The sequence below is a fragment of the Dipodomys merriami genome, unplaced genomic scaffold, assembly GCF_024711535.1.
Source record: "Dipodomys merriami isolate MVZ:Mamm:240054 unplaced genomic scaffold, mDipMer1.0.p SCAF_1115, whole genome shotgun sequence".
NCBI classification, from domain to species: domain Eukaryota; kingdom Metazoa; phylum Chordata; class Mammalia; order Rodentia; family Heteromyidae; genus Dipodomys; species Dipodomys merriami.
Genome location: NW_027202400.1, coordinates 1 through 72,089, shown reverse-complemented (window position 1 = coordinate 72,089; position 72,089 = coordinate 1). Strand labels below are relative to the sequence as shown.

The window sequence follows — 72,089 nt, the reverse complement described above, 5'->3', positions numbered from 1 at the left end:
TTGAGAGAACTCATCTTGAGCAACCTCATTTCAACCAATAAAAATCTGAACGTGTGATTATATAGTTGTAGTTCCAGATATTTGGGAAGTACAAATAGGAAATTTGCCATCCAAGCTGGCCCAGACATAAATGTAATACCCTATTACTCTATTTGGAAAATAAGTAAAAAGGGGGGTGTGGCTGATTCAGGAGTTCTGGATTGTAATGATTTTTCTGTCACTAGAGGGCAGTGTTGAGTTTCCTAATGCAGGAATTACCAGGGCAAAATTGTGAGATCCTATAGAGAGCTCATCAGAACTAGATCCTAATTTTGCCTCCACTAATTGCTCATTGCTGCTTTGCATCATTTTGAACTAAGTCTTTCTATGTAAAATGTGGTTCATATTTATACATAGTTACAGGCAACAACAACAACAAAAGACCTATGAAAGTCTCTTCAAATGGGAACCTAGATGGCCTTATTGAGTAGGGGATAATAAAGCAAGGTTTTGTTATTATCTAGGGAAATAGAGGGCAAGCATGGTTAACATTGAGATTGTGTAATATGAATTCGGCTTCCATCAATGTCTAAGTTTGATCTTTCATGATAAAGGCTGGCTTATGTTCCTCTTCCATATTACATGTTCCATGGTCATCATTCTCTCATCCTGACTGCTCAGGGATGTTTTCTTTGTTCCAAACCACATGAGAGTCAGTTCATTAACATGAACTCCTTACAATGACACAGATCTTGAATTTTTCTACCTTTCTATCATCAATATCTAATTCTAAAATAGAATGAGTATGTGGTGTTTTGCTTGTTTTTGTTATTTAGTTTAGGCTGGACACCAGTGGCTCACACCTGTAATCCTAGCTACTCAGGAGGCTGAGATCTGAGAATCATAATTCAAAGCCAGCCAGGGCAGGAAAGTCCATGAGACTCTTATCTCCAATTAGCCATCAGAAAAGCCAGAAATGACTTTGCTTTTGCTGTGGTTCAAGTGGTGGATCATTAACTTTGAGTAAGAAAGCTTAAGGACAGAACCCAGGCCCTGAGTTCTAGCCATAGGATTGGCACACACACAAAACAGTGTTCAATGTTTTCAGAAGTGGTGAGGTGTGACTCAAAGTAGTAGAAAGCTAGCTAGTAGAAGCTCAGGGATAGCACCCAGTTCAACAACAAATATCACACATATACATTGAAGCCAGCTCAAGATTTTTGTCTTTAGCTTTATTAGTATATAACTGTCTCTTCTAGTGCATAGACAGTAAGATCTCTGCTTAGTGTCTTCAGCTTCACAGATGTTTTAGTCTGTGAACCCTGGGGCTTCCCACTGTGTGACATTCACATGCAGAGGGAAGGCCTCCCTTTCCTGCAGCTTCCTGTATGTTATGTTCCAGCAGCTTCTGTCACCTTCTTGCAGCTCAGGCAGGCTCTTCCCCCAACCCCCCCAACCCCTTGGACTCCACCCCCCTACTCCAGCCTTATCCTCTCAGGTCTCCTGCCTGGGACTGCCTGAATTATGTACAGTCAGAGTCCTGCAGATTAAGTGATGCCTTGGGTAGGATTATATCCAGAAAAGTTCCTTCTCCCATAGTCCAACTAATTCTCTCTTAAAAAATCATTTTGGCCATTTCTAAGGTCTTCATAAGTCCTTTATGGCTGAATGCTGATGGCTCACACCTATAATCCTAGCTACTCAGAAGGCTGAGGTCTAAGGATCTTGATTCAAAGCCAAATCAGGCAGGAAAGTCTATGAGACTTTTCTCTCCAGTTAACCACCAAAAAGCTGGAAATAGAGCTCTGTGAGAGAACCAACTTTGATTGAAGAAAGTGAAAAAGTTAAGAGACAATGCCCAGGTTCAAGTCCAGGTATGGGAACAAAAATTAAAATCTTTTATCCTCTATTTGGCTCAGTGTTTAAATACTGTCTGTGGGAAGGGTAAATTTGTTAGAATCTTTATTATAAAGATTAGAACATCACTCAGTTGGTATTCCTAGGTTGTAAAATGAGCTGAACTAAACAGAAATAGTGGCTTAAAGATACCATGCCTCTTTAGATTTTATCTAAACCTTCTAGCAACTTTTTGTAAATTTGAAAAGATACGTAGAAAAATAATGTCAGTAGTCTATTTTCTTCAACTCAACTGATTGCAAGTGTTACTATTTCTACAAATTACCAGTACAACATTAAGATGCTTTTCATTATTTTTACATTAAACCTGCAGTACGGATAATGGATTTTCAGCAGCCTAATTTAGGTGCTAAATCTTCAACAGTTTAAAAGAAATAATGTACTATCAAAACCATAGTTAAGTTCAATAAAAATCTTTAGAATGGTTCTATTTTAGTTGGGCTTCAACACATGGCCTAGGTATTGTCCCTTAGCTCTTTCACTCAAGGCTAATGTTCTACCACTTTGGACACACAGCTCTACTTCTGGTTTTCTGGTTAATTGGGGATAAGAGTTGTATGGACTTTCCTGTTCGGACTGGTTGTGAACCACAATCCTCAGATATAATCCTCCTGGGTAGCTAGGACTACTAATAGGCATGAGAAACTAGCTCCTGGCATGTTTAAAACTTTTAAGGTAAATCAACAGAAAATAAAATAAAATTCAGTCACATGTTAAATGTCCCCAGGTGCTTGTGACTATTGGCTACCGTATTGGACAAACTAGGCTTGGATGACAAGAAAGGATTTTTTTTTATTTTTATTTTTGCTAAGCAAAGGAGCTTTTCTAGAAGATTTGACGTATAATGTTACAGAAATTAAATCTAATATGCCTGTAATCACTTTTAGGAAATGCAAGAAATAAATTATGTCTTTAAATATTTTAATATCTATGGGGCAAAAAAAGTTCCCTATGTAGGAGGCTGAGTATGGGAGGATTGTGATTTGAGGACAACTTGGGCAGAAGCTGGATGTGGTGGCACACAGCTGATGATAGCTAAAAGTAGGCATATCTGTCTATGGATCATGCCAAGGTGGAAAGTGAGACCCAAGGCTTCACTGCAACCAGTCAGAAATCTGGGCAGGCAGGTTGGGTAGTATCATGCCAGTCTAGGAAATACAAAGCCCTGAGTTCAAACTCTATTATGGAAAAAACAAATATTCCCCCATTTTACAAAAATCTTTTGCTAACAGCAAAGCCAAATTAGTTTGCATAATGTACATCATTTGTGTGCAGAATATGTCAACAAATTACTGTTGTTTTAATAAAACACATGTTCCTCCTTCTATGAATTTGCCTTTTTGGGATTCACATTTAATAATATCCTGGCTATAAAAGCCCACTGTAAAAGTGTTCCTTTTGTAATTGTTGACTGAATAATTAGAATGATGATGTTGACTGTTTAAAAAATGAACTTTTGGTATTGTGGTTATAATTGCCTTCACTCCTGAGACAGAAGAGTGCTTGAATTGACTGAGGTGAAATTCCAGCTTGGTGAAATAACTCTCATAAATGGTGTTTGACTGTGGGAACTAACATGTAGTTACAATTCAAATTTAAATAGATAAAATGTTTTCTTTTTCCAATTTGAAAAAGGACCATAGGGGTACTATCTGTTCCTGAATCAAAATAGGAAACCCAAGGAGGACTTTCTGCTTTCTACCACTCAGGATGTGTGGGAGGAATTCTTAGTAACTATAGCAGAGGAGGGGATCATGACTGGGAAGATTTTTTTTAAGAGGGGAATCTGTGCATGTGTAAGATTGGCATCCCATAATGTAAGTATGAATGAGATGCGACCTGTGTGCATGAGGCCCTAGTAGGACTTTATTGCCCAAAGGTCAAGCTAAAGGCACAAGAGGTTCCACTACACACATACCTCAATTTCCATTAGAACTGGCCTAGAATTGTAACCACTCCCTGACCACAAAGGAAGTGGCATGGGAGGTACTGGGAAAGAGGAAGAGCTCAAGGTGTTTAGGCAGCCATGACTAGGAGAGGGGTGTTGACCTGTGCATTCTTTCTCCTCCTCGTCCTCGTCCTTGTCCTCGTCCTCGTCCTCGTCCTCGTCCTCGTCCTCGTCCTCGTCCTCGTCCTCGTCCTCGTCCTCCTCCTCCTCCTCCTCCTCCTCCTCCTCCTCCTCCTCCTCCTCCTCCTCCTCCTCCTCTTCTTCTTCTTCTTCTTTCTTCTTCTTCTTCTTCTTCTTCTTCTTCTTCTTCTTCTTCTTCTTCTTCTTCTTCTTCTTCTTCTTCTTCTTCTTCTTCTTCTTTTTCTTCTTCTTCTTCTTCTTTCTTTTTCTTCTTCTTCTTCTCTCCTTTCCCCCTTCCCTTCCCTGAAAGTATTCCAGCCACCCCATATTTGGGAAGTAAGTCTAAATTTATTGATAATGCTAAGTTTTGTGTCTGTATATGCTTTGTAAAATAAAACAAAAAAAGTCTTATGCATTGCTTGTCAAAAGATGTGTTTTTTCTCTTTGAAAGACTTAACTCTGAGCTGTCTCAGGACAGCACAATTTCAGACGTCTACACTCCTGTGCATCTGTTGGTCTGCAGAGGTGACAATAAAGACTCCTATAATTTGGCTTATTAATTGTGGCATCTTTTGTTTTGTTACTGATTGGGTTACAACACTCAGAGCTCAGCCTCCTAAGTAGCTATGATTACAGGTGGGAGCTACTGCCTTTCTGTTCACATGAAATAAGCATGCAACTGTTTCAAGTCAAGTACACTGATGGGAGAGATTGGGAGAAAAAATCTGGGGTTTACAGGGTGGCTATCAGATGAATGATTCTAAATCACAGAGTGGAGACTGATTTATATGTAATCAATTTGGATTTGCTTCCCCATCTTTAAGTGTAAGAACCAGCCAGACAGTTCATGTCTCTACAACTATCTGAATTCAGTTCTGAGTCTCAATTTTTTAGTTGCCAAGTGTTGGGGTCTCCCTCTCCTTGTCTCAAGAGGTAACACTGATCAAAACATATTGTATTCACTTATTAAATGGAAGCTCCTATGTATAACTACCTAAAGATAATTCTTTAAAAAGAAAATTTTTTAAAAGAGGAAAAAACTTTAGCAATGTGACTTAAGTAGTTAAAAAGGAAAATTTAAAAGGCCATACAAGGTGGCCAAAGCAGGAACTTGTAACAGGATGTAACTAATATAACGAGATAGGACTTAATTAAAATAGCTTTTTATTTCAAAGGTTATACAAAGTTGTATGAGAGAAAGAAACCAAATTTTGACCAAAGATTGTAACTCGTTTTTTGTCCTAGGACTTGAACTCAGGGCCTGGGAATTGTCCCTTCCTCAAGACTAGCATTCTAGTACTTTGAACCACAAGTCAACTCCTGGTTTGGGGGTGGGTAATTGTACATAAAAGTCTCACAGACTTTCCTGCCAGGGCTGGTCTCAACCTATGATCAGATCTCAGCCTCCCGAATAGCCAGGATTACAGATGTGAAGTACCAGCACATAGCTTGAAGACTGTACTTCTTATACCCCTTTCCCCAGTTATGTATTCAAAGCTACTGATCCTGTCTATATCTCTGAAGAAGGGCTGAAGTGCTGTCTTCCCCCTTGTCTACAAGATAATAAATTTCCTTTCTCTCACCTTCACTGTGTGTCTTTATTTGTTTTATAAGGACAAGAGGCTGGAGCTGGTGTGTGGAATAGCTGGAAATTGGACCTAGGGTCTCCTATGCAGTAGCACACCAGCAATTCCTTCTACCATCAAGCTGTAACTTGAATGATATACCTGAGGGACAACCACATATGTCAAATGTCAGGTTTCTGAATGGAAGATTGTTTTGAATTTTCTTTTGCAGGTTTTGTTTGTGGAGATGGCTGTAGTGGCATGCATGACCAGTTAAATTTCCAAGAGGACAAATGGGTAAGAGTGAATGGGGGAGGGGGGACAAGGAAGAGATGTAGGTGCTGCACAATTGCGCCTGCAAAGCTCTGCCATGGTTGCAAACATTCAGGCTTGGCAGCCAGATAGGCTTGTACCCGTAGCTGACTGGGTATATCTGCTTCCCGTTCTTCTCACCTGAGTGCTACTGATTCCAGCTTTGACAGCTACACTCTACTCAACCTGAGGAGTAAGATGAATCTCTACTTATGGCACTCTGTGAAAGTTTGGAGAACCAGACCTCAGTTGTTTGGCACGGGACCACTGTCCATCCAGGCCTATGGATGGCACTGGCTATATCAGGCTCTAATTAGTCCACAGTTGTGTTCAGCCGAATGACCTCTGCCGGGAACACTCAGAATGCGGTTCTGAGTTATTGCAACATAGGAACATTTCACTGCTTTCCAGGCTTCTTAGGAAGAATTCCAGAAACTTGCAGCCGGCAGGCCTCTGGGTGTCTTGGGTGAACATCTCCTTGTAATTCCTCCATGGTTTCTTCTACCCCCGTGAAGTTTGGCAAGGGTACGTAGTTTGCATTGCTGCACAATTGCGCCTGCAGAGCTCTGCCATGGTTGCAAACATTCAGGCTTGGCAGCCAGATAGGCTTGTCCCTGTAAGACACTGCCAGCGGACTGGGTATATCTGCTTCCCATTCTTCTCACCTGAGTGCTACTTATTCCAGCTTTGACGGCTACACTCTACTCAACCTGAGGAGTAAGGTGAACCTCTACTTTCACTCTGTGAAAGTTTGGAGAACCAGACCTCAGTTGTTTGGCACGCGTCCACTGTCCATCCAGGCTTATGGACGGCACTGGCTATATCAGGCTCTAATTAGTCCACGGTTGTGTTCAGCCGAATGACCTCTGCCGGAAACACTCAGAATGAGGTTCTGAGTTATTGCAACAGAGGAGCGTTTCACTGCTTTCCAGGCTTTTCAGGAAGAATTGCAGAATCTTGCTGCCAGCAGGCCTCCGGATGTCCCGGGTGAACATCTCCTTGTAAATCCTCCGTGGCTTCTTCTCACTGGATTCTATTTTATGGGAATAGTTTGCAAGATACATAGAAGCCACATCTTGAGAGGTCAAATTGGGAATCTTTTTTTTTTCTTTTGGTCAGGTGTGGGGCTTGAACTCTGGACCTGACCACTGTCCCTCAGCACTTCAGCTTAAGATGAGTGCTCTACCACTTGAGCCACAGTGACAGTGTCATGGAATTTCCTGCCTGGGCTAGCTTTGAACTGTGATCCTCAGATCTCTATCTCCTTAGTAGCTAGGATTATAGGTGTGAGCCACCAGCGATTGGCTGGGAGTTTTAGTAAAATGTCGGTGACTACAGGTAGACTCCTGTCCCAAAGACCTGCAGCCCAGAACAGAGCTTGCACAAAGCTTTTAAAGGCAAAAACCATGTTGTGGGTGGGGACAAAGCTCACCACAAGCTAACCATATAGGATAACAATCAGGGGTGAGCATTCTCTACAGCAAAACTTTCCTGGGACTAAACAGGATGACATGTATGAAATCCAAAAAATGTCCTGTCTCACCTCTAGGCTTTTCAAGAAGGTTCCCGTAACAAGTTCTCTTTTGGTTGTTGTTGTTGTCAGTCATGGGTGCTGTCCCTTGAGCTTTTTTGCTCAAGGGTAGCACTCGACCTCTTTTGTTTTTTTTTGGTCGGGTCATGTGGCCTGAACTCTGGGCCTGGGCGCTGTCCCTCAGCTCTTCAGCTCAAGGCTAGTGCTCTACCACTTGAGCCACAGCGCCACTTCTGGCTTTTTTCTTTTTGCTTATGTGGTGCTGAGGAATCGAATCCAGGGCCTCATGCATGCAAGGCAAGTGCTCTACCACTGAGCCACCTTCCCTGTCCCCACTCTACCTCTTTGATTCAGTTTTTCTGATTGTTAATTCGAGGTTATAAATCTCACAGACTTGGGGGCTGGGAAAGTGGCTCAGTGGTAGAGCGCTTGCCTTGCATGCATGAAGCCCTGGGTTTGATTCCTCAGCACCACATAAGCAAAAAGAAAAAAGCCTGAAGTGTCGCTGTGGCTCAAGTGGTAGAGCATTAGCCTTGAGCTGAAGAGCTGAGGGACAGCGCCCAGGCCCAGAGTTCAGGCCCCACAACCGGACCCCCCAAAAAAAAAGTCTCACAGACTTTCCTGTCCAGTCTGGCTTTGAACCACAGTCCCCAGATCTCAGCCTCTTGAGTAGCTCCATGTACAGGTGTGAGTCACCAGTGCCCAGCTTGTATATAACTCTTGAGTGTGTTTTGTCATCTGCTTGTCACTGTATGCTCAGATAAGCCATCAAAATTGAGAACAATAGCATTAGGTGTGCTCAGAAAAAGAGCCTGTTCTCCTGTGAGTGATTTCATGACTTTCCCCAGGGGTGGCCAGACCTGTACTCAGTCCACAGAGACACCATGGCCTTCTTCTGATGGACTCTAAAGCATGAAGGGGGAGCCCCATCACCAGCTGCACTTTGTGGACATTATTACCCATGTGTCCAGAGTCACATAGGATACCCTGCTCCATGGGAAAGAAAGGGAGGGAAACTCCAACACTTGGCAACTAGAAAATTGAGACTCAGAACTGCATTTCGTTGGATATAGAGCAATGAACTGCTTGGCTATTTCTTACACTTAGAGATGGGAACAAAATCCATATTGATTACACTCAAACTAGTTTCTACTCTGTAGTTCAGAATCATTCATCTGATAGCCACACTGCAAGCCCCCAGATTTCTTCTCCCAATTCTCCCTTCAGAGGCCTTGATTGGAAACAGTTCCGTGCATATTTGATGTGAACAGAAAGGCAGTGGCTCCCACCTGTAATCCTAGCTACTCAGTAGGCTGAGGTCTAAGTATACTGGTTTGAAGCCAGCCCAGATAGAAAAGTCTATGGGATTCTTATCTCCAACTTATGAGCAAAAAGCTAAAAATAGAGTTTACTCAAGTGGTAAAATGCTAGCCTTGGGGCAAAAATCTAAGGGACAGCCAGCCCTTGGAGTTTAGTCCCTGTACTAGAATAAAAAGAAAAGGAAGGAAGGACAGGGAGGAAGGAAGGAAGTAAAGAAGAGGGAGGAAGAAGGAAAAAGAAAAAGGGAGGGAGAAAAGAAGAGGGGGTTAGAGGGAGAGAAGGAGGGAAGGAAACCTAGTCTCATATGTATCACTATGGTTCTATCTCTAGCCAAGTAATTGCTTCGTTCAGAGACCTGGAGGAAGTTAATACTCTTTAAAGGTCCTGGGAATGTAAACTCTTTCACCTTTACAAATGCATTTCCATTCTGCTGAAGAGAAAGGGTCTGTGCAGGAGCTCTGGGGTAGATGGAATGGATGCAGTCCTTCTCTGCAAACATCATTTCTACTTTGAGGTTCACTGGAGACCTCAGTAATTACAGCCATTTAAAGTGAGTTGGCAAAGAGGGAAATCCAATAACACAACTGCCATGAGAAATTAATCTACATGTTAATACTTTCACATCCCAGACTCCTCTGGGCCCAGGGTTTGAAAGAACTGTAGCCGACTGCAATGTTAGCAGAGGGAATTGCTAGTCAAGGGCACCCTGAGAAGAGATGAAGATCTTGTTCCTGATAGGATGGAATTCAATTAGAAACTGGTCACACCCCACCCAAGTTTTTCAAAGCAAACCACTCTATGGCCTTTCCCTGATGCCTATGCCCAACGTCCAACAGAGACAGACATGTGGCATTTTCTGTTTCTTTTTGGAGTCCAAGGTTGGGAAAAGCATGTACTCAGATAGGACAATGGGAGAACTGAGCGTCCACATCAGGATACCCATATATATATATATACCAAAAACTAATGGACAACAAATCAAAAGAGCTGCTTTTGCTAGTACTCTGCTGCTGCTTCTGTTCTGTTCTGTTCTGTTGCTCTAGCTACTGAGCCAGTATGGTGGAGTGGGGATTTTGCTGATTGACTGTCTCCCTTTTCATGGACCCTGTTGATTGGTTGTCTCTCCTACAGACCATGGTTGGAAACTTCCATGCATGGGGAATATCTTGGGAGCATCTTCCACTTAGTCCATTTCTTGCTCTTGGTGCACCTGGTCATTTTCTCCTGGCTATTGTGATTTCTCTGTCCACCATGTTTCCTTAAATGGGGTCTCCACACTGACTTCCATCTGACAGCTATAGAAACACATGTTCCTCAATTGGGAATGTCTTCCTAAGTCTACCTGTCCATCAGTGGGAACCAGTGAACTGGTTAGCTCTGTGAGTGAGTCGAAGGCATCTGTACTCAAATACTCATGGCAATGAGAGGAGTTGTTACCATTTGGGAGTGAATTTCATACATGCAATTGCAAAACCCTGTATTCCCTAACTTCAAGAAACATGTTTAAGCATGATTGCAAATGAGAAACAGTTGTAATGAAAATCAAATTCAAGAACATATGTTGCTTTTTTACTTAAATGTTATTTTATTTAAAGATAAAAGTGAAGCAGGTGTTAGTACAATGTCAAGGACACTGAAGACACAGTTCTTCAAAAAATAGCCATCTCATTCCTGTCATCCTAGCTAAACAAGAGGCTGAGATCTAAGGATCATGGTTCAAAACCAGCTACAGCAGGGAAATCTATAATGTTCCTATCTCCAATCAACCAGGAAAGAGCTGGAAGTGATTCAAGTGACAGAGTACTAGCCTTGAATAAAAAATGCTAAGAGATAGCACCCGGCCCTGAGTTCAAATCTTAGTACCAGCAAAAAAGAAAAGAATAGAAATGGAGAGAGGGATTGGAGAAAGGAGAAGGAGAGTGGGGAAGGAGGAAGGGAGAAAAAAAAAGAGAGGAGCTTTGTTGTGTTTGAGTGATATGTACCTAAAATGACACATGATAGGAAAGTAGCCCTGAGAAAGGAAGGGAAGGAAAGGGGAGGGGTGTAATAAAGAGTTTTGTGGGACTGGGAAAGTGACTCAGTGTAAGAGTTCTTGCCTTGCATGCATGAAAACCTGAGTTCTATTCCCCAGCACCACTTAAGCAAAAAGAAAAAGCCGGAAGTGGCACTGTGGCTGAAGTGTTAGAGTGCTAGCCTTGGGCTGAAGAGCTGAGGGACAGCACCCAGGCACAGAGTTCAGGCCCCACGACCAGACCAAAAAAAAAAAAAGAGTTTTGCTGTATTTGAGCCATGTAAATGACCTAATAATGACCTGGTCAAGGGCCCTTGAAATGGGACAGGAAAAGCAAATGCTTTGTTCTCTGCAGTAGTTTCAGAGCTGATAAGCAGCTAGCTGGACCCATAGCTATTCTATGAGGTCATAAAAGGACTATAGGCCAGGTGTTTGGTGGCTCATGCCTGTAATCCTACCTACTCTGAAGGCTGAGATCTAAGGATCAAAGCCAGCTTGCACAGGAAAGTCCTTAAGACTCTTATCTCCAATAAACTGCTCAGAAAAATCCAGGAGTTGTGCTGTGGCTCAAGTGGCAGAGCACTAGCCTTGAGCATAAAGAAGCTTAGGGACAGGCCCCAGGTCCTGAGTTTAAGCCCCGGGACTGGAAAAAATAAGACCATACACAGTGGCAACTTTTCTCAAAGGGGGGCAATAACATCCTAAACAACCTTGCCTGGGAACAGGGGATAGAATTGGGTGGGCCCAATTGTATGTTTCTAGAAAATTCTGACACATGATAAACTCAAAGTAAGAGCAATTGCTATTTCAAGAGGTAAATATGCAAGGTATCATAAACATCAAGAAATTCTCATAGAAGTTTTTTAACCTTAGACTTAAAGCTACAAGGCCAGTTCTAGCCACGTGAATATTGACAGCCTAGAACACTGACTTTTCTTACCTGCTGTTTCCTTCATAGCCAGAGAGGGCCAATTATGTCACCACCTTCAGCCCAGCAACAAACAATACCTGCTAGTGCTTTCACCCCACCAGTGGCCACCACTAGAGCTGCAGCAGATCCTTATCTTGCTGTGTTATTGCCTGGAGAACTCAAGGAATAAAATCCACAGACAGCAAGGAGTAAGTGTTAAAAGTATTCAATTTATGCATGTGAGAAGAGGAGAGAGAAAATGTTCTTGCTGGGTGAGAGGGGTCATGATAGGGGTTTGCCAACTAACTGGTTTAATCTATGGTGGGTTCTTTTCTTTTAATCTATATAGGTGTCATTTAACTTTTATGCTAATGAGATGCTTGGAAGGTGACTTGCTCATTGGTCACAACCCGTGATATTTTTAATTTGTCATTCCCTTTTAGCTATTAGGGCATGGAATTACCTAAAGACATTTAAGTCTATCCTAACTTCATTTTATCCAACCTATCTGGGTCAAAGGGAAGCTAGAATGCTTGGGAAGTTTTCTCAAATCATCCACTATCTCTCTGTCTCTGTCTCTGTCTCTCTCTCTCTCTGTACCTCTCTCTCTGTCTCCCTCCCTCTCTCTCTCTCTCTCTCTCTCTCTCTCTCTCTCTCTCTCTCTCTCTCTCTCTCTCTCTCTCTCTCTCTCTCTCTCTCTCTCCTTTATATTTATTTATTATTTTGTTGGTTGTGGGGCCTAACTCTGGGCCTGGGTGCTATCTCTCAGCTCTACAGCTCAAGAGTAGCACCCTACCACTTGAGCCACAGCACCACTTCTGGCCTTTTCTGCTTATGGGTGTTGAGGAATCAAACCCAGGGTCTCATTCATGCAAGGCAAGCACTCTACCACTAAGCCACCTTCCCAGCCCTATTTTTCTATGTTTTAAGAGAAATCTTGCAGGCTTATTCCTGATTTCTTCTGCCTGACTAATCTACCTATTCCAAGATATCTCTTTCTTTCTTTCTTTTTCTTTTTCTTTTTTGTCAGTCCTGGGGCTTGAACTCAGGGCCTCAGGGTTGTCCTTGAGCTCTTTTGTTCAATATGAGTGCTCTACCACTTAGAGCGACAGTGCCACTTCCAGTTTTCTGGTGGTTAAATGGACATAAGTGTCTCACAGAACTGAGCTGGCTTGGAGCATTGATCCTTAGATCTCAATTTCCTGAGTAGCTATGATTACAGGTGTACCAGCTCCCAATACTACAGTTCTTTACATCCACAGCACTTGTGTGAATGTAACATACTACATACAGTATAGTCTATGTGCTTTCTATTCCTGGGCGTAAGGCCTGCTAATGGATTCACTACCTGTGGAAATGACCTACGGTAGACTTTTTTGATTGAATGTTAGGCCCATTTCTCACAAATCCATTTTCTTCCCTTCTTTTTTCAAATATGTAAGCAGCACCAAGTTTTTATTTTCTCACATGTTGCTCATCCAGTACGGGCCTTGTAGTTGCCTCCTCTAGTCACCTTCTCCTTTCCCCAGTACATCTGAACATCACCCCTGAAAGCTATAAGGGCTGGAAGGAGCAGCTGGCTCCTCCTTTATATTTGAGCTTAAGTGAATAAGAATGATCCCATCTCTGATCAGTCAATTCCAGGCGAGGCCTAATGTGGAAGAAAGAGCCTTCCTCCTGGATTTATTTATTTATCTATCTTTAAGAGGTTTCAATTCAACACATCAGTTTAGAAGCGCAGGGCATCTTTTTTTAAAAAAAATGGTTTTTGGGTTTGAACTCAGAGCCTAGTTGCTGTCCCTGAGCTTCTTTACTCAAGGCTAGCCCTCTGCCACTTTGAGCTACAGCTCCTCTGCTGGTTTTCTTGTAGTTATTTGGAGATAAACTCATGGAATTTCCTGCTCAGGTCAGTTTGGAACCTTTATTCTCAAATCTCAGCCTCCTGAGTAGCTAGGATTATGGGCAAAAGTCACCAGCTATCAGCTGTACATTGCAGCTTGATCCACGCCATTCCTTCCATCATTCTTCCCATCTCTCCCAACCCCACCCAAGTTACCTACTTCCATTTTTACATATGTACATTGAATATGATGATTGCATTCTCCCACCCTTCCTCTCTCCATCCGTCCACATCATACCACCTCATCCACCTACCCCCCACCTCAATTTCTAGCTTCCTGTTATCCATTTTGTTAGACTATTAGTTTTTCAAAGAATTCTCTCCTGCATATACCACGTTATTTCCGTTAATGATATACCATATAATTTAGTTAATACATTTGTAGTATGTATCTATGTATGTGTGTGTGTGCGTGTGTGTATATATGCACATGACCCACTGTGTGCTTATATATATTTATAAATGAGGTCTCTCTTCCATCTATGAGAAACAACATGTGAGCTTTTGTCTTTCTGGACCTGAGTTACTACCTTTAACATAATTTTTTAGCCTGACACCGCTGGCTTACACCTGTAATCCTAGCTACTTAGGAGGCTGAGAGCTGAGGATCATGGCCCAAAGCCAGCATAGGCAGGAGGGTCCATGAGACTCTTATCCCCAATAAACGACCAGAAAACTGGAAGTGTCACTATGGCACAAAGGCTAGCCTTGAGCAGAAAAAGCTCAGGGTCAGCATTCAGACCCCAAGTTCAAGCCCCCCATCCAACAGAAACAAAACCAACTATAATTTTCCCCAGGCCCATTCATTTCTAGGCAGCTTCCTTTTCTCCCTGTATAGGCATTTGCAATTGCTGGCTACAGAAAAAGCTATTTTAACTCAAAAAAAGTCTGGTACCTCACAGGGCTAAGGGGAGTGGTGAAATGATATAGACAGATCCTTGATGATATTATTAAAATGCAGAATCCTGCTAGCCTTGAAATTCATTTAAATGCTATACTTACCAGTTCTATGATCCTATAAATCCCCTTTATTGTTTAAATCAATTTGAACTGTACTTTTTTCTTATTTCTAGCTCTAATGCACCCCAAATGCTATTGACCATTCCATTAAGGATAGCAATTTGACATGTTCAAAAGTCTTAAAAGTGTGTATTACCCTCCAAGCCAGTACTTCCTCGTCTCAGAATTTATCCTAGGTAAACAGTTGAGTGGCTATGAAGATATTTACATACTTAAGCCCATACATAATGTTTCTCAGAACAGCTAAATACTGAAAGTGATTTAAATGTAAATATAAAGACACTGCCAAACACTGTCCAGCTCATGGATTATGATAAACGAAATAATTAAACATAGTTGACAGTGAAAGCTAGACCTCACGAATTAACTGGTTTTGATAATCTACTCTTATTTAATCTACTCTTATTTAAAAGCCATAAAAGAAATGCAAATCAAAACAACATTGAGATATCACCTCACCCCCATTAGAACGGCAAAAATCAAGAACTCTAACAACAACAGATGCTGGAGGGGATGTGGACAGAAAGGAACCTTACTTCATTGTTGGTGGGAATGTAAACTTGTTCAACCACTTTGGAAAGCAGTATGGAGGTTCCTCAAAAGACTTCACATAGATCTCCCCTATGATCCAGCAATCCCACTTTTGGGCATTTACCCAAATGTTTACAAACAAGACCACACTAAAGCTACCAGCACAACTATGTTTATTGCAGCATTATTTACCATAGCTAAGATATGGAACCAACCCAGATGCCCCTCAGTAGATGAATGGATCAAGAAAATGTGGTATATATACACAATGGAATTCTATGCCTCCATCAGAAAGAATGACATTTCCCCATTTGTTAGGAATTGGAAAGGCTTGGAAAAAATTATATTAAGTGAAGTAAGCCAGGCCCAAAGAAACATAGGTCCCATGGTTTCCCTTATTTGCAATATCTAGTATAGGTATGAGTCAAGCGGAAAAGGTCAGATAATGTGATGTTAGGAAAACGAACCTTTAAATGTGTATTTTAATGTTTTCGTTTCTTTCATGCATGTGTTTCTAACGCATTTATAAGATTATTTCTTTGTTGCTTTGTATGTCCCTCCCCCACAGTGTAACCCCCGCTTTCACTATATTTGATGTCAGTATAACATGTGGAGGAGATGGGGACAAACAAGTCGTTTAAGGATTCAGGTGGACCTGTTGCAACAATGAGAAGTACAAAATGTCATGTCAAAACCAGCTTTACAATGTCGGTGTGTGTGGGGGAGGGGGGTATGATTGGGTGGGGGGGAGGGGGGAGGCTGGGAAGGGAGGTGAAGGGTAAACAAAGGAGGAGTCTGCAATGCTTGGTAAGAAATATATGCATTATCCTGCCCATGTAATTGTAACCCCTCTGTACAGTATGTTCTCAAATAAAATAAAATAAAATAAAATAAAATAAAAATATAGAACAACAATGATGTATTAAAAATAACTTTTAAGTATCAAAGTCATTACTTCAGAGCTTCTCATCCCTGTCTATATATTAATTATCTAGGAAAACCATTTAAAATTGGGCTGTCTGGTGATATGCATTTGAGTGGTTCAAGTGTACAGTGAAACGTAAAAATTATTATTTTTTTAACCAGTAACTGGGCTTGAATTTGCTGCTTATGGCTAGGTGCACTACTGTATGAACCATTTCTCCAGCCTTGCTTTTTGTTGGTTATTTTGGTGATGGGTTTTTGCAGACATTTTTGCCCAGTCAGGCCTCAAACTACAATCCTCTAAGTCTTAGTCTCTTGAATAGCTAGGATTTCAGACACAAGCCATTAGTGCCCACCTTACTACTTCTTTAATCCTCAGTTTTGCAGATTGACAATTCTTCTAAATATTACTAGTGTCACCTGCCTTGTGTTGATGATCAGATCTCAGATAACTTGTTAGTGGCTTGTGATACAGAAGGGTCTAGACTGTATGCAGAGAAATTTGATTTTAAAAGCCATCATGTTGACAGTAACATTGAATTGTCTTTTAGTGCATGAGGATCAACATGAGAGGAATTCTGGAGCAAAGAAAAAAGACTGAAGCCAGGTACCAGTGGTTCATGCCTGTAATCTTAGCTACTCAGGAGGCTGAGATTTGAAGATTGCAGTTCAAAACAGAAAAGTCAGAAAAGTTCAGAGCAGAAAAGTCCATGAGACTCTGATTTCCAATAAACTACTCAGAAATTGCCAGAAATGGTTCTGTAGCTCAAGAGGTAGAGCACTACCTTTCATCAGAAATGGCTTTATTTATTCAAGGATGTGGGCTGAATGTTGAGCTAGCCAGCAAGAATTAGATTGGCTCCAGAAGGAAAGTAAGGTAGTTCAGAACCATGAAAGGTAGGAGGATCAACTAGCTTTTAGGTACAGCTACATTTAGAACTCATGTTTCTTACTGGTCATCATATGGAAAATTCTAGAAAGTGTCAGACAGAAGATGGTGTTCTGTCTTTGTGTAAAACCCTGAAGAGCCTCAGAAGGAGATGGAATACTATAGTGTGTGTGTATGTGCGCGCGCGCGTGCACGCATGTGCACACGTGCGCATATATGAACAGACCTAGGGTTTGAACTCTGGGTGTGGATGCAGCGTCTGAGCTTTTTTTTCTTTTCTTTTCTTTTTATTTATTTATTTTTTTGCTCAAGACTAGCACTCTACCACTTGAGCCACAGCTCCATTTCTGCCTTTTTTTCTTGGTAGTTATTTGGAGATGAGAATCTCAGAGGCTTTCCTGCTTGGGCTGACTTTGAACCACAATCCTACCACTACTCAGCCTCCTGAGTAGCTTGGGTGACAGTTGTGAGCCGCTGGCAGCTGGCAAAGGATTGTTTTGAATAGTCTAGAACTTTGGTTGGGAGAGGGGAAATGGTGGTAATTATTGGCTGCAAATACTTGGAGAACTAAGATATGAAAATAGAATAGATACTTTTATGTGCAGCAGAGAAGATAAAACCAGAACCAGTGCAAAACTGGGAACTGGTGACTCACACCTATAATCCCAGCTACTCAGTAGGCTGATATCTGAAGAGAGTGGTTTGTAGACAGCCCAGGTAGGAAAGTCTGTGAGACTCATCTCCAATTAACCAACAAAAAGCTAGAAGTAGTGCTGTGGCTCAAGTGGTTGAGCACCAACATTGAGAAAAAAATTTAAAAAATCAAAAGCTAGGGGACAGTGTCCAGGCCCTGAGTTCTAGCATAATTCCAGTATGCATGTGCATGTGCTGTGTGTGTGTGTGTGTGTGTGTGGTGTGCTGTGCGCGTGCGTGCACACACACATGCATATAGACACAATTTTTTAAAAAAGATCAATGCACAATTAAAGAAAAAAAGATCAAGAAACAGCTTTTAGCTTAATTTAGGTTGGTCCCAAATAGAATGCATACACTTGTATAGAAGGAGGTTGTCCAGTCCTGGGAATGTTCATGTTATTCTGTTTCATAGGCTAGAATGCTTTCTAAATGGATTATCTAATTTGATCTCCCTAGGGGGGAAAATACATTTAGTCCCATTTCGTGGATGAGTGTCCAGACCTCAGGAATCCTACCTTCTCTGCCCAAAACAAAACAGTGGTGTGTGGGTCACAGTCACACACACACTCCTTTTCCAGGTTTTTATTCATCTTGTTGCTACAGAGATGGGGGATAGGTAGATTCCAGTTTCTTTCTGAGTTTTCTCTTTTCTGAGAGTCCAGGGTATAGCATCTCTGCTTTTCACTTCCAGCGTCTACACATGTAGTGCAGTGACTGACCGCCTGCTTCCTGCTGAGTCTTAGGTGGCTAATCTAAGTTTTTGAAAGGCCAATTATACAGTGTGTATACCTGGAAAATTTCAACTTTGTATTTCCTTCCAGTCTACTAGAATCTTCTCTTTCTCCTCCTCCTCCTCTTCCTCCTTTTGTACCAATCCTGGGGCTTAAACTTAGGGCCATGGTGCTGTTCTCGAGCTTTCTGGGGCAAGGCAAGTCCTCTAAAACTTGAGCTGCACTTCTGACTTTTTTATTTAGTCGTTTATTGGAGATAAGAGTCTCATAGGCTTTCCTGTTCAGGCTGGTTTTGAACCTTGATCCTTAGATCTTAGCTCCTAAGTAGGTAGGATTATAAGAGTGAGCCACTGGTGCCTGGTTTTATTATTCTCTTTATACACAGTTGTAGTCTGTCTCTCAAGGTGCAGCTCAAATCTCATCACCCCCTAGAGCCTTCTTAGGGAATGAAATTTGGGACTTCTTTGAGCACCTGTAGTATGTATCCTGTGTCCTGTTTGTCTCAAGTCATGGAAATTCTGCTCTCCATGCTTCACATATGCCAGCCATAGCTTCTTGCTTGTGCTGTGGAATCCTCTATGGTGTATTTTCTTCTCCTTTTCTGGGGAACTGCACACCACCCACGGCAAAGCTGGAGTTGACCCAAAAATGATAAGCATCTACTTGATGATTTTTTGTTTATCTCCATGGGGTTTTGATCTTCTTATTAATAACATCTTACAATATGCCCCAAAACATTATAGAATTTCAACTCCAGCACTCAACCATCTAGTGTTTGACTTGTGGCTCTGCTACTTTCTACAAATGTAATCTTTATTTTTTGTCAGTCATGGGGTTTTAACTCAGGCTCTGGGTCATGTCCCTGAGCTTTTTTGCTCAAGGGTAGCACTCTACCACATTGAGTCACAGTTCCACTTCCTGTTTTCTTGGGGTATTCTCATGGGAGGTTGGCATAAGACAAAGAAGTGTACACTCTGGCTAGTTTCTTAGGACTGGGTCACCAGGACATTTCATTTTCCTTAAAAGATACTGGAGCCTCAGCAGTTTGCTTACTGAGAGGCTAGGATTACAGGCATGAGCCAGTGGCACCTAACAAGGACCCTCACCTAAGTGAGGCCCTATGAAATTAATAAATAAGGGTTCAGTAGCCATCTTGCAGGCCTGTGAAGTAATGTAGGTAGAGGAAAGGCTGCAACTTGAACTTGAATTCAAGGCCTTAGTGCTGTCCTTTTGATGCTCAGTGCTAGCACTCTACCCTTTGAGCCACAGGTCCAATTCTGTCCTTTTGCTGATTAATTGAAGATGAGTGGCTTTAGAGTTTACTGACTAGACTGGCTTCCAACTGTGATCCTCAGATCTCAGCCTCCTGATTAGCTAGGATTACAGGCATTTACTTTGGACAGACGCATACAAGCCTCTTCACAGAATTTTCACAGAATTGTAGAGACATACCTCATCTGTTTCTCTGTCACTTTTATACTACCATGTAGGACTTAGCCAGTCCCATAGTGTCCTCTTAGTTCAGAAAAGGAGAACCATAGAGTTGACTTCCTTCTCTCTTCCTATTGGTACAGATCCCTTCACCATAACTGGGAGGAAGATGAACAAGTAAACCAGTAAGTGGATGTTGGTACAAAAAGAAGTTCTGTTCCTGAAAACTGGGTATCTTTGAGGCTTCTGAACCAAAGTGCAAGTTTGTTTGCCTACCACTTATGAGGGTTGATGCTTGGCACTTCAGTGAATGCCAAATAACACAGTTGTGAATGTGGTTGCAATTGTGGATTCTCGTGGATGACAGGGAAAGCAGTGTGCAGAAAATCAGATCCTGTGGGGAAACAACATTCTCACTGGCTATCACAGGGTGAGTTTTGGAGAATTGTCTTTCAGAAGCTCCTGGAAGTATGTTGTGATGATCATTCTGCTCCCAGGAGTCTCCTCCCTTTCTCAACATGCAAGTCTGCATATATGATGGACAGCCACAGCATGAGTCCTGGCAGAAAGGGGCTGTGGTAGAAGGCTCAGGATTGGGAGGTCAGGCTCTAACTTTCCTTGTCACCAAACTGCCCACAGCATCATTTGTTTCATCTTCACTCTGTGGATGGACTTGTACAATGATGACTTTTATGAGCGTAAGGACCATGACACCCTGAAAGAACTTACACAGTATGTCAAATTCAACTTGCTGTCTTCGGACTGGTCTTCCCCTTACATATTCACTTGACAAGCTGGAGGAGTGTGTGACCAGTGAGTCCAAGAAAAAGAGGAAGAAGTCCTTGTTTAGATGCCTCATAGCCTATGAATAGGGTTGGAGCCTGGGTGTCTAGGGATAGGCCTGAATGGCCAAGAGCCCCTAGTACTACCCGGCTTGGCAAAATGTTCTTTTATGGATATTCTCTGCCAGGTAATTTTTCTTTTTGAAAATACATGAACATAGCCACTCATCAGTGTTCAGTCCAAGTTCAAACTATAGAGATCCCCCATTAGATCCTCATGGAAGTTTAGTTGCACCTTACCTTCTAGATTCCACTCTAAAATCCTGTGCCTATTTCCATTCTCAGGTTAGCATTACTGTACAGCAGCTTCTCCTGAACTCCAGATAAGGAATCTATTAGTGATGTTGGTGTTGGTAACCAATGGAGATCAGGAGCCATCCCTGCACTCCAGAAAGCATGTGAACATAGAGGGGTTTATTCCATTGGTAGCAAAGCCCAAACAGGTTTTGAGTCCTGTGCATATTCCAGTGGTTCTGAACCCCACATGTGATGCAGGTGTACCTGCATGAACCAGCAAGGAAGAACATGATCCAGAATGACTTCCATTGACGTTTAGAATCCACCTAGATCTGCTCTAAACTAGTCAAATCAGCACTTGTTTTGTTGTGCAGGATAAAGTATTACCCATGGGGCTAATGGAAAATGCCCCCAGTCTATGTTCAGGAGAATCAATAAGTTCCCAGCCAGTGATATCTGGAAAAATCTGAGTTTCTACAAAATCATATAATGAGGTCCTAGAAAAGCTTTGAAGCCTGACTTAAATGTGACAAGCAAAGAAATTGGCCAGTTTGAGGCAATTTAATATCCTGGGTGGTATTTATTGTCATTTTGGGAGTAGAAATCAGACATTTATGGCCTACTAAAGTACTGTTCAATTGTGCTATAGGCTCTGAGTCCAGAGATTCAAATTTCTTTTTTTTAATTTATTGTGAAAATACTGTACAGAGGGGTTACAATTACATGGGCAAGATTTCTATAACCTATTAGCTCTCCATCATCTATACCTCCATTTCCAAGGAACACAAAGTTTTACAGGACTTCTACATTTCTTCTTCTGTTTCCACAACTGTTCCATTTATATAATTGTTGGTTTGTAAATCTGGTAGTAGAGCTGCATACTTATAATCAATCACAGCTTTTGGAAAGGCAAATCTGAATGCCATCCCAGGGCAAAAACTGAACACCTCATCTGAAAATAAACAAAACCAACTGCCTAGGGCAGGGGTCAAGTAATAGAATACCTCCCTAGTCAACTTAAACTTCTGAGCTCTATGCCAGGACAGCTTATTATTTTTTTCTCTCTCTCAGTGATTCCCAAATTGAGAACACAAAATTCCTTACATCATTGCATTTTTTTCCACAGTGTTTTTGTCCAGGATCAAAACTGTCTGAAGATAATTTCTCCTACATCAGAACAAATAATAAAAGTATTACACACCTCTAGCCTCTAGCTTCTTGGCTTCAGCATACCTGCTCACTCGGCTTAGTCTTCCAACTCTTCTAAAACTGCATCTTTCAAACTATTATTCCAGCCAGGTGCTTGTGGTTCACACCTGCAGTCGTAGATACCAGGATGAGATCTGAAGATTACAATTGAAAGCCAGCCTGGGCAGAAATAATCTGCTCTAACCATCCAAAAAAAAAAGCTGGAAGTGGAGCTGTGGTTTAAGCACTAGAGTGCTTGTCTTGAGCAAAAAAGCTAATGGACGGCACACAGGCATTGAGTACAAGTCCTTGGCCAGAAGAAAACACAAAACCCCATTATTCATAAAAATATCCTTTTCTTGTTCAAACTGCTATAATTTTGTTTAAATTTTAATTTCAGGTTTTAGTCTTTTATTTTTGTATTATTTCCTTAGCTCCAGTTCTGTCTCAATTTTCCTAATTCAGTCTGTTTACCCTTGAGTCTGGATACGCATCGTCTGGACTAAATACACATTACCAACTTAGGTTATTAATTGTCAGGACTAGTTTAGTAATAGAAAATGGTTTTTGTTGCTGTTGTTGCTATGGTACTGGGATTAGAACTCAAGTCTTGGATGCTCACAAAATGCTCCCAACTCCATAATTGCAGAGGTCAGCATATATTGCTTTTCTTATAAAATTCTTCTTAGGTTTACAGTATTTTTTTTTACAATTTGGCTATGGCTCCATTTCCTGTTTTTTTAACTAATTAAGTGAATATGATGGAGTTATACAGGCTTTCCTGCCCTGGGTGACTGAATCCTAGCATCCTCAGAACTTAGATTACAGGTGAGTCTCCAGCATACATGAAATTGATTTTTTTTTTTAAATTGTATTTTATTTTATTTGAGAACATACTGTACAGAGGGGCTACAATTACATGGGCAGGATAATGCATACATTTCTTACCAAGCATTGCAGCCTCCTCCTTTGTTTACCCTTCACTTCCCTTCCCCGCCTCCCCCCCCACCCAATTTTACCCCCCTCCCCCCACCCAATTATACCCCCCTCCCCCCCCACACCGAAATTGTAAAGCTGGTTTTGACATGACATTTTGTACTTCTCATTGTTGCAACAGGTCCACCTGAATCCTTAAACGACTTGTTTGTCCCCATCTCCTCCACATGTTATACTGACATCAAATATAGTGAAAGCGGGGGTTACACTGTGGGGGAGGGACATACAAAGCAACAAAGAAATAATCTTATAAATGCATTAGAAACACATGCATGAAAGAAACGAAAACATTAAAATACATATTTAAGGGTTCATTTTCCTAACCTCACATTATCTGGCCTTTTCCGCTTGACTCATACCTATACTAGATATTGCAAATAAGGGAAACCATGGGACCTATGCTTCTTTGGGCCTGGCTTACTTCACTTAATATAATTTTTTCCAAACCTTTCCATTTCCTAACAAATGGGGAAATGTCATTCTTTCTGATGGAGGCATAGAATTCCATTGTGTATATATACCACATTTTCTTGATCCATTCATCTACTGAGGGGCATCTGGGTTGGTTCCATATCTTAGCTATGGTAAATAATGCTGCAATAAACATAGTTGTGCTGGTAGCTTTAGTGTGGTCTTGTTTGTAAACATTTGGGTAAATGCCCAAAAGTGGGATTGCTGGATCATAGGGGAGATCTATGTGAAGTCTTTTGAGGAACCTCCATACTGCTTTCCAAAGTGGTTGAACAAGTTTACATTCCCACCAACAATGAAGTAAGGTTCCTTTCTGTCCACATCCCCTCCAGCATCTGTTGTTATTAGAGTTCTTGATTTTTGCTGTTCTAACTGGAGTGAGGTGATATCTCAATGTTGTTTTGATTTGCATTTCTTTTATGGCTAGGGATGTTGAACATTTCTTCATGTGTCTATTGGCCATTCTTCTTTCTTCTTCAGAGAAGCTTCTCTTTAAGTCTTTCGCCCACTTATTTATTGGGCAGTTGTTTCTTTGAGGATTTGTTGTTGGGTGGTTTAATTTTTTGAGTTCCAAGTATATTTTAGATATGAGACCCTTGTCCGTTGTATGGCTAGTAAAGATCTTCTCCCAATCGGTGGGCTTTCTATTGATCTTGCCAGCTATGTCATTTGCCCTGCAGAAGCTCTGCAATCTTATGCAATCCCATTTGTCCAACCTTTCTTTGATTTGTTGTGCTTCCGGGTCTCTATTCAGAAAATTTCGACCTGAGCCAAGGAGACCTAGGGTTTCTCCTATTCCATCCTGTAATGTTTTCAGAGTGTCTGCTTTGAGTTCAAGGTCTTTGATCCATTTGGAGTTGATTCTGGTGCAGGGTGATATATAAGGATCTAGCTTTAGTTTTCTACATGTAGTTAACCAATTTTGCCAGCACCATTTACTGAAGAGGCTGTCTTTCTTCCATTCTATTGTTTTAGCTTCCTTATCGAAGATTAGATGGCTATAGGTCTGTAGGTTCATTTCTGGGTTTTCAATTCTATTCCATTGGTCCTGAGGTCTGTTCTTATGCCAATACCAAGCTGTTTTGATTACTATGGCTTTATAGTAGAGTTTGAAATTTGGTATTGATATTCCTCCAGCAGTGTTCTTTCCGTTGAGGAGCGTTTTTGCTATTCGGGGTCTTTTATTGTTCCATATGAATTTTTGGATTGCCTCCTCTATTTCCTTGAAGAATGAGGGTGGAATTTTGATAGGTATCGCGTTGAATTTGTAGATAGCCTTGGGAAGTATTGCCATTTTCACGATGTTAATCTTGCCAATCCAGGAGCATGGGAGGTTTTGCCATTTTTTAAGTTCTGTGTTGATTTCCTTTTTCAAGATTTTAAAGTTTTCATCATAGAGGTCCTTCACTTCTTTGGTTAAGTTAATTCCTAGGTATTTTATTTTTTGTGGGGCTATTACAAATGGAGTTGCTTTCCTAATTTCAGCCACACTTTTCTCATTGTTGGCATACAGAAAAGCCATTGATTTTTGGGGGTTAATTTTATAACCTGCTACTTTGCCAAAGTTTTGAATCAGCTTGAGTAATTTGGGAGTGGAGTCTATGGGATTCTTTAAATACAAGATCATGTCATCTGCAAAGAGGGAGAGTTTTATTTCTTCTTTCCCTATTTGGATCCCCTTTATGTCTGCATCTTGTCTTATTGCTGTAGCTAGGCATTCTAATACTAGATTGAAGAGAAGTGGAGAGAGTGGGCATCCTTGTCTTGTTCCTGAGTTAAGAGGAAATGGCTTTAGTTTTTCACCATTGAGTATAATGCTGGCTGTAGGTTTGTCATATACAGCCTTTATTGTATTGAGGAATGTTCCATGGATTCCTAATTTTTCCAGAACCTTCATCATAAAGGGGTGTTGGATCTTGTCAAATGATTTTTCTGCATCTATTGAGATAACCATGTGGTTCTTAGTCTTGCTCCTGTTGATGTGATGAATAATATTAATTGATTTGCGTATATTGAACCAGCTTTGCATCCCTGAAATGAATCCTGTTTGATCGTGGTGTATGATTTTTTGGATGAATTGTTGAAGTCGATTGGCCAAAATTTTGTTGAGAAGTTTTGCATCAATGTTCATCAAAGAAATGGGTCTATAGTTTTCTTTCTTTGATGAGTCCCTGCCTGGTTTTGGGATGAGGGTTATGATGGCTTCATAGAATGTGTTTGGTAGTGAGCTTTCTCTTTCAATTTCATTGAAGAGTTGGAGGAGTATTGGTGTGAGCTCTGCTTTGAAGGCCTTGTAAAATTCCGCTGTAAAACCATCTGGTCCTGGACTTTTCTTAGCTGGGAGGTCTCTTATTGCTGTTTCTATTTCAATGCTTGATATGGGCCTGTTAAGCTGGTTTAACTCATCTTGGTTTAGTTTTGGCATGTCAATATTTGCTAGGAAAAGGTCCATTTCTGTCAAGTTCTCAAACTTATTAGCATAAAGTTTTGAGAAGTATTCCCTTATAATGTTCTGAATCTTGGTTGTTTCCGTGGTGATGTTTCCATTCTCATCTCTGAGTTTATTAATTTGGGTGTGCTCTCTCCTTTTTCTGATAAGGTTTGCTAAGGGTCTGTCAATTTTGTTAAGTTTTTCGAAGAACCAACTCTTTGTTTTCTTGATTCTTTCTATAGTTTTTTTGGATTCTAATTCATTTAATTCTGATTTAATTTTGATTATTTCTTTCCGTCTACTGGATTGGGGTTTATCTTGCTGCTCTTTTTCAAGGAGGTTTAGATGTGTCATTAAATTGTTAGTTTCCGATCTCTCCAATTTGTTGATGTAGGAGCTCAGAGCTATAAACTTGCCTCTGAGTACTGCCTTTGCTGTGTCCCAGAGGAGCTGGTAATTTGTGTGTTCATTTTTGTTGAATAGCATGAACATTTGAATTTCCTTTCTAATCTCTTCCATGACCCACTCATGATTCAGCAGTGTGTTGTTCAGCCTCCATGTGATACCGGACTTTCTTTGGTGGCTTTTGGTGTTGAGTTCTAATTTTATTCCCTTGTGGTCAGAGAGAATGCAAGGTATAACTTCAATGTTTCTGAATTTAGACAAGTTTGCTTTGTGGCCTAAAATGTGGTCTATTTTAGAAAACGTTCCATGTGCTGCTGAGAAGAACGTGTATTCTGATGCTGCTGGGTGAAATGTTCGGTAAATGTCTGTTAAGTCTAGTTGATCTATGCAGCTGTTTAGATCTGCGGTTTCTCTGTTGAGTTTTTGCCGAGTTGATCTATCTAGTGGGGAGAGTGGTGTGTTAAAATCCCCAACGATTAATGTCTTTGGATCTATCTGGGATTTGAGGGAAAGTAGTGTTTCTTTGATAAATTTGGGTGCTCCATTGTTTGGCGAATAGATATTGAGAATTGTAATATCCTCCTGAAGGAGAGATCCTTTAATTAGTATGTAGCGTCCTTCTCTATCTCTTCTCAGGAATTTTAATTTGAAGTCTATTTTATCTGATATTAGGATTGCAACTCCCGCCTGTTTATGAGGGCCGTTTGCTTGGTAGATTTTGTTCCAGCCTTTAACCTTGAAAATATGTTTGTTTTTACGGGCAAGATGTGACTCCTGCAGGCAGCAGATAGAAGGGTCTTGTTTTTTAATCCAACTAGACAGTCTATGTCGCTTAATTGGAGAGTTCAGTCCGTTAACGTTAAGAGATAGGACTGAGAGGTATTTGGGAGTTCCTGCCATGTTATCCACCTTCTTGGGGGCTGTGAAAACTGCGTTCTTCCTAAGGTTCTTGGATTCTCAGTTTGGGTGCAGTTTCTTGGCCTTTGTTGCGTTCTTGTTGGTTTTCTATGTGTAGGACATCTTTAAGAATCTTTTGCAGGGCTGGTTTGGTGGAGATGTATTGTTTCAATTTTTCTTTGCTATGGAAGGTTTTTATTTGGCCTTCAGTTATGAAGGAGAGTTTAGCTGGGTACAGTATTCTTGGTTGATAGTTGTTTGTTTTTAGGGCATGGCATACGTCATTCCAGGCTCTTCTTGCTTTGATTGTCTCTGCTGAGAAATCTGAGGTAATTCTAATTGGTTTCCCTTTATAGGTGATTAACCTTTTCTCCTTGACAGCTTTAAGGATCTTTTCCTTGGTCTGGGTTGATCCTGTGTGGATTATAATGTGACGGTGGGATGTCCTATTCTGGTCTGGTCTATTTGGGGTTCTAAAAGCTTCTTGTATCTGAATAGGCCTATCTTTTTGTATGTTTGGGAAGTTCTCTGCTAGGATCCTGTTAAACAAATTTCCTAGACCATTAACTTCTGTTTCTAGGTGCTCCTCTACACCCATTATCCTTAGATTGGGCCTTCTGATGGTGTCCTCCAGGTGTTGGATAGACCTATCATATTTCTTGGACTTGTCTTGGATGGTTGTATGTTCTTTCTCTATAATATCTAGGCTGTCTTCAATCCCTGAGATTCGATCTTCTGCATGGTCTAACCTGCTGTCAAGACTCTCTACTTTGTTTTTAATCTCTTTTCCTTCTAATTGGTCAGCTTTGATGGCTTCAAGTTCTTTGTTGAAGCTCTGTTTTAGGTCTTGTATGAATTTCTTTACTTCCTTAATTTGGTGTTCAGTGTTTGTTCTCAAATCACTTAGTTGATTGGTTATGGTTTCTTTGGACTCCCATTCCTTCTGTTGGGTTCCATTCAGCATTCCCTTTGTGGTCTCCCTGACTTCCTTCAGCTCTTTGTTAATGGATTCCATGAATGTCTTTAGTGATCTTTGTGTATTCTCTACCTGGTCTCTTAATTCGTGAATTACTCTTTGATTAGTTTCCTCCCTTCTGTGGGATTCCTGCAGTTCTCTTTGAGTGTTCTCTGCCTGCTCACGCCATTCCTCCCTTTCTCTTTGAGTATTCTCAAGTTGTTCACGCAAATCCTGTATCAGTTTTTGAGAAGCTTCCTCACGCTTATGATATTCCTGTATAAACTTCTGGGATGCCTCCTCTCTCTCCCTATCACGCTCATACAGAGTCCTTTGTACATTGTCAAACTTCTCATTTATCATGTTTGCTATTAGTGTTTGTAGAGCTATTTGGGAACTCTCCTCTGGATTATTCTTTATCTGTTCTAATCCCTGATTATCAAGGTTGGGAATTGAGATACCCGAGTTTGCCATTTTTCTTGTGTTTTTCCGGCTTACTCGGCCCATTTGAGATAAAGATTGCACCAGTTTTGTGCTAGAACACTATCTTAAGGCAACTATCAACCAAAGTTTGCATTTGTACAGTCAATAGTCTACAGATACAATCTAGTTCAACAGATACATCTATTCAACATCAAACGACTATATGTTAAAGGACTTCGAACAGCAGAAAAGAATTTGGAAAACCAGAAATTATTAGGATTAGGGAGAGATGTGGGTAAAAAATAGGAATAGATTGGTGTGGGGAGGCACAGGGAGAGTTAACTATGTCCTAATCACAATGCAGGAAATGGGTTGGGTAGGATGCAAGTAGAGAGAGAGAGAAAAAGAAGAGATGGAAAGGGGAATAAAGAGAGACCAGAAAAAGAATAGAAACGTAAAAATTAATGTTATTATAGAGGTTAAAAGACCGTCTATTTAGAGAGGAATGTGAATATGTTCAGAGAAGGGGAGGGACATAGAGGAGATGTGAAAAGCTTTAAGGGAGAAGAAAAGATCAGAAGTTCAGTAGAGCTAGACAAAAAACTAAAAGATAATTAAGAAAGAAAGAAAAAGAGAAAGAAGACAAGAAAAGAAAGGAAAACTCTCATTCACGTAATTCTGAAATAAAAATTATAAGATGAGAAAAAAAAGTTACTGGAAAACAATTATTTTTTCAGAAGAGGCAAAAATTAAAGATTAATAAAAGTTTTAGAAGGGAAAAAAATTTATATACATATATATATATATATAAGGTAACAAAAAACAAAAAACAAGCAAAAAAAAGAAAAGAAGAAGAAGAAGAAAAAAAAAAAGTCTTTTGATTTTTTTTGGGGGGGGGGAGGAGTGGGAAGAATCCTGTATCTCCCTTTTGTCTGCAACCAGTCTCTTGTTGGAGTCTCTGGTCAGCTTGAGGTCCTGTGGCTTGATTGGTTTCTTAAGTCGGTTGGTTGGAAGAGGCAGAAAAATGCTCTGCTTTACCCAAGATTTTGAGATCCCCCTCCCAGGTTAGTTTAATGGGAGGGTGGTCTGCTTTGAGAGTCACAAAAGAGGGGGATGTGGTGATGAGGCTAGGTTCTGGGTAGAGTTGAGGCCTTTCAACAAACAGTAGCTTTTCCCTGGGGCTATTTTGTGATAAAGCTCACAGTGCCCAGCCTGGAGCCATTCTCAGGGTTTCTGTTTTTCAATTGATTGTGGTGGCTGCTAGAGGGAGGGGCAGCCTCTGGCTCTGGTTACCCAGTGAGGCTAGGCACTCTGATGGCTGGCGCCTGAGCTGGGTGACTTTTCCCTGGATGGAGCTGAGTCTGGCAGGTCACTTCGCAGTTAAGTTCTTGTGACCTGCTTGCTAAATGACTCGTTTTATTCCAAGGCCTGAGCTGGAGCTAGCAGCTCCTCCGAGCTTTGTCGGTATCCAAGATGGAGATCACCGGTGCTGGGGGGGGAGGGGTGGCCTTCCTTCCTCTGCTCCCTGAGGAGTGAGGATGTCGGGCTTGTACTCACGCCGAGTCTTGGATCCTGGGTCGTCTCTGGTGCCGAGTCTTGGATCCTGGGACGTCTCTGGTCTGCAAGCTGCAGGGTGAAGATGTCCGCTCTTTGTTGGTTCTTGCTGGTGTTGAGTAGAATCCGCTCGGCCGCTGCGTCTGGCTCCTTCGTCCCGGACTCTCTGTGTGAGCGCTCAGGTATGGCCCCCGGCTGTGGTCTCTGCCGCTTGCGACCCTGCCGCCGCCGCCGCCGCCGTGGCGGCTGCTGGCGACCACTCGGGTCCTTCTTTTTGCCTTGGCTTCCCCTCTCTTGTCTAACTCTCTGTCCTGTGATGGCACACTTGGTGTGATTCTCTGGCTTAGGACTGTTCACTGGAACTCTAAAGCTGCTTTCTATGCGAGAGCTTGTTCAGATTCCAGCTTCTCCTCCGCCATCTTCCCGGAACTCTCTGAAATTGATTTTTTGAAGTTGTCCCTCACTATCATTTCTAAAATAGTTACATTGCATGTCAGATCTGTAAAATTTAGGAAAATGAATGATTGATGTCAAGAAGTCCACCAGAAAAGCAGTATGGACAGACTCCAGATGGACAAAAGTAGGGAACTAACAGTGAAATCAGAAGTAATGGCAGGTACAGGGCAGGGAGAGGATAGAAAGGGGGATTAAAATGGAAACATTCAATACAATACACATTTTAAAGGATATGTATGCCTATGTACATATAGACAGACACATATGTACACAAACCTACCCAATGTAACATATACATATATTTCTTCCCTTTTTCTTCCTTTCCATTTCTTTATTATGCTTCTGAGTAATGACCTAAGGGTCTTTTACATACTAAACACATCTGAGCTTCCCTGCTGTCATTAAAGAATGACAAGCCAAATGTTTTCCTTCCATGTCAGTCTTGAGTAGCTAGGAGTACAGGTGTGAGCCACAAGTACCTACTCTGAACAAATTCTGGTATATCAAATTGTTAATGGAGAAGACTCATACACATGAATTGTTTTAAAAAGGAGATTGATGATGAATACTTGCTTGTCTGAGAGAAGGCATGGATTGAGACTAGAATAGCTGAATTCTAAATTTGTGATTGTTTTCTGTTTCGGTAGTGCCTGTAAGTGTTGATTCCAATATATTAAGTCTCTAAAGATTTTGGGAAAAAAAATGCATGGGTTGTGGAGGTTTGGGTTGTGGAGGTTTTTTCCTTCCCACAATTTCCCATTCTTCCTTTTTCTATTATTTTATTTCTATCATCCTAGTTGTATATTTTAATTATTGAGGCTTTGTAACTCACCACTGTGAATTTTGCAAGCCTTATTATAATAATGTATTTCCTGACAACAGTAAAATAGATTTAGATTTAGACAATTATCATTGTCTAAATGGTTCTGTAATTAATTGGGAAGGAAATCCATAATTAAATTAGTTATATGTAAATACATGTTATATTCTTTACACTATATTATATATAATATATTATATAAGACTGAATATGATTTTTTCAAACTATGAGAGCATTTAACATTTTTAGTCTCAAGGGTATTTTTTCACAAACCAATGTAAAAATTATTGGAGAAAGTGGTGATATAACTTTGATTATAATTATATAAATATATATTTGTGTGTGGATATAATACTGTTTATTAATAGATGAATAAATACATGTGTATATACATTTGTGCATCTATGTATGAAGTGAATATAATTAAGTTGACCACATTATGTCCCAAAAAAGGGCTATGAGTTGTATGTACAAGGTTCAGGCCTATAATCCTAGTTGTATAGGAAGGTGGGTTCTGAGTTTTAGCCTCTTTTACCATCATGGCATTAGACTTTGAGAGGAAGTCTGGGCCCCTCCAGGATAGCAAAGACACATATGCCGTTGGATCACCCTCCCTGACCCCAGAGAAAAGTCAGTAGAAATAAGGACAAGCTTCTTATCCTATGATAATCTACTCAATTCCTGTACCAAGATGGCCACCTGTAGATGGAAAGTTAGCATTCGCTCCAAAAGAGTCTCAAAAGAGCCTTCTGAACTATAGTCTCTGACTATACTGAATTAAAGATTATTATTGTTCCCAAGCTGCAAACACATATAAATATTCCAATGGCTCCAGAGATGGACAAAGTCTAACAAATACTCATATAAAATTATATATTATGTTTCAATAATTCTGTGACAAATCATCAAAGGCATGTCTTGATTTTTTCTTTTCTTTTTCTTTTTTTTTTTTTTAAAGAAATGGAAACACACTGAGTGCATCAGGGGGTGAGGGATGGTTTGGTTGCTGAACTTTTTAATGTACTTCTGGGCATGGGAGATCCCTGTCTGGGTGACCTTTTGTGGGGGTGGGTGTCCTCACAGCTTCACAAAACAATGGCCATAACTTCTATGACATCACAGATACTTTTGCCATGGCAGCAGATAGGTTTCAGGCACTGATCTGGCCATCAGGTGGACTCAGCTACACAGAGAGCACAAAGGATGAGAGGAAATGACTGCTAGACACCAGGCTACAGCTTGATGAGCTGTCCTGACTGGTAGCTAGGATTACTTGAGCTGGAACAGGCTTATTCCCATGCTAAGGCTCCTGAGCACTAAAGACCAGGCACTAGGGGTTGGAGAAACAGAAGTGAATGTGGCTGCCTCCATGCCTATTTCATGCTGAGAAGAAAACCAGAAATCATAATGACAATTTCTATAAATCAGAGGCATGACATTGGTGGTATTGTGGGTACAACTTCACAGTGGGGATAGGCAGAGACATCCCCGAGGAGGGGACATTTGATCTGAAAGCAAGGCCATCATCCATGCAATTTTCTAGGAGCAGATGTTCCAGGTAGCAAGAACAGCAAGTACATCCCCCATGGTGGGAACGGACCTGACTTGTTTAAGAAAAGGAAGACAGCACTGACATGCTGAGGTTCATGGAACAAGGAAGGACTGGTACAATGAAGAAGAAAGAGATCAGAGATGAAGACAGGAATAAATTAGATATTGTGTGCTACTTGTTACAGGAAGAAAAGTTCTGATTTTACTCTAAATCTGACATGACCCACCGGAACCAATGTTCTCAAATTGTAACCAGACACACCAGACTAACCTAGAGAATACTTTTAAAATGTGATGCTAGCCGGGTACTGGTGGCTCATACCTGGAATCCTAACTACCCCCAAGGCCAATATCTGAGGATGAGGTTTGAAACAAGCCCAAAGAGGAAATTTGGTAAGACTGACTTTCAATTAACCACCAAAAATCTGGAAGTGACGCTGTGGTTCAAGAGGTAGAACATTAGCTCAGAACAAAAAAAAACCTAAGGGACAGTACCCAGGCTCAAAATTTAAATTTTCACAAGACAAACCAACAAACAAAATATGACCCGTTGTTCATCATTGGGCAATCTAGTTCAATATATTTGGTATGAGCCTTGGAAATTATATCCTTAGCAAATGCTCTCCTCTGAAATTCTGCTTCATAGCCAGTTTTCAGAGCTCCAGCATCACCACTGTCTCCTCCAAGTTAGCACAGCAGCCTACCACTGGAAATTTGAAGAAATCTTTTTAGTAATCATAAGAAATCTGATCATTTGTCCACATACATCAAATCAGTAGTTGCCACATTCCACTATTCTGCATGTATTTAATCCCTTTTTGAGTTAATAAGCCTTAAGGAATAAAATCTATAGAATAGTTACTAAATTAATTCAACAATCATCATTCTTCCAACCAGTCTTATAAGTTTATAAAAGCAGAGACTGCCGGGCACTTGTGGCTCATGCCTGTAATCCTAGCTATTTAGGAGGCTGAGATCTGAGGCTCATGGTTTAAAACCAGCCTGGGCAGGAAACTCCGTGAAACTCTAATCTCCAGTAAACCATCAGAAAACTGGAAGTGGTGCTGTAGCTCAAGTGGTGGAGCACTAGCCTTGAGCTGAAGAGCTGAAGGAAAGGGCTTAGGCCCAGAGTTCAAGCGCCACGACTGACCTAAATAAATAAATCAATAAATCAATAAAATAAAGCATAGACTATACTGAAGAGTGCATATGATAATTTCTAACTATAATACTCTCATGAAATTGGGTTTTACAGAAACATCTTGATTGCTTTGCCAAAGCAAAGGATAAATGATTTAAATAAGCTACCTAACATCTCAGAAGGAAAATGTTACTGGGTTTAGATCAACTTCATATACCCAGTACTGAGGAAATAAGTTTCAGAAATGGCAGAGGCAAAGTATTATAAAAATCACTTTATCATGAGGTACAACCAGGCTGCCTAGATCAACCTTGCAGGAAAAAAGGGATGAATGAAAAGCAACTAAGGCTTCTAAAATGAGCCAGTTGGTGGTGCTTTATGCTTGTAATCCTCAGAAGCCTGAAAGCAGAGGGTTTGGATTCAAAGCCTTCCCAGGAAGAAAACCTTTTTCTCTGCAACCAGCAGATAGAAAACATCAACTCTGTGCCTACAGCCCAGCTGGATGCCTTCTTCCCACAGAGCTCCAGACAACCAAGACTCCTCATCTGAAATATTGTCAAATATATTAAAATATTATCTCCTGTTTGGGAGATAATATTTGAAAGATATATCAAAAACATTTCACTGACTTCTAAAGAAAGAATGAAAGAGGAAATATGTGCTCACTAAAGGGTAAGTTACCTACCAAAATGATATTAATATGGCTAGATGCCCATTTGGAAACTTATCCACTCAGCCATCTTTCCTCACATCTTGTCAGTTAGCCTGAACTGTCAGATTTTTGGATGCAAGGGATGTGTATGAGTATGTAGGTTGTAAAAGTAATAATGAAAAGCTAGACACTGGAGGCTTAGGCCTGTAATCCTAGCTACTCAGAAGGCTGAGATCTTAGGATCCCAGTTCAAAGCCAACCCATGTAAAAAGACCCTTACCTCCAATTAACCAGAAAAAGACAGAAAGCTGAGCTGTGGTTCAAAAGGCAGACTACCAGCCTTGCAACAACAACAAAAGTTAAGGGACACCATCCAGGCCCTGAATCCAAGCCTCGGTAGTGGCTCTCACACACAAAAAATAACCATGATACCACCAGAGGATGTGCATATCTTAGGGAAGGATGCAGATGGATGGGATGATGAATGTATTGTAGCCCAGTCTATGAAAAACGCTAGGTGAAATCTTTCCTCAATACATCTTCATTTCCCTCTACACATTTAAAATCACACACACACACACCCACACCCACACCCACACACACACACACACACACACACACACTTACATGATTATATTTGTCTATATAATTATGTAAAATACATATCATACACACTTGCTTCAGAATTTTGTCCATCTTTTGGTTTTATATGTAGTACAATATATCCAGGGTTTGGCTCATTCTTGTAATTTCAGCTGCTCATGAAGGTGGGATCTGAAGATCACAGTTTGATGCCAACCCAAGGAAACAAATCCTCAAGATTCTTATTTCAATTAAGTAGCAAAAAGCCAGAAGTGGAAATGTGACTTAAATGACACAGTGACTGCATTGAGCACAATAATCTAAGCAAGATACCAGACCTCCGTTCAAGCCTACGTACTTGCCAACTACCACTCCAAAAGCCAAAATCCCCAAAAGACCAAACCAAAAACATGTCAAAATATTTTATAACTTTTGAAGCAAAATCCAATGAGGCAATGTAGTTTGTTGAAGATTTGGTGGTAAAATGTTGAAAAACCCCAAATTCCCCATGTGTTTAAATGATGCAACAGACAAGCAACCAAGTAAAAATTTCCCAATAATGTTCCTTAGTATTCACTGGGACCCTTGACAAAGATTTTTTTGTATGCTTTTCAAAAAATCAGTTAATTTTCAGTAGTATAAATCTTTATTATAAGTTATAGAAGTTTTTTAAAGTTCCAAAGTGAATTGAATGTAAAACAAAAAGCACTTAATATTACCAGTTTCTATGACTCTGGTAGAAAACATGTAGTACTGTGGCCTTTATGAAGGAAGAGAGGGAAGACTGATCATGAAATGTTGGGAAGAAGAGTTTCCAATTGACTGTTTGAAACCCAATCTTCTGCCCCCTACCCCAACAGGCAGAGGCTTGAACTCAGGGATTAGGTGCTGTCTTGAGCTTCTTCTGCTCAAAGCTAGCATTCTACCACCTGAGCCATGGCACCACTTCTAGCCTTTTCTGAGAAGTTTGTTAGAGTTGAGAGACTTACGTACTTTTATGTTTGGGATTGGCTTCACATCTCAGTCTCCTGAGTAGCTAGGATTATAGTTGTTAGCTTCCCATGCCTGGCTTACATTCCACACTATTGAACACATAAAATTCAATTAGGAGGCTAAGATCTGGAGAATGGTGATTCAAAGCCAGGCCAGGCAGAAAAGTCTGCAACTCCATCTTCAACAAGCAAAGAGCTGGACTTGAGCAGTGGTTCAAGTAAGGTGAGTATGAGACCCTGATTTCAAATACCATTATGGGCAAAAACAAAACAAAATAAAGCAATGTCCCAAATTAAAATAATAAAATTGCTCAAAACCAAAATAATGGTCATTAAATAAGGGTTTGAAAAGTAGAAAACAAATACAACCCTCCATAAATCCACATATAAAAATCTTCCAGCCAGATACCGGTGGCTCAAGCCTGCAATCCTAGCTACTCAAGAGGTTGAGATCTGAGGATCATGGTTCAAAGCCAGCCCAGGCAGGAAAGTCCCTGAGACTCTTATCTCAATAAACTACTCAGAAAACCAGAAGTGGCACTGTGGCTCAAGTGGTAGAGTGCTAGCCTTGAGCTGAAGAACGAGGGACGGTACTTAGGCCCAGAATTAAAGTCCCATGACTGACAAAACACAAAACAAAATCCAAAAAACAATAAACAAAAAAGAAACTTTCACAAAATATTTGAAATGGGTGAATTTTCAATAAGGAAACAACATTTTTCTTTCCTTTTTTTTTCTTGCAACAGCAAAAGAGATGGTTTATTGTACATGTGTCACACTTGGCCACAACTATGAACAGAACTAGTCCAGAATGTCACAGGTCCGGGGCACAGGACCATCAGGGGATGCTTGGTTATGAGCAAGGTGTGTCTTTCAGAGATGATCTTGGCAATGAAAGTTCTGGATCCACTGGGAAATCACAGCGGCATGCAGTCCAACATCTCAGCATCCCAGCCTATGGCATTCCTTATTCCTCCTGCTCCTCTGGCCTCGATGGGTGCACAAACTGGTTTACTTAGACCTCTGCCTCCTCTTTCTTCTTTTGCCCTTCAGCCTGCGCATTCGCTTCCTCTACTTGGCTCTCATGGTGCTGTTTTTTCTAGGAAGATGGTGCTAAGGCAAAGAGCAGGAAACAACATTTTTCTACCTAAAGATGTCTGTGGGGAGAACAGTGGAAGAAATAGATTTATTCCCAGATATTTAGACCAACATGCCAATTCTGATATATCTATGATGATAGAGACTAGCTTTAGAATGATAAAAATAAACCAAAGGATTACATCCCAAAGTATTGGACAAGGCTAACAAAACAGAGTAGGGCATCAGGGTATAGGGTAAGAGCTATGTAGAAAAACTAGTTGTTCCTACAATGAAAAGTATTACCAGGCCTAGCAATTCAAGTTCGCCATACCAAGTAGATTTTGAAAAATAGTCTGTTACTTATTATATTAAAGAAAAATTTAAACTTGTAGGCTCTTCAACTTTATATCAGACAACCTAAACTTTGCTCAGTGGACTTGGTACTTAATATTTGGATCATCAAGTGCCAATTCCAAATTTAATTATACAAATAATAACTCTACTAATAGAGAATGTTAATGGTTTCTTATAGATGGAGCTGAAGGTAAAACTGTTGAGACTTTTCCCACGGAAGAGACTATTCTTATTACACCTCTTCCCATGGTCTTCCAACTGCCTCAGTTCATTAATTTTTTTTTTTACAAAACTCGAAAATTTCCACTTTATTCACCCAGATGTCTTTTTAACACTTCAAAGGCTGTTTTTGAGAAATAATAAAAATTTCAAAAGCACAAAAAATGCCACCCAAGTTAAGAAGTTTTGAGATCAAGCAGATGAAAGGGAAAATTTGAGTAAGGAGCGAGTTTAGTGTCCTAGCCATGACAAAATCCTAAGAGTTAGTGAGTGAACACATGACTCTGCACATATCCACAGAGTTGAAGTCACATGATGATTCTGGCTCCTGGTCCTCCTCTTTGCCTTCCTGGTCTGACACACCATTCTCTGGGATGCTGAGCTCTTCTTTAGGCTTTCTTCATTCCCCTCCAGTAACTCCTGCTTTATAGGCTTGCACAAGATAGGCTTTTTCTTCATTTTGACATTTGGTTTAGGTTGAGAAAGCTATTTTTTTCTCCAATTCAATGCTGTTTGCCTATAAAAATCACAATAAGAAAAACCCAACTAAGACAAGCATCCTTGGTTAAAGGCATTCTAGGTTGTAATCTCTGAACTTTTAGGACCTACTTTACTCTTGGCTTTGACTGTCTTTTGTCTTCCTTCTCAATCAAACTCCCCCCACTCCCACTCCTAGGGCTTGAACTCAGGGCTTAGAATCTGTTCTTGTTTGCTTTTTTTCCCCCTCAAGGTTAGTGATTTTCCACTTGAGCTGCAGTTCCACTTCCATCTTTTTGGTGATTAATTGGAGATAACTAAACCATGATGCTCAGATCTCAGCCTTCTGAGTAGCTAGGATTACTCAATGAATTTTCAGGAAGAGGCATCATGATGTTATGGGATTTCATGAAGTCATAAATATGATGATACCCAAAACCTTGAACAAGGACATTCTCAACTTCACCCCAGCATAACCATTGAAGTGAGGGATTTTAAACACTTATACATTAGTACTGCTCATCCTCCCCTCAGACTTCAGGATCACACATCACATTTGACTATCAAGCCTCACTGGTTACCTGGAACTCGCAACAACATTTTCTGCTTTCCTTTTACTTGGAGACCTGAAACTTGAAGATTAGGATTTACTTTGTTCAATTTTGAGTCTCCTCGGTATTTTTCTTTAATTTTTGTTAATCAGTTTTTAACTTGAAGTGATACTCTGCTAAGATCAAGGCAACCTAAGACATAGCATATCATTTTTAATTGTCTCTTTGCTTAGTTTACTTTAATCAAGGGATTAAGAAAGCTATTATAAGGTTTTTGGTGGGGGTAGCATTGTGAGGGGAAGGGCAAATGGACAAATGTGGTGGAAGTACTTTATGTGCTCCTACAAAAGTAAACAATGAAGGTGGGGGAAAGTGGCTCACAACTTTAATCCCATCTATTCAGAAGCTTGTCAGCAGGAAAAATCAGTGAGTTTCATCTCCAAAAAACTACCAAAAGAAAGGAAATGGGTTGTAGCTCATGTGGTAGCATGCTAAGATTAAGCAAAAGGAGCATAGATATGGTACTCAGGCCCCGAGTTCAAGACCTAGAATAAGCACAAAACAAACTAACAAAACCTGCTGAAATTGCTTTAAGAAGGGTCTATGAGAGAAAAATGGTTAGGGTAGATTTGATTTGGGAACATTTGGTATCTGTCACAGTATATGCGAATAGATCCACTATAGGTTGCTGTGGAAATATTATTCCTTGTTCCATTATGAGCTATTTGGATTCACTATTTCAGTGTGAAATGATATTTCTTGAGAGAAAATTGTCAGTTTGGAGCCCAGCACTGCTGGATCATGCCTATAGCCTTAGCTGCTCAGGAGGTGGAGATCTGAAGACCAATGTTTGAAGCCAGCCCATGAAAGAAAGTCCATGAGACTCATCTCCAAAAAACTACTAAAACACTCCTGGAAGTGGTGCTGTGACTCAAGTGGCACAGCACTAGTCTTGAGCAAAATTAGCTCAAAGACAGCATCCAAGCCCTCAGTTCTAACCCCAGGATCAGCATATACACAGAAAAATTTTAGTATGACTTCTGAACAAGGTTTTGTACCATTTTTCCATGAGTTCATTTTCAGACAGCACTATGTTCTGTGGGAGGCTTCTGTGTTCTGGCTTACATGGCATTTCTATTAGATGATATGTAATAGGCATGTACACAAAATTCCCTCACTCAAATTATATTTTTCAGTTAACAATCTATTATGGGAAAGAATTGAATTTCCCCATTTTTTAAGTACTCAATGAATTTAACAGTATAAATTTGTAGATTGCTATTTAAGTTATATTCAATTTCTATTAATTTACTCTTTTAAAGTTCTTATTCTTAGTTTATGTAAGTATGTATGTATGTATGCATGTATGTATTTTGTTGGCCATGGGGTCTGAACAAAGGGCCTGGGAGCTGTCCCTCAGCTTTTCAGCTCAAGGCTAGTGCTCTACCACTTGAGCCACAGTACCACTTTCTGCTTTTCTGCTTATGTGGTTCTGAGGAATTGAACCCAGGGCCTCATGCATGTGAGGCAAGCACTCTACCATTCAGACACCTTCCCAGCCCCTCTTTGTTTAGTTTTAAAGTGCCTTTAATGACCTTTCTTAATATAAGATGATATAATTCTATAACTATATCTAGTTTTTAATAGGTTGATGATTTCCCATAGATTCACCGCCATCAAAAGATACAAAGTATTTCCTTCACCCTTAAAAGAACAGCCAACTTCTGTTTCCTCAGAAGTTGCACAGAGGTTCTTCCTGCAGAGTATCTCATACTTATATCTAACACCATGTGACAGAACAGACAATAACAATGTCTTGTTATTCTGTTATCCTCAGAAAATAAAATGCTATTCAAAAAGACTTTGGACCTTTGTTTCCTCATGTTATTTATAATTTAAGGGAGCTCAATGCCAGACATTACTATTTTCTGTAGTTGTATGTTACAAGATCTACATTCATTCCCATGGAATATTTTATTTTTGTTGGGTGTGGTGGTCCTTGTACTAGGGCTTCAACTCAGAACCTGGTAATGTCACTTCAGTTTTTTGCTCAAGGCTGGGACTCTTCCACTTGAGCTACCTCACTGCTTCTGGCTTTTTAGTGTTAACTGGAAATAAGACTGGGTAGGTGATGGAGTGGGTATGACTGTGATACATTGTATCCATGTATGGGAACGTCACAACCTCCTTCTTGTACAACCAATACTTGCTAATAAAAAGAAAGATAATTAGAGGTCTAATTGTTCACAGTAAGTTTCTTGTAATTTCCCTTCTTATGTCTTTCTCATTTTTTTCATGCTAGCATGTGCTCAGTGCTGACCCTTAGCTCTTTTTCTTATGGCTAGTACTTCAGCCACAGCTCTAGTTCGTTTTTGCTAGTTAATTGGAAGAAAGAAACTATCTGATATTTGTGCCTAGGTTGTCTCTGAACCTCAGTACTCAGATCACAGCATCCTGAGTAGCTAGGATTACAGGTGAGAGCTACTCAGATCCTTGTTGTCTCCTAAATTATCCCATGTCCATTTCACAATGGCAGTCCATTTCCATGCTTCCCAGCTTTGCAGAAATAGCTTAATTATAATCCAACACCAAGTCTAACCTCACCACAGATGCTATTTTTTGTGTCATACTCTGACTATAGACACCCTTCTCCTGGCTGATGCATTGCAACAACCTAGATGGCTCTCATACTACGCCACAAGGATAGGAAGCCAGGAAACACTAGCTTAGAAGCTGTTAAATCAGAGGAGCAAAAAGATATCGTAGTGCATTCTGCTGTGATCTTATTCTGACTTAAACAGCCTTGTCATCTATTACCAGGAGTAGCTTTGACATCACATTCTGAGTAGTGACTGGGTGTAAGCTGGTGTGTCCGAGCTGACTATAGTATTGTCCTGAGCCTGTGCAGACTGAAGAGACAAGCCAGTGCCAGTAGCACACACATTGGAATAACAAAGCAACCTATAGTTAGGCATTGCCACTCTTTGTTCTAGAGTAATGAATGAATGACTCTCTAATTTCTTGACAAGAAATTCCTGCAGACCCATATGCAGCTGCCTCATCAGAGCAAGTAAAGAGCCTGGTGCTGCCTGGAGGAAACACTGTGAGAAGCTGCCAGAAAGCATCTGTTTACTGGACTCATGGGGCTCCTCTGTCCTCTAGAATTAATGACAAATGAGGAGCAAACACCTCCCCCTCTAGACAGACATACACAGGAAGAGCATTGCCACAGCACAACAGGGGACTCTCAAGACAAACACTTGATCTGTGCTGTCAGAACTGAGAGGTTTTTTTGGGGGGGGAGGGTCCGGTTGTGGGGCCTGAACTCTGGGCCTGTGCCCTGTCCCTCAGCTCTTCAGCTCAAGGATAGTGCTCTACCACTTGAGCCAGAGCGCCACTTCTGGCTTTCCATTTTGCTTATATGGTGCTGAAGAATCGAACCCAGGGCCTCAGGCACGCAAGGCAAGCGCTCTACCACTGAGCCAACTTCCCAGCCCCAGAGCTGAGAGTTTTTAATGACACTTCATCCCACAGTGCTCCCTAAAACCTTCATCCCAACCCTGCTCCTTTCATGTCCCTGACAATGTTTATAGGCATCCCACATCCAGACTGAAGATGTTCCTTCATGTTTGGAGTAAGTCTGATCAGACTTTATATGGATCCACTGCTCAGTCAGAACTCTCGATCCCTCCCATCCCCATTTTGATACTGTGTGTCTCTTGACCTATTCCTGTCTTCTCTTTTCAAGATTCAGTCAGGGCCGGGTACAGGTGGCTCACACCTGTAATCCTAGCTACTTAGAAGTCTGAGATCTGCGGATCGTGGTTCAAAGCCAGCTCAGGGAGGAAAGTCCGTGAGACTCCTATCTCCAATAAACCACCAGAAAACCAGAAGTGGCTCTGTGGCTCAAGTCGTAGAGTGCTAGCCTTGAGTTGAAAAGCTCAGGGACATCACCCAAGCCAAGCCCAGAGATCAAGGCCTATGACTCAAAAATAAATAAATAAATAAATAAAAGAAAGCAAAAACATACAAAGCTCAGAATGGCAAGCAGCTGAAAACAGGATGGAATAAACCAACATTATCTATGACAGTTTTCAGGTTATGCAGAGAATTGCCTGCATTGTTGAAGCCCAAACCCACCTGATAGCTGAGTTTTAGCTGGCTGGCATGCCCATGATGCCAGGTAATGATATTCACAAGTTTTGTTATATTATTGGATGAGACCAATAGGCTTCAAGTTGGGAAGCTGAAAATTTTCTATTGATCTAGAAGGAGAAATATATCAGGACAAGAAATGGGATTAACACAATGCCAAAAGCAAAAGGCCATCCAATCCAAGGAAGACAGAATAACTCTGTCTCTGAAAAGATGATTCTCTCAAAGGAATCCTGAGCTGAGTATGGTGGTCTATGTTTGCAATCTCTGAATTTAGGAGGCTGAGTCAGAAGTTAGGTTGAGACTAGCCTAAGTTCCATGCCAAGAGAAGAACACAAAACCAAACCTCAACTTACAAAATAAAAGAAGGACTGGGAATGTGGCTTAGTAATAGAGTGCTGGCCTAGCACATACATGAAGCCCTGGGTTTGGTTCCTCAGTACCACATAAAGAGAAAAGGCTGGAAGTTGTACTGAGGCTTGAGTGGTAGAGTGCTAGTCTTGAGCAAAAGAAACTCAAAGTGAATGGTGTTAGGAAAAATGTAAAATTAATGAAATAGCATCTCTCTCCCTCCCCTATATCCCTTCCTGCTTTCCTCCCTCCCTCCTTTTCTCAGTACTAGAGTTTATACAAAGGATTTCATGCTTAGGCAGGTGTTTAACTCTTAATCCACACCACGGCCTTTTTGTACTTTAGTTTTTAAGTTAGGGCATCCTGTTTTCTTCCCATCCCAGGACCAGCCTCCCATCTAGCTGAGATTATTGGAATCAGCCCAGCTTGATGATTGTGATCAGATCTCACTTTTTGCATGGGTTGGTCTTGGATTGCCGTCCTCTCAATCTATGCCTCCCAAGTAGATGGTACTATCATGCTTAGCCTTTAAAATGATCACTTAGAACTGGGCGCAAGTGGCTCCTGCCTGTAATCCTAGCCACTCAGGAAGCTGAGATCTGAGGATCGAGATTCAAAGCCAACCAGTGCAGGAAAGACCATGAGACTCTTATCTCCAATAAACCACCAGAAAACCTAAGTGGTCCTGTGGCTCAAGTGGTAGAGTGCTAGTCTTTAGCTGAAGAGCTAAGGGACAGCAGCACCCAGGTCCAGAGTTCAAGTCCAAAGACAGACAAAAAAAAATCACTTAGAAAGATTAAAAAAAAAAAAAAACTCCCGAATTCTCACATTTATTTAAATAACGGCTGCCAGTCATATTTTATAAAGCACTTATGGGGCCCATGAAGTCTTTTATTTTTAAAATACAATAAAATAGTACTAGAGCAGTTGGGATAGTGTTCTGCCAGTAACACAACTCTAAGAGCCTCGGAGGGAGCAAACAAGCCGGCTACAGGCCAGCGCCGCCGCCGCTTCTTCTGAGCAGCAGTGAGAAGCAGCAAGCAGCCATGGCTGGGGCACAGGCTCCTCAGGCCAGACCCTGCAGGCAGGGCAGCCCCTCCAAATCCCCCAGGTCTCAAAGGCTCCAGCGCCGAGCTTCCTGGGCTCATCCCTAGGCTGGAGGTGCAGTGTGAAACAGCAAAGGAGCCAGCGAGACTCCTCCAGTGTCAGGGCAACCAGGCAGGAGTGGAGCCAAATGGCCAAACTTGCAGCAGCGACTGCAGCAGTTGTTGCTGCCTCTTGCAGCATGGGCCAGGGCTCCTGCAGCTGCTCAGGCACAGCCAGAGGCAGAGAAAAACTCCAGGACTGACACAGCCTCCTTCCACCCAATCTGCCTAAGATCTGGGAGCTGGATCGGGAGCAAAAGGAGAGGGGTTCATATGGGTGTTGGAGGCATAGGCCTGCAAAACCCCATCTGAGCACCTGTGTGCTCTGAGGGTGCATGCAGGCATGCATTCCTTCCTTCCAATTTATTTATTTTTGTTGGTCGTGGGGCTTGAACTCTGGGCCTGGACGCTGTCCCTCAGCTCTTCAGCTGAAAGCAAGTGCCCTACCACCTGAGCCACAGGACCACTTCCAATTCTTCTCGGGGAGGAAGGGTCACCCTTTCCTCCATGCTGGCCAAAGGTTCTGCCCCCGGTGCAAGGCTCAGGTAATGGTTTGCAAAAAGTACCATTCGTGCTTCATCTTCTTAATCATGTAGAACAGCACCTGGAGACCCCCCCTATGTGTAATCAACTGTGCTTTACCTGCTTTTACAACCTTGATTAGTGGAACTGCTCCACTTTTGTTGACAAGGATTAGCTTTTTCTGTTTAAACTCTCATTGTCTGTGCTCCCATAAAACTGTTTAACTCTCTGCCCCTGACTGAAGATTTACTTCTCCTGCTTGTGTGCTGTATATAAACATGTGATGTTCCAATAAATTTTGTCTATACTCACATGGTGTAGTCCCTTCTTGCCTATACCACACATCGTGTTCCCAGATCCCGTTGTGGAAACAGCAACAGATGGGGTTATGCCGGTTGATGCCTCTGACATCTCCCCCCTTTTTTGTTTTTTAAGTACAACCGTAAGCAAGAGATCCTTTGCAGAAGGGATTTGCAGAAACTATTTTGGAATGTAGACAGCAATATCTTGACAAGACATAATGCAATCAATCCTGTAGAAACACTATGGGTAAAACTGTGCCACCAGGTATGAGGGTCCAATTGGTTTAGCACAGATGCAATTCCCTCAGCCAGACCTTCATATCCCACGCCAGGGAGTTGTGCCAAGAAAGTCTCAATGACTTCCTGCTGTAACTAGTGGATGTCCCAAGTCAAATTTCCTTGCAAGACCGGCAGGTGGTAGTGAAGTCCCTGCCAAGTAATGTTAGAAGTGTTGAATCAAGTAGGAGTGATGCACAGTTTATTGAGCTCTAATCACACTTGAAGGTTAGCTGTTTCTGCAGATCAATTATCTGGTCTCCCATCCACTGCACCGTGTGTTGCAGGGTGTTCAGACGGGAATCAATGTCCTGTTTAATATTGTGCTGATGAGTCTATAGCTGGTGACAGTCCAGCCACTTCTCTACAAAGTCCTTGGTTTGGATGGAGGAATGCAGGGCCACTCCGGCAGTCGCAGCAGTCATGGTGATAGCAGTCATTTCAAGGATCACAGCTACACTCAGACCCAGGAATCTCCTAGTTCTCTTCAGCAGTTGCTGGAAGACTCCTGTCAACAAACCAACAGTGGGGCTCTCCTGCCAAGGTCGGGTGAGATTAACAGGCACCCAGACCCCTAAGCGAGATCTTAATATCAGGAGAGACTGAGAAGGCATTTTAAAAGAAATAGTATGATTTAAGCATGTAAAGAGTCCAGGCTGCGTGGGTTCTCATTGATTGACACTGTCCCTGTGGGCTAGTACATAGGAAAGTTTAATACAACCCTGTACAGTAAAAGAATGGTTCCTGTAAAATGTATAATTTGCCTCATGGGCCCTAGTAAAGTGACCAACCCAATTCTGAGTTGTATAAAATTGCGTGGCAAGTTTTATAAATGCCACTGCTCAGGCCCTAAGTGTCCCCTGAAATTTATATGTGGCCTATGAGGCACAAGGCCTCCATCATGTCAGGTGAGCAAGCCAATGGGTTCTACATGATTTATAACTCCATTGTATAGACGTCACCATCAGAAGAATTATTAGTATACCAATCACCAACATGCTTTTCAGAATAATTGGCAATGAAACATCCATGAGGACCTCAATCTATAAATGAGATGTTATCATTATGCTGTATAATCTTTCCTCTAGGGTTTTGACACTGAGACCACTGAATAGAAACATAAACAAAATTCAATAATTAATGTCCTGTCATACTAGGTTAGGTGGTTGCCCAGTCTTATTTGTATAAGAATGATCCTTACCAATAAAATTTAAGGAAATTGTGCTGAATCGCCCCATATGATTGTTGATTTTATCATCAGGCAAGATGTATGCCCATACCTGTCTTCTGGTTGGTAAGCAAGGTGATGTCCCTAAACACAGTGGTAAAGACTCAAATCCTAAGGAAATAATATAAGGTATTCCTTCCTCACCTGGATGATTAGGGTCTGCATGATCCCATGGTGGAGGAAAATACGTGCTGTCATTTGTGTACGCCACTGGACCTTGGTCTAGCTAATCCACTAATTTTAACAATGGTGGGTGAGTGATATAGGCCCAATATGCATGTTCACTACCCACTGCAGAAGTATTCACAAGCAGTGCAATCATGGCCAAAACAGATATTCAGGTATTCTAGGGGTTTTTGTACTGACCAGGGTGGCTTCGGTCTTGTGTCAACACCTTATTCTGACCCCATGTTGCTGGGGTCAAGCTGGTTTTCTTAAGATAAGGATGATGGCTTCCTCCGGACTTCAACCTTAGGTATGCAAAGCTGCTTACTAGATCTTCTTCCTCAGGGTTGTGTTGTGTTGTTTTTGCTTCTCTGGAGGTCGGATGAGTCAAAAAGGGACCCAGATGTTGCCAGTGGATCCATCTGGAATGATAGAAACACTGTTTTCCCTTATGGGGCATTAGTCTTAGTCTTCATTGATTAAATTTTTTAAACCATATGGGAATAGATAGTGAGATGCTGCTAGAGGGATAAAATGCTTTTCAGCTTTAGTGAAAGGATCACTTTGAGTGAAATTTTAAAAATTTAGAGTAAATAAGGTTAAGGCAAAAGTTTCCCTTAGGGATTCCCCTTTTTTGTTTTTTTAATAATTGAAGCTTAAATGTTTTATGGGTGTGTAAACAGTTGGCATTAGTCTACACAGGTTGATTAAAGAAGTTTTACCTAGGGACTAACTTTAGTAAACTCTCCTAATATTTTTCTGATTGTACACTGGCTTTTATAATATAGTGTGGGGTAGTTTGTCAAGGTGACAACTTTTTACTAATTACATTTTATTCCAAACTAGAGTTTAGGCATAATTTTTTAACTTTTCATAACTGTATGGACCCTTTTGGGGGGGGGGGGGCTATAGCAGCATAGCCTGTTTAGTACTTTGGTTTGTAAAAGATTTAAATAGTCTAGGATGTTTAAAGGTAAGATCCATAAGAAGTTCCACTTGTAGGTGTTCAGTGGCAGTTTTGTAATTGACAAACAAGTTATAAAAGCAGAACGAACAGTTAGTGATTACAAATTGCATCAAGGCAAATAGGGTGGTTAAGTCCACACAACTGCCTGTAGACATCCTGGTATCTAGGCTGGAGATGGGGGCATTGCACCCAGTTTCAAGGCCTGGAGGTGGGACAAGTCTTACCTTGAAATCCTAGGAAAACATTACCTCCCCAAATACGCCAAAGCATTGTTTAGCTCCTCAAATAGCCTAGGAGGGAAAGGCCATCCTTTGGAATACAGATGTTTAGTGTGGCTCCTGGTGCTTAACTCTCTACTTAAGCCCTTATCTTCGAAAATTTAACATTTGGTCTAAATCTTGATATAAATGATCTTTTTAGTAATTATCAGACCACAATTTTGTTTTATTTTGGTGTTTATACCAATGTTTCTCTCCTTACTTGGGACTTATTTGTCTCAGTTAAATTTGAATTTTCTCCTTCCTTGTTCTAATTAATACCCTATCTGTTTACTTTTGATCTGGTCCTAACAATTTCATATTTTATTCTTAAACAAATTTATTTGGTTAGTGTCAGCCCAGAATTTACTGCCAATTATGGTTTTAAGCACATACAGAGCAGTTTGGATTTAAGCTATTCCCCACATTTCACAACCTCAGCCTTTTACAGCCAACTATTACAAATGGTTGACAAGTTCTTGCCCAGTTATGCATGCTTATAAAGTAGCTTGCCATGACCTCAGCTCTGATCAATTTTAGAAGAGCCAAACATTATTGCCAAAGTCCCAGGAGTGCTTCTTTCTTTGTTAGGGTAAACGCAACCTTGACATTTCCCTTGGTCACTGGACTTGAACTTAGTGCTTGAGTGCTGTTTTTCAGCTCTCCAGTGCAAGGATTGCACTTTGCCACTTCGGTCTCCAAAGCAACTCTGCCCGCTTTTTTGGCACTCTGCTGGCTAGTTAGAGATGATAATCTTTCTCTGCCTGGACTGGCTTTGAACTGCAGTTTGTAGATCGCTCACCTTTGGTCCTCAGCTCCACCCTCATCTGGGCCCCCTCCCATTTCTGGAGTTCCCTCCATACAACTGGTCTCTCCCTCTCTCCACCCAGATCCACCTGAACTCCCATCTACCTCACTTCCTTTTCTCTCAGATACTTCTGCTACCAGGATGATGATGGAGGTCATGTGCTCCCTCTTGGGGGAAATATGGCTCCTCTAATAAACCTTGTAATAATCTTTCTCCTTTGCCTGCCTGCCTCTGCATGGTCCCATAGGATGGATGTGTCTGATCCTCTTTCACTGGTGGCTCCATACTGGGATAGGTTCTCCAGTGCATTTGCTCCCCCTGCACTTCTGAAGGGAGTTCAAACAGCTGCCCTGGGACCTATTCTGAGATCCTTCACTCCAGTCACCAGAGGACCATCAAGGTAACTTTCTCCTGACTGAGTGCTCTACCAGCCCATCCAGCCCCACTAATTAATTCCCACTCCAGGGTAAGTGACAAGTTTGTCTGAGGTTGGGGTTTCTGATTCCAATATCAGTGGTAAGGCCACCTGAGCCTTTCTGGGCTAACTGAGCCCCACCCTCACCATCTGACCAAAAACTTGGCCAAGTGCTGGAATTAGCCACTAGAGGCCTACCATGGCCCAAGGACCCACCTTGGACCAACATAAGGACAGTCTCCACTGGTGGGGCCACCACCTATTTAGGAGCCAACCTGCACTGCAGAGGACACTCTACTCTAGGCACATGGCTTCAGGTCACTTACCATGGGAAGGACACTAAATTTCTTTACATTAAGGCCACCTGGCCTTGGAGGGCTGTTCAGTCCCCATCAGTTAAATTTGGCCCCACATTTAAAACTCCACTTCTGAGAATGCTTGAGCAAGTAGCTCTCTCTCTCTCTCCCCCTCCCCTTAAACTCTGCCTCTTGCCAAAATTACCTGCTTGTAACCTCTTTCACAAGTATTTCATATGCTAAACGCTTTGGTTAAGCCCTGGAAGAATGTAACCAGTAATTGCTTGTTTCTACTCATTAGATAGGAAATGGGTGAGTTTAAGTCTAAACTCCCCAAAATAAAGGCCAACAAGTTTGGATATTACCAAAAATGTATTACTCTTCTCTCTAGCATTGAGCAAGTGGTGGATGTGCCAAATTGGCATCTTGGTACTTCAGCTTGGTACTACCCCTCCCCCCTCCCCTGTCCTGTGGCGCCATTATGCTAGGCCAAGTGTATGTTCCTATTGCCTCCTGTTCACTAGGTTTCTTGTTGGCAAAGTTTTGTATTTTAAACTGACCACATGGTTCCATCATAATTAGAAAAGTAGTTCCACTAAAATTTCAAAACTTTAAAAGTCTATTTTAAAATCTAAGCACGCTCTATTATCTGTGCACAAACATTTCTGTCTGTGTCTTATTTGACTATATGTAAGTGATTATGGTTTCAAGGTTACTCTGCCTACTAAAAATCTTTGTCAATGGAAGCTGTGAATTAATCTAAATTGCTTTAAAACTTTGTGACCTGACTAAGCCAAAGAAAAAACAGGCAGTTTTAAAAGACCTTGGAAAAGGACTTAAAAAAGACAATGTCCTTTACAAAGTAAATGAAATTGGTAACTAAGTTGGCTGTGAATTATGTCATTCCTATGTCCATCTATGCTAAGAGTTAACTATTGTACACTGACCATGGCTAGTAAACTAAAGCTAAGGGTTTGATTCTCTAGTTTTCTCCCCTGTGTGCCGATCAACTTCAATTAAGATCAAGGGACCAGAGTGACTAGGCCCAGGCACAGCTGCCTAAACCAGTGGCACCAGCCTGCAAAAGCCAGTGTAAACCAGGTCTCTAACCAGTATATGTAGAAATATTGCAGGTTACCAACAGGAGGTGCAACAGTCCATACATGCTGGGAGATGCCACAGTCTCTCTCAGACTCTGGCCTTGCTTCATCTCACATGACCAAAAGCCTGTTAATTAAGGGTAAAACACAAGCCACATTAGATATTTGGATCTGTAAATGTTCATCGCCAGAAGTTAGACCATACGGGGTCTATGAGCAAAGGATAGAAATTGATTTCTATACTATTTTACAATTGGAGGTAAATTCCTAAAGGTAACTCAGACTGCAGAAAAAAAATGGCCACTCTTTCTATTCACTGCCCACAGGACAGCCTACAGGCAAAGAATATACAGCCCAGTGTTTCAATGATGCATTTAAATGCAAATTAAAATAACTTTACAAAAAGGATTTAAAATGACATCCCCCTTGTAAAAATTTGAGAAGTTGTGGGGAGTGGCTGGCCTCCCAGACAAGTTTAAAAGATAAATTTTTCCTAAAGGTTTATTTCAAAGTAAAAGTATTCTAGTTTGCCCTTAAAGTTTTTTGTAACAGTTGCCAGAAGGCCCACAGTAAAAGATAGGGCAAGTTTGTCAAATGTAATTTAATAAGTAAAACCATGCTTATAAAACTACTTCCAATGACCATCTTTGTTGCTTTTAGTTGGAGTAAAAGTGACTGTTTGTAAAAAAAAAAAAAAAAACTCATTGATCTGCAGTTCGAAGCCAGTCCAGGCACAGGCAAACTAAAGTCCCTGTGAGATTGTCATCTCTAATCTGCCAACAGAGTGCTCAAAGCTGAGTTGTTTTGGAGTTTAAAGTGGCCAAGTGCTAGTCCTGAGCTGGAGAGCTGAGGGACAGCACTCAAACCCTGAGTTCAAGTCCAGTGACTGACCAAGGAAAGTGCCAAAGATGTATTTATCCCAACATAAGAAAGGCACTCCAGGGACCCTGACAATGTTAAAACATCCAGATGCAATTACTAACAAATGTTTGGATGACAAAAGTGGTATCAGGTCCTGAGTTACTTGAGCTTGGTCCTCCAAAAAATTGATCAAGCCAGAAGGTCATAGAAAGATAAGTTTGTAAACATGCCTATCACCCATGTTGGTCTAACTGGGCAAAACTTTCCAGAGATCTGTGATAGTGGGTAATAAAAGCTAAGATTGTAGAATGTAAATCCCAAAACCCCTGTATCTCCTCAAAGTCCTAATTGGCAGTAACTTTTGAGCTGGTTAAATTCATCTGTTGAAAAGCTTGTAGAGCTGAGATTATGTTCCTATTGAGATCTGTCTAAAGGCCTACATAGGTAGGCATTCCTCTGCCAGACAGAAAATGCTTTTATAAACCAGGGTGTTAAACAGGCTATGCTGCTGTAGCCCAAGAAAAGGCCTGTACATTTGTTATAGGTTAAATGTTGTCTATAAGCCACTTTAAGCAGGCTACCCAGAGGCAGTGGGTCATAGAGTGCCAATCAGTCTCAGGTTAAAAGCATCTACTGGGCTTTCTTTTAAAAATCTCTGACAAGTAATTGTTAGTCAATTGTGAACAAGTTATAGGTAACCTCCATCTCATTGATCTCCTTGTTGCTTTAACTGGAAATAAAAAGAGCTTTTGTAAGAAAGTTCAAAGCCATCCTGGGCACAAAAAAAAAAAAATCCTTCTAAAACTCCATCTCACTACTAATCAGCACAGAACGAGGACTATCCAGCCAAAGGCTGAAAGTGGCATTGTGACTCTAAGTAGTAGAGCATTAGCCTGGAACAGAAGGACTCAGGGACAGTGCCCAGGCCTTGAGTCCAAACTGTAAATGCCAACCGGGACAAGCTATCCCAGGAATGGATGTTGAGACAATGGCCAGGACAAAGTCAGTCCTGTCCATGGAAAACCATGGAAAAGAGTGAGAGATGATACCCTAAATGGAGTCACTTTATGCTTTATGCATTGTTTCTGGCAAAACTGGAGCTTCAGTTTCCACCCCCACTACAAAGGCAGAGGAGGGGTCCCGCAGAGCAGTGGGGACCTCACAGATGAAGTCCTTCAGGGGATGAGGCCTCACAGAAGAGGCTGCAAAAAGGGGTGTACCTCACTGGGAGGCCGCAGAACTGCGGGTGCCTCATGGGGAAGGCCACAGAAGTGAGGGTGTCTTGTGGGGGAGGCCGCAAAAGAGGGGAGGGCCTCACAGGGGAGACTGCAGAGGAGGGGAAACTGCAAAGGCAGTACACAGAGGAGGAGTTTAAACTTAAACTCATCCATACTTTTATCTTCAGTTGCAAGGGAGAGGGAAAGAGGGAGAGGGAAAGAGGAAGAGGGAGAGAGGGAGAGAGGGAGAGAGAGAGAGCCAGAGCTATCTGCCCAAGCACTCACAGAAGTGGAGTTTTAAATTTGGGGCAAAATTTGATTGAAGGGGCTCAGCAGCCCTCCAAGGCCCAGGTGGCCTTAATGTAAAGAAATTTAGTGTCCTTCCCATGGTAAGGGACCTGATGCCATGGGCCTATATTAGAGTGTTCTCCACAGTACAGGTTGGCTCCTAAAGGGGGTGGTGGCCCTGCCAGTGGAGAATGTCTTCATGTTTGTCCGTGCGCATTCCTTGGGACATGCGGGAGGGGTCCTTGGGCCAAGGTAGGCCCCTGGCACTTGGTCCACGTTTGACTCTGATGGGGGAAAGGGGGGCTCGGTTAGTCACAGAGGCCCAGGTGGCCTTACCACTGAGATATCAGAATCAGAAAAGCAGACCTCAGATAAACAGGTCACTTACCCTGGAGTGGGACTTAATTAGCAGTGTTGGATGGGCTGGTAGAGCGCTCAGTCAGGAGAAAGTTACCTTGGTGGTCCTCTGGTGACTGGCGGATAGGATCTCAGGATAGGTCCCAGGGAAGCTGGTTGAACTTCCTTCCGAAGTGGAGGGAGGATCAAACCCACTGGGGAGCCTATCCCCACAGGGCGACCAATGTAAGAGGATCAGACAAAAATCCATGCAAGGGGACCATGCAGAAGCAGGAAGGCAAAGGAGAAAGATTATTACAAGGTTTATTAGAGGAGCCATATTTCCCCCAATAGGGAGCACATGACCTCCATCACTATCCTGGTAGCAGGAGGATCTGAGGGAAAAGGAAGTGAGGTAGATGGGAGTCCAGGTGGGTCTGGGCAGAGAGAGGGAGGGGCCAGTTGTATGGAAGGAACTCCAGAAATGGGAGGGGGCCCGCGTGTAGGTGCTCATACTTCGAGCTCATGACTCTACCTGATTCTGGGGCCTGGATGAGCTGCCTTGATCTCTTCTAAGTCATTTACCACATGAGGGTTTTCTGAACTCATACATCACCGCAAACTGCTAACATTCCTCCCTAGCACATCTCTCAATATATTTTTTCCATCATATATTTAAACATATTTATGTGTATACATTCTCTACCCTCCCCCAACTCCACACACAAAGGCATAGACCTTCAAAACAAAGTTTTTCTTTTTTTCCTTGCTACAGTGTCTAGAACCTAATAAACTCAATAGATACAAAAGAGTGAGTTGGGTACTAGTGTCACACCTGTAATGCTAGCTATTCAGGAAACTGAGATCTAGAATCACTTTTTCCATTTATTTTCCATTTTGATTAAAATTTAAGCATTAAAGGAACTTTTAAAGAGAATCAAGACTTCCTTTTTTCTGGAGGTTTCCTTCACTCCCTTTCACCTAGTCCAGCTAAATCTGTGTCCCCTGGGAGCTATGGCATCCCAGAAAATCCATAGTCCCCCAGACCCCAGTTAAATTCAGACAGAATCCAGCATTGCCTTTAGTCATGTGGTGGGCAGAGCAGAAGGCATCCACCACGTGTGCTACCCAACACCTCTAATCCACACCTGTGCCACTTCCATACTCCCAGCCACATGAGCAGCATTGTGTCACCATCGCTTGCACTGGCATAGGCTTTCGTGGTCATCAGGATAGATGTCCTGAGAGCTATTTCATCTGCACAAGGTGACATTTCCTGGGTCCAGGTATATTGCTGATCTGGGAAATCACTGGCATTGGAGCAAGCCAGGGCTGCTGCAACCGCACCATAGGATGCATCTCTCTGCAGCAAAACCTGAGGCCCTTCCTTCCTAGACACAATGGAGATCCTAGACAATTCCCTGCTTGTCCCTGGATGAGTCCATGAATATATCCACAGCCCTCATCTGTCAGAAATGAACAAAGAGTACAGAATTGTTCAAGTCATTTTCCTTCTTCACAGAAGGGTGCACTATCATCCTGGCCCCCCAGAGCGAGGCAGCACAACAAATGGGCGGATCCACTTGGTTTTCATCCCAACCTAGGAATGATATTGTCCCTTCTCATGTTGCTAAGGAGTCAGGATCACATCTTTGTAAACAATCGGTTACCAGGGTAATAGGGTCATAGAAGGAAGACAAGTCATTCTAACCATCAGTGGACCATCCCTAGTCAAGAGACAGTGTACTTTGAGAGGCCATTGCTCAAAAACAAACATCCTCTTTACCTGCTAATGAAACTGCAACTCCACTGCACCTCACCTTTGTCATTACAACAACAACAACAAAAAGAAAAGGAAAAGGGTGTTTTGGACTTTCTTGTCAGGACTGGCTTGAAACCACAATCCTCAGATTTCAACCTCCTGAGTAGTGCCAAGCTTTTTCATGAGACAATTCTCTCAAATTAACCACCAAGAAAGAAGCTAAAAGAAATAGAGAAAAGTCCAGGACTTGAGCTGAGGCTCAACTGGAAGATAATGGACAGCACCCATGCCCTGATTTCAAACCTATGACCAGCACACCATCATCATCATCATCATCATCATCATCATCATCATCATCATCATCATCATCATCATCATCATCATCATGTGAATAAAAAGACTGTAAGAGCCTATTAAGAATATTAAAATTGAGGGCTTGGAAGGTGGCTCAGTGGTAGAGCTCTTGCCTTGCATGCATGAGGCCCTGGGTTTGATTCCTCAGCACCATATAGCAAAAAGGAAAAAAGCCGGAAGTGGCGCTGTGGCTCAAGTGGTAGAGCGCTAGCCTTGAGCTGAAGAGCTGAGAGATAGCGCCCAGGCCCAGAGTTCAAGCCCCATGAGCAACCAAAAAAAAAAAAAAAAGAATATTAAAATTGAGTGAGCCAGGCACTTTTTGGTGGCTGACATGTAATCCCAGTTAGGAGCATGAAATCTCAGGATGGTGGTTAAAATCCCACCGGGGCAGGAATTTCCATGAGGCTCTGATCTCCAACTAACCAGCAAAAATGCCAGAAGTAGAGCTGTGGTTCAAGTGGTAAAGTAACAGCCTTGAATGAAAAAGCAAAATAACAGTGACCAGGCCCAGATACATAGGGCAGGACTACTACTAATTAATTAATTAAATACAAATACACAAATAAAAATCAGAGTGGAAGATGAGCACAAAACCAAGAGAATTGGTGGTTTACACCTGGAGCTCAAGCTACACAAAAGACAGAACTTGAAGATCTGGGTTCCAAGGCAACTGAGGCAGAAAAGTCCCTTAGGAATTTGTGAGTATGTATCAGGTGTGGGTCTTGAACCCAGGGCTTGAAATAGAATTTTTTTTTTCTTAAAGGTAGCATTCTACCACTTCCTTTCTTTGGGGGATGAAATGGAGATAAGTTTTACGGACTTACCTGCCTGGGCTTTCAACCCCAATCCTCAGATTTCAGGTGCTGATACAGTACTCTTATCTTCTATGAGATTTTTATCTTCCATGAACTGCCAAAAGTAAAAGAAGCCAGAAGTTGATCTGTGTGGCTCAAGCCACAGAGACTGCTTGCTTTGAGGGAAAACAAACAACAAAAACCCTCATACACAGTGGCCCTACCCTGGTTTCAAACCCAGGAAGTGACCAGGCCCTATGTTCAAGTCCTAGGACCACCACCACCAGCAGCAAAAGAATGACTCAGGGACAGGGACTAGGCCCTGAATACAAGGCCTAGAAACAGCATAAAAAATAAAAGAAAAACAAATTCAGAGACTGTGGCTAGGCTCCAGAGTTCAAGGTCTACAACCAGCACCAGGACACACATACACACACACACACACACACACACACACACACACACACACACACACACACACACACACACACACGAAATGAACAATAGTATAAGAAGGCAAAAGAAGAAGAGAAAAGTCAATAAAATATTTTTAAGTAGTGGCTCATGCCTATAATCCCAGCTACTGTGGAAGCTGAAATTTTAGGATTGTGGTTCATAGTCAACCTGGGCAGGAATCTCCATGACACTTGGTTTTATGTGTGCTAGTCCTGGGGCCTGAACTTGTGCTGTTTTGCACAAGACTAGAACTATTCTACTTCCCAGCTCTTGGTGATTAATTGGAGATGAGAGTCTGAACAACTTTCCTGCCCTGGCTGGCTTTGAACCACCATCCTCTGATTTTAGAGCCTGGCTAATGTCCCTGTTTTCCCATGAGAATCTTTTTTTTTTCTTTTTGGTTGGTCATGGGGCTTGAACTCGGCCTGCACACTGTCCCTAAGCTCTTCAGCTCAAGGCTAGTGCTCTACCACTTGAGCCACAGGGCCACTTCTGGTTTTCTGGTGATTTAGTGGAGATAATTGTCTCATGGACTTTTCTTCCCAGTCTGGCTTTGAACTGCAATCCTCAGATCTCCCCCTCCTGAGTAGCTAGGATTACAGGTGTAAGCCACTGGCACTCAGTTTTTTTTTCTTTTCTTTTTCCTTTTTTGTGGGTTGTGGGGCCTGAACTCCAGCTCTGGATGGTGTCCCTTAGCTCTTCAGCTCAAGGCAAGCACTTTACCACTGAGCCACTTCCCAGCTCCGCCATGAGACACTTAACCCTTATGAATTACCAAATTTGTTTTACAAAGCCAGATGTTGAAATGTGGCTTAAGTTTTAGAGCCTGCCAGCCTTGCTCAGGACATGGGAGAGACTCCAGCACAGTGACCTTGCCCTGATTTCAGGTTTAGGAACAGTCACCACTCCCTGTGTTCCAGCCCTAGGATCAGAACCAAATAAATAAATAACTCCCCCATTTTCACTGTATTTGATGTTGGCGTAATTTGTGAAGGTGAAGGGAAAAAACAAATTGTTTAAATAGGGATACAGTTAGACCTATTGCAACAATGAGATGTACAAGAAATTATTTCAAAAAATGAACTTTACAACATTTGCCTGGTGGGGGGTGTAGAGGACATTATATAAACAAAGCCATTCATGAAGCTGTTGCTCAAGCTGTTACAGTATGCTAGCCTTGAGAAAAAACAATACAAAAAATGCTTCATTCACAGTGGCCCTGCCCTGACTTCAAGCCTCAGGAGAGTGGCCATGTCATGAGTGAAGCCCTAGCAAGAAAAATGAAAATAAATAAATAAATAAAGCCAGAACTTTATCTGTGGCTCAAGCCATGGAGATTGCTAGTCTTGAGAAAGAAAAGGGAAAAACCTCAGACACAGTGGTTCTGCCCTGATTTTATGGCTAGCAAAAGTGAAGGCCCTATGTTCAAGACCTAGGACCAGCAATGAAGAAATAAAAATACAACAACAACAAAAACTTGGCAAAAATGCCCAAGTCCTGAGTACAAGCCATAAGAGCAGCACCTAAAATAAATGCAGAAAGAAAGAAAAATACATATAGAGCCACAATTTGGACTGTCTTGAGGTGGGAAGCCTACTAGTCTTGAGAATAAATTAGGAATAATGACCAGGCCTGGAGTTCAAGTACTATAACAAGCTCAAAAAAAAAAAAAAAATCTGTCGGGAACCAAAAGGAGTCTCTCAACATGAAGATAGGCTTGACTATCTCACCAGAACATCTTGTGGCTGAGTTTACAGAACCACTCTCAGAAATCCGACCCTTTCATCCTGCCTTATGCAAACATCCTGCAGCTGCTAATGACCACCCTTTCACCCTGCCCTATGCAAAAATCCTGCAGCTGCTATGGCCAATGAAAATTCTTCCTTATTCCAAGCATATAAATACCCCTGTGTGAAAAATAAAAATTTGCAGCTTGACCAGGATCCCTGTCTTGCTGTCATTCTTCGTGTCTCTTGTCCCTTCATTCCTTCTCTGTTAGGTTCATTGCCCTCGTTGACGTCCTGCAGGTTGGGACAAAAATCCACAAAAAAAACTTCAAAACAAAAACCTCAGAAACAGTGGCCAGCCCTAATAATAAGCTAGATGACCCGAACTTACAAAAAAGAGAAAAAGAATAATAAATTAAGTGAAAAGAAGGGCAAAAATATTAGAGCCAATTCAATATTTCAAAAATATGGTTCACACCTATAATCCTACCTGCTCAAATGGCTGAAATCTGAGCATTTGTGGTTTGAATCCAGCCTGGGCAGGAAAGTAAATGAGAATTCTTTTCATTTATGCTATTCCTGGGCTTAAACTTGAGTTTTACTCAAGGGTAGAGCTCTACTACTTCCTACCTGTTGCTGGTTAATTGGTGAAAAACGCCTCATTGATTTTCATGCCTAGGATGGCTTTGAACCTTGGCTCTCAACTTTCAAGACTCTGTATAGTCATCTTGGCTTCCTGTAGTACTTTTTTCCTTTCTGTATTTTTTGACAGTTGTGGGGCTTGAACTCAGGACTTGTGTGCTGTCCTTGACCCTCTTGTACTCAGAGAGCCTTGTGCTCTACCATTTGTGCCATAGCGCCACTTCTGGGTTTTGAGTGGTTAATTGGACATAAGAGTCTCACAAGGACTTTTCTGTCTGGGCTGGCTTCCAACTGAGGTCCTCAGATCTCAGCCTGTTGAGTAGTTAGAGCCATAGAACACTTATCTCATATTTGTTAGGTTTTAAAAAAGAGATAGCTGAGTAAGAACAGCACCATGCACGTGGTATTCAGGTAAGGGGTAGGTTTATTCAGTAGACCTGCTGGGACCAGGCAAGGTTGGCATTCCTCATGGCTGGGAAAGGCCTTGGAATGGAGAGAGCTGGGAAAGAGAGGAAAGAGAGGAAAGAGATAGAAAAGAGCAGAGAGAGCAGAGAGATGAGACAGAGCAGAGAGAGAGCAGAGAGAGAGAGCAGAGAGAGCAGAGAGAGGGCGTCTGGGCCTGGGCTAGGCCTTATCTAGGGTACGGGTGGAGAAAGGTGTGGCCACATCAAATTCAGATGTGACCTCAGTGGATGCAGATGTGACCTCTTCCAGGTGTCCCAGTTGCCTAGGTAATGCAGGTACTGGGTGGAGACTTTGCTGTGAGGAGGGTGGAGTCTGCTTGCCATCCAGGAGCGGACCTTACAATATTAACCACCCCCCCCAAAAAAAAATGTGCTATGGCTCAAATTGTAAAACTTCCATCCTAGAAGGGGGGAAAAGCCCAGCACCTCAAGAAGACTGGCAGGTCAAGCCCTAGGATGACCATAAAAAAATAAAAACCAGGGCTGGTAAAGTGGCTCAGTGGTAGAGTGCTTGCTTGCCTTGGATGCATGAGGCCCTGGTTCGATTTCTCAACATCACATAAGCAGAAAAAAAAGCTGGAAGTGGTGTTGTGCCTCAAATGGTAGAGGACCTGGAGCTGAAATGCTGAGGGACAGCACCCAGGCCCTGAGTTCAAGCCCCATGACCAGCCAAAATAAATAAATAAATAAAAGCCAAATACAAAGAAATAAATACAACCACCAAAAATAAAAAGGAAGAGTAGTGCACTGGCTAAAGATGTAGTGCCTGCTAACTTAGAGGGGGTGGGGTGCGGAGTGGGAGAAAGCATGGAGACTGGAGACTGGCCAGGCCACTTTGAAGCCCTGGGATTAACACAAAGAATAAAAACAACAACAGAAAGGCAGAAAGTGAGCTTTGGCTCAAATAGACTATCAGCTTTAAATCAAAAACAAAAACTAAACAACACTGACCAGGCCCTGTGTTCAAGCCCTAGGTCCAGAACCAAAACATAAGAAAAACCTAGCCAGGTGCCAAAGGGTCACACCAGTAATCCTAGCTACTCATACTCAGGAGACTGAGTTCTGCGGATCACAGTTTGATGCAAGGAAGGAAAGTCCAAGAAACATAATAAACTACTCAGAAAAAGCTGGAAGTGGTGCTGTGGCTGAAGTGGTGAGCAAAAGTAGCTCAGGGACAGAGCCCAGGCAGAAGAGTTTAAGCCCAAAGGCTGGCAAAAAGGAACAAAGAAAAAAAGAAAGTGAGTAATTAAGCTGTGGTTCAAGGTATGAAGCCTGCTAACCTGGAGAAAAAAGGTAAAAAATGTAAACAAAAATATTAAAAAATTATTCCCAGAACCACATGCTCCAGTGCACTTTTCCCTACATCCTTAGTGTGCAGACAACCAGGCCAATGCCCCTGCTATATCCTGTATCTCAATGCCAAAAATTTCAATTATTTGAAAACTGCCTTCCGAGAATTGCCACATAGGGACCACATTGAGAATTATTGACCTCAAAAATATTTATTAACATGATTTCTTTTATTCTTGTGATTTTTCTATGTCCTTCTCATCATTACTTCCCTAGCACCTAGCAAATTAACTAGAATAAAAATATAGAGACATATCTGCTTATTGAACATCTACATGTATATTTGGGATAATAAGTTGGTTTATATGGGGTCATCAACACTGAGCATTTTTTACAATGAGCCTCATACTTTGTAAAAAACAAAAACAAATAACACATTTAACCCTCAAGAACTCTACATTTGCCAGTCAGCTGTCACTCATACCTGTCATCCTAGCTACTAAAGGGAAGCAGGTGCTTGTGTTGTTCAAAAATAGTAATGTTGGAAGTGGCGCTGTAGCTCAAGTGGTAGAGCGCTCGCCTTGAGCTGAAGGGCTAAGGGACAGCGCCCAGGCCCAGAGTTCAAGCCCCACGGCCGACAAAAAAAAAAAAAAAAAAAGTAATGTTACAAAGATAAGGAAAAGCCGAGAAATTATTATAGACTAAAGGAGATCAAGTATACACAACTATATATAATTCATGATTATGTACTGGTATTAGTACTGGAGAAAAAAAATGACAGGGACAGAATTGAGCCAATTGGCAAGACTGAAATATAGACAAAGATTAAGCAAAAGTATGGCATTGTGATTAATTTACTGAAGCCGGTAATTACTGTGGCTATGTAATAACGGGACATTTTTATCCTGAGGAGAGCAAGATTAAAATATGTAGGAATAGAGGACTATGATATATACAAGTTAATCTCAAATGTATGTCCACAAAGAGAACATACACACAAATAAGTGATTAAGCGAATGAAGGAAAATGTTAACTATAGTGAATTTTCATAAAAAGCACACAAATACTGTTTATATTCTTTTTATGACTTTTCTTCAATTTGACCATTTTTAAACAATACTAGATTGAATAGTGAAGAGATGCACTTGAACTGCAGAAGATGAGTTTCCGACGAGTGTTCTATGAGGGTTTCATGGAGAATGCAAATATTAGGGGATAAGAATAAAAGATCAAGTGTTACCATATGAAAAATTATGGAAATCCAAATATTCAGACTATAACAATAAAGTACCAAGAGTAAGTTCACAGACAGAAAATAACTCAGGACTACTGTGGGTTGAGGGAAGGCAAGAGGCATGAATGGCTTAATGGCCCAAAATTTTTGTTGAGGATGATGGATATGTTTGGGACAAGATAAAGGTGATGGTTCTACAATACTGGAAATGTAATGAAAGTCACTGAATTGTGGTTATAATAATAAATTTATTACTATTCCCCTATAAAGAAAAACAATCATCCCATTTTAGAGGCTACTGTTTCCAGGAAACTCTCTGACATTATATACTCACAGGAAACTGTACTCTTTCTTTCTTACATTCATATATTTATTGTTTTTTTTTTTTTTTAGGTAAAACCCTGCTAGCACAGGCCAGCCTGGAACTTGCAATTCTGCTACTTTGTTGCTTGAGGAATGTCTTTCTTCTACCCAAGACATTCCATAACAAAATTTATTTTCTAATAACAACAACAACCAAAAAGATCAAGTATTAAGGTCCTTACCCTAGGACTTAGGAGCAAACAGGACATCCTGATTATATCAGTTCCCTCTGTCCAGAGAGCATTGTGTGCCTGGGGCTTACTGGTTTACAGAATGTCTCCTGAGCCTGGGAAAGACAGGCATAAAAGGAAAAAGCATCCCAAGTCCTGTGCATGAGCAGGCAATGGAATATATGTTGTATTAAATATTTCTTTGGATATAGAACCTCCCTGCCCACTCTGACCTTGGATATGCACATAGTTCACAAGTCACCAACAAAGAGCAAGGCTTTTGCTCTTACTTCCATATTGTAAATGGTTACTATCTCAGTTTTTATTCACTGAAGTGTCACAAATAAATGAATCACAATCACCAAGAAGTAATAACTTACCCTGGCCAGTTTGTCTGGTTTGCAGGAGATGTGTTGGGAAAAACATCTCTGTTATCTCTTCAGAAAAATCTTCATCCCCTGAAAAAAACAAAGTTTTACATGAAAAACATTCCAGAAAAACTGCTGAGGATCACAAGAAAGGTGAGAAGGAAGAGGAGTGAAGGCAGCAGAAGTATGCATAACAATTTAATGAGCATGGAATATGAGTGCTTATAGAATTTTTTCCTTTCCTTCTCAAGTTTTTATGATGCATTGTTATCATTATCCATTCTTTCACTATTAAACTTAAATGTCCAATTAAGACAAACATTTCTGAGACTTTTCTTCCACCACTGGTTAAGCTGAAGCTACAGGCGTTAGGGATAATAATAATCACTCGGCCTTCTGAGATTTCTGGGCAGACTTTGTGGCCTTGCCAGCTCCAGCAGACTTCTTGTCCACATCTTTGATGCCACACACAGCAACTGTCTCCTATCACAAACAGCAAGATGACCCAAAGGAGGATAGTCAGAGAAGCTCTCCACATACACAAGGCTTGCTGGAACCATATGAACCATGACAGCATCACTAGACTTCAGGAATTTAGGACTAGCTTCCAACTTCTTACACGATCTCTTTTCAAGTTTCTCTTTCCAGTCAGTAAACTTGCAAGCAATTTACGCTGAATGACAATCCAGGACAGAGGCATATTTAGCACTGATTTGGCCTGGATGCTTCAGGAAGGTCACCTGAGCAGTGAAGCTAAATGTTTCCTTGGGTGAATCATTCTTGTTGTCATCACCCACGTTGCCACCCCAAACATCTTTGGGTGACATGCTTATAGAATTTTTTTGTGCATAGTATGTCGATAGATGTTCTTAATGGGCTTATAAGAGAGGTGGGCATTATCACACTTTGGCAATAAAGATAATGAAGGCTGGAAGAGGTCAAGAATTTCCACAAGATTTCTTAGCAAAGGTTAGGAGTTAAACCTTGGCCTCCACTCTCAATGCTCTTTGCGTCACATTACAGAAGAATGAATGGAGAGTATGAAGCAGATATTGTATAAAGTAAATGGAATTCAGGGCTGGGAATGTGGCTTAGTAGTAGAGTGTTTGCCTAGCATGCATGAAGCCCTGAGTTTGATTCCTCAGTACCACACAAACAGAAAGAGACAGAAGTGACCCTGTGGCACAAATGGTAGAGCACTAGCCTTCAGCACAAAGAGGCTCAGGGACAGAACCCAGGCCCTGAGTTCAAGCCCCAGAACGAGAAAAAAAGAAAAGAAAAAGAATTTAAAAAATGGAATTCAAGTTATGGGAAGAGTTTCAGGCAGAGAAAATGAGTGCCAAGATTAGGTGGTGAAAGCATAGCAGGAAGTTTAGTATGATCACAGCATTTAATGTAAACAAAGGAAAAAAGCAACAAAGTAGGATCCAGCAAAGACTGGGCCTTTACACCCTGGTAAGATTTCAAAGTTTCTAACAAAGAGATGAGGAACCACTGAATGATGTTTAGAACAGAGACAAGTAAGATCAAATTTAAATCAAAGGAAGATCATTTTAGTGGCTGAGTAGAGAACTGATCAGCACTAATCTAGGAACAAAAAAGGAAGTAAAATTGAGGGAATAATCCATGATTCAAGTGAGCAAGGTGATGTTTAAATCAGCGGGAGAAAGGATTAATGTTGGAAGGGTGCTAAGGAAAATGTTATCTTGATGATGGGAAAACAGAACACCTCACTGAAGAAACATGTAAACATATGGGTAAGTCAAGAGCAAACTGTAATCAAGACAGCCAAACATACTGTCAGGAAATATTCCTTCTCTCTTTACACACCTAAATCCTATCCATTAACTCACTTTGAGACCAGCCTAAGGTTTTAGCCTTTAGAATCTATATATTTCTTAATCAGCAGTGTATAGCTTCAAGGGCAAATTGTTACTGCTTTATCTGACCATTGTCCCCAAAATTTCCCGCGATTGGCGGGAAGAATGTATCATAGCTCATTTGTGCCTCTCCCTTGGCATTTAAGAGAAAGAATTAAAATGACTTAGCAATCCCAAGTATAAGATGGATTGTGAAGGTGATCTCATTAATACCATCCTTACCAATGTAACTCATTTAAGCAACATTTAACTATATCCTAATATGAATAAAAATCTAAAACCTGACTCGTAGGGTCATCCAACTAAATCCTACTGGGTGCAAGAAATTAATCTGAAAACATAATGACATACCTATATCACAAAATATTGACAAAATGATCCAATAGCATGCAGAATCTTTTTCACTTATATTTATCTCATTCTGTTCTAAAAAATTATTTAGTGTATACTTAAAATGTAAATAATATTCCAATATATACATTTAATTTACAATGTTCAGATATACAATGTATTATGTTTGAGTGTTAATAAACTTATTTTTTGGTAAGTGTTGTGAACAAAATGAGGCAGGTCACTGCTGTGGCTCATGCCTGTAAACCTAGGTATTTGGGAAGTTGAGAATGGAGGATTATAATTTGAGGTCAGCCTTGGCAGCACAGTTTGTGAGATCCCTTCTCAGCCATAGCCTGTTACATTAGTATGTGCTCATCCTCCAACACTAATGTGAGAGTCCAAAATTAAGAGGATTTCAGTTCCAGCCCAGCCTGGGCAGAAAATTTTAGGAGATTCCATCTCAACAGAGAGGCTGGACACAGTGGCAAGTGTCTGTGATTCTAACAATGAAAGGAAGACTGAAATCGGTAATTGTAGTTCAGGCATGTATCCAGGCAGGAAACCATACTCTCCCTGAAAACAGTCAAGGGAAAGCAGGGCCCAAGGCATGGCTCTGTGGTAGAGTGTCTGCTTACTAAGTTTGAGTGAGCTGAGCTCAAACCCCAGTACCATCATAACAAAGGAAAACAATGGTGGAAGATCACTACCAAATACTTTCCACAGAATTAAGTATATATTGGGCAGGAGTGTGGCCCAATATTAGGTAGGGGTATAACTCCATGGTAGAGTACTTGCCAGAGGCTTGGTGACTGGCATTGAGATGAGGAGAAGTTGCATCAAAAGTATGTAGGATGGTGCTGGTGGCTCACGACAATAATCAGCTACTCAGGAGGCTGAGACCTGGAGGATGGACGTTTAAAGCCAGCCAGGCAGAAAATTCTGTTTAGATCTATCTCGACTTAGCAAGAAAAAGACAGACTGGTGTCGTGGTTCAGATTAGTAAGACATCAGCTGAGTTCAAGCTGTGGTCCTGGCACCAAAAACAACAATAACAAAATAAATAAATAAAGGAATAAAGTGTGGGCTTTGGAGGGACTTTGGAGAAAGGCAGGACTCTCCCAAAATCGGAAGACATATTCTTAGGCAAAGGGATGGCAAGGACCAAGAATGCTGATAGAAAAAGATGACCAACACTACCACAACAGCAGGTTCCTACCTTTATCCCCGTCAGCTACTTCCATTTTTTCAGTACTTCATTGAGATATCATTAAATGCCAACATCACTGCTGAATTCTCAACAAATATCACTGAGGAGGGCTGGCAAAGAGTGAGAGGAGTTGGGCAGGAGTCTCTTTTCAGAGTCATTTCTGGTGAACATATTAGACAAAAATCCAACTGTTTAGAAAATCCCTCAGAGTCCTCTGAATGGTATTTAAAGTTCAAGATTCCCATTCCTACACCAAACAGATGCTGATTACATGAACAAATGCAGTTAATTGCAGAAAAAATTTTATAAATAACACAACTGTCATATTGAGGAGTAATTAGAAAGAATGCAACTATCTAAACACATCACAATGGCTTTATGTGTTTCCTAAGTTAAGACTTCTAAAAAGCAGATTTTTTAATCTATTATATCTTTGGAATCATTAAAATAATTACCATCGCTTGCTTATGACTATTATGCCACTTATTGAATACATTATTTCATTTTTGTTTTGTTTTGTTTTGTTTTTGCCAGTCTTGGGGTCTGAACTCTGGGCCTGGGCACTGTCTCTCAGCTCTTCAGCTCTTCAGCTCAAGGCTAGTGCTCTACCACTTGAGCCACAGTGTCACTTCTGGCTTTTTCTGCTTATGTGGTACTGAGGAATCGAACCCAAGGCCTCATGCATGCAAGGCAAGCACTCTACCACTGAGACACCTTCCCAGCCTCTGAATAAAGTATTTAATTTAGTACTTATTTTAACAACCTGTAAGGAATTAGATTGGGTTACCTTACAGATGAGAAAAGAGTTCAGGATCGCAGGTCACATGGCTTTAGTAAAAGACAGATCTTCATTTTGACTCAGTGGATAACTCCAAAGCCCATCATAGTTAACTGCCATCTCAATACTTATGTTCAAAAAATCTTTTTTCCTTTTTTTGTGCAAGTCCTAGGGCATGAACTCAGGGCGTGGGTGCTGTCCCTGAGCTTCTTCAGCTCAAATCTAACACTCTATCACTTGAGCTACAGCTCCACTTTGGGCTTTTGATAGTTACCTGGGGATCAGAGTCTCACAGACTTTGCTGGTGAGCTGGCTTTAAACCCAGATCCGGCGTCTCAGTTTCCTGAGTATCTAGGTTTACAGGTGTGAGCCACCAGTACCTGGTCAGAAAACATTTTATAAAAAGGAATCAAGCTTTTACATAGACTAAGGAATCATTTATTAGTAAGATGTTATACAATTGTCTAGTCTGACAACAAACAAAAAAGAAAATGTCCCAGTCTGCATAAAATCCATACTAAAGGAGTAAGAAAAGTTTCTCACTGAGAAATATTCGCTTTGTAGAAAACTTGAAGACTAGTTATTTTACAGTTGATGAGAAATAGAAAAAAATCAAATGAGGTTTAGAGATATTAGTGGCAAGCACACTGACAGTTCAAAGAAGTAAAACAGAGAGCCATCTTTAAAAGCACTGACATGTGGAAAATTTTAATTTGGCAGCTCTCAAACTTGCTAGTCTCAGGACCTCCTAATACTCTTAAATTTTGAGAGCTCCCAAAGAGCTAATTAAACAGGTAAGGTGGCTCAGTGGTAGAGTGCTTGCCTTGCATGCATGAGGTCCTGGGTTCGATTCCTCAGCACCACATAAGTAGAAAAAGCCAGAGGTGGCACTGTGGCTCAAGTGATAGAGCGCTAGCCTTGAGCTGAAGAGCTGAGGGACAGTGCCCAGACCCAGAGTTTAGGCCCCAGAACTGACAAAAAAAAATGTAAGTAGAGCCAGGAACTGGTGGCTCTCACCAGTAATCCTAGCTACACACTCAGGAGACTGAGATCTATAGATTGCTATTAAAAGGTAGCTGGAGCAGGAAAGTCAATGAGATTCTTATCTCCAATAAACTACTCAGAAAACAAAACAAATCAAAACAAAACAAACCCAGAAGTACAACTATAACTCAAGTGGTAGAGTGCAGCTCAGAATCAATGCCTAAGTGCTGAATTCAAGCCCCAGGACTGGCACAAAAATAAATAAATTAAATAAAAAATAGGGTATACACATGCATTCGCATGTGCATGCACACACACGAGAGAAACAGACAGATATATTAAAAAGTAGAACTCAGCTAATGAGCAAAGCATCAGGTATTGAGTCCTAGTTTCACAAGCCAAACAAAAGAAAATTTAGAACTCAAGTGCTTATGGTAGTTTTGTAAACTTAAGAACAAAAACACTGGGGATGGGAAGGTGGCTCAGTGGTAGAGTGTTTGTCTTGTATGCATGAGGCCTTGAGTTCAATTACTGAGCACCACATAAGCAGAAAAAGTTGTAAGTGGCGCTGTGGCTCAAGTGGTAGGACACTAGCACTGAGCTAAAGAGCTGAGGGTCAGCACCCAAGCCCAGAGTTCACTCCCCACAACTCACCAAAAAGAAAGAAAAAGAAAGAAAAGAAACACTACTTATTAATATACGCTTATTGAAAAAAACTGTATTTTCCAAAAAAGGTAAAATTTCAGCAGAATAGACCCATTGTTTTACATCTTTAATAAATCACTTCATCCTTTAGCCTAATGAAAGACACCTGTATTCTCTCATCTGTTTTTATACTGTCTGTTGGGTTATGTTGTTTCAAGTATATGCAGAAAATCTACCTTACAAAGTCACTTAGTTAGGAAAGGAAGAAGTATTTTAGTTGCCTTCTCAGATTATCAATAAAGCTAATGCTGGCATACTCCTTAATATTACACTAAAACTCAACTAGTGGTCATCTCTTAAAATTTAGTTGTAATGAGATACATAGCAATGAGCCTGAAGCTATACCATAAGATTTTCTGCTTGGATGTATTAAATTAAAATCAGTTAGTCTTTTCTTTTCTTTTGCCTGTACATGATTTGCTAACATCACACATTAAATAATGGGAAAATACTCACACTGAGTCACACAAATCTTCCAAATGCTGACCAACTGTCCTGAAATCAATGAATATAGCTGTTATTATCAACACAGATTTCATCAGCATAGTCTGTAAACAGCACTGGGAAGCTACAAAGCTCAACAGAGCAATAAATACATTCTATAAAATTGAAACTTAGTTTGAATGTGTATCATGACTCATACATCGTTGCTTTTCTTGTCGTAAAGGCTCATTTCATTCACTTTTAAGAAATGTTCACCAAATAAAATTCTAGTCTCTATGACCACTTGTATACTTCAGAGTGAAAATGTCATTCCATGGCAAAGTAAATAGTTCATTTAAACACTACAAAAGGGCTAGGCACTGGTGGCTCATGCTTGTAATCCAAGCTACTCAGGAAATTAAGATCTAAGGATCATGGTTCAAAGCCAGCTCAGGCAGAAAAGTCTGTGAGACTCTTATCTCCAATGAACTACTCAGAAGAAGCCAGAAGTGGTGCAGTGGTTCAAGTGGTAGAGCACTACCCATGAGAAAAAAAGCTTAGGGCAACATCCAAGCCCTGAGTTCAAATTCTAGGACCAGCTTAAAACTGAATTCATTGGATTCCACTTTCTTAAAATAGCCAATTAGCAGAGAATATGTCTTAGAAATATATCTAATTAAATGTTAAAATAAAACAACCCTTAAGATTCATTTGTCCAGAAATTACATTTTATACTAACTGCCACATTACCTTATTACTATAAAAAATGAGCAGTTTCAACATTCATATTTTCTAAGAGATACAGGCTTTAAATTGTGGAGGCAGGGAGGGGGAAGAGTGTCACTCATGTTTTAGGTACTACCACCTTTTCTGCCTCAATTCAAGATGGGATTAAGGATCCCACAAGTCACGAGGCACAGATGAAGTATCTAGAGATATAAAGAAACATCAGCCAAACTGAGGACAAACTCTGAAAAGAGCAATCTTTAACTGTACTCACTGGTATGAACAATATCAGTATGAGGGATGCTAAGAGGAGTCTGACAGGGGAAAAAAAAAAGAAGACATAAGCAAGAGGCTGATGTGTCTGAACACCTAGATGGGGGAAAGTTGCAAAAAGAATTCTACATGAAAATTCTCACTGCAAAAAAGAGAGAGATGCAGGGTACCAGTGGCTATCCTTGTCAGACTGCTACTCAGGCAGCTGAGATCTGGGGATCATAGTTGGAAGCCAGCCTAGGAAGAAAACTCCATGAGACTCCTATCTCTAATCACAAAAAAAACTGGAAGTAGAGGTGTGGCTCAAGTCCTTAAAGGTCTAACTTCAAGCAAAGAAGGTCAGGGACAGCAAGCAGACCTTGAGTTCAAGCCCCAGGACCAGCACAGGCATTGTGCATGCACACACACAAACACACAAATTACTCTAGTAATAATAAATAATCTAGTAATAATAATAATATTAATAATAATAATAAATACCGCAGTAATAATAAAGACTCTAGTAATAATAAATACATTGCATCTTCCCACTCTGATTATGAATTTTCATATTACCTTTTTTCTCTTCTTTTTCTTCCTCACAAAATTCTGCTAGGGAAAATGCTTCTGAGTTGTTCTAATTCAAATATTAGAGCCTCTAATTCTTCTCCACTCAGAGAATTAAGGAAAGATTTCACCTGAATGAAAATAATAAAATATTGTGTAAATATTAATGAAAAAATCTCATAAGGAGGAAAGACTGAAGAGCTCATGCCAGCACAGCTCTGTGTGTGTGTGTGTGTGTGTGTGTGTGTGTGTGTGTGTGTGTGTATGTGTGTGTGTGTGTGTTTGTGTTGGTCCTAGGGCTTGAACTCAAGGCCTGGGCGCTTAGCTTTTTTTTTTTAATTTTATTTTATTTTATTTGTGAACATACTGTACAGAGGAGTTACAGTTACATGGGCAGGATAATGCATACATTTCTTACCAAGAATTGCAGCCTCCTCCTTTGTTTACCCTTCACATCCCTTCCCAGCCTCACCGCTCCCCCCAATCCCAATCCTTCTCCTTCCCCCCCCCTTCCCCCACCTCCCTGCACCAATGTTGTAAAACTCGTTTTGAACATGACAACTTGTACTTCTCATTGTTGCAACAGGTCCACCTGTATCCTTAAACAACTGGTTTTCCCCCATCTCCTACACAAGTTATACTGACATCAAATATAGTGAAAGTAGGGGTTATATTGTGGGGGAGGTACATACAAACCAACAAAGGGATAATCTTATAAATGCATTAGAAACACATGCATGAAAGAAAAAAACATTAAAATACACATCTAAGGGTTCATTTTCCTGACATCACATTATCTGACCTTTTCCGCTTGACTCATACATATACTAGATATTACAAATAAGGGAAACCTTGGGACCTATGTTTGTTTGGGCCTGGCTTACTTCACTTAATATAATGTTTTCCAAGTTT

General features: G+C 41.1%; 1 long non-coding RNA gene across 4 annotated transcripts; it reads right to left on the bottom strand.

Moving 5' to 3' along the window:
• Positions 1-38,033: 38,033 nt before the first annotated feature.
• LOC138822512 (uncharacterized) lies at positions 38,034-69,775 on the bottom strand. Of its 4 annotated transcripts, XR_011370532.1 has the most exons (6): positions 69,666-69,775; positions 66,752-66,902; positions 56,639-56,723; positions 47,355-47,575; positions 45,495-46,268; positions 38,034-38,498 (listed from the first exon to the last, which is right to left on the bottom strand). It is a non-coding gene; the product is annotated as an uncharacterized lncRNA (long non-coding RNA). The 4 variants fall into 4 exon arrangements; XR_011370533.1 differs by lacking the exons at positions 66,752-66,902; positions 69,666-69,775 and adding an exon at positions 58,970-59,391; XR_011370534.1 differs by lacking the exons at positions 66,752-66,902; positions 69,666-69,775 and adding an exon at positions 43,150-43,274 and having other exon boundaries at positions 56,639-57,029.
• Between the last annotated feature and the right edge of the window lie 2,314 nt (positions 69,776-72,089).